Source organism: Protobothrops mucrosquamatus, unplaced genomic scaffold (assembly GCF_001527695.2).
Source record: "Protobothrops mucrosquamatus isolate PMUCROS unplaced genomic scaffold, P.Mucros_1.0 scaffold1076, whole genome shotgun sequence".
Lineage (NCBI taxonomy): Eukaryota > Metazoa > Chordata > Lepidosauria > Squamata > Viperidae > Protobothrops > Protobothrops mucrosquamatus.
In genome coordinates, this window is record NW_015387304.1 from 469,536 (window position 1) to 541,624 (window position 72,089).

A 72,089-nucleotide genomic window follows, 5' to 3' on the forward strand; every position below is an offset into this window, starting at 1 on the left:
AACTTCAGAATACATGGTGGGTTGATCTATCCAAGGTTGAATAGGATGTGTAGGATCAAAAGCCTATAATTTTAATAATATAGATTAGTAGACCAATTATTGAACTCTATGTCTACCAGTAATGTTACTGCCAACCAATCTTAACATTCTTTTTTGTGTGCAGTATGTATAACCACAACATGTTACCTTGTATTAATTTCATTTTGTGATCAAGAGACTAGGGTTTGCTTTTCTGATGGTTTATAGAAACAGCATTCAAACTTTTTATTCCCAGTGACCATGGGAAGATTTCTGCTGCATAGAATATCCCAGTCATTCAAGACTTAGTAGAGCAAAGTTCCCATTGAACCTAAGGGGATTGGATTTCCCAGCTGCAATGTAAAAATCTTATCACTGGTCCCTTGTTCTATTGGCCTACTATGTCTAGTTAGGTTATATTGGGCCATGGATGTCTGGATAAATGCTCACCCATCCTGACTAAGAAGAAAGGAATTTTTTAAGCTAGTAAGAATTATAAGAAAATTAAAATATGTTAAGTTTAACCAATTAGAAACAATGCACACCGTAAGGGAGAAACATGGTATATACTATAAGACAGCATTATATTAAAATGTTTTATCAACAACTCTGCAGATAATTTTCTTAAAAGCATATGCTGCAATGATGATGAAAAATGAATGTTGTGCTGCAACTTAACTACACTGCAAGTTCATGACTAAGGGATGTGCATAAACAAAAATAAACCACAACATTTCTATTGAGCTAAAAGGTAAACATTTTATTAAATTTATGTAGAAGAGATTCTACATACTTCATGCAATAAGTACAGTAAAACAGTTCATGAAATCATACTTGAAAATGGTAACGTGCATGAAATGTAAAAGACACCTTGACACTGGAAGCAGTAAAACCTGAATAAGAAATGAGATCCTAGAAAACTATATAATTAAAAACAAAGTTGAGTTCACATGCTACTTTCTTTAAATATTATTTTTAAACTAAAAACAGATGAATGATAATACTGCTTTTCAATTTTGTTTTGTACAGTATCTTTTACACTTCTGCTATGAACTTTTATCAAGAATTTTGTTCTTTGCAGACCCAATAATTTCACCTATTTAAGCTAAACAATATAATAATCCTTTTGGCTTTACAAATTTGTTCTTAACTAATTTCTCGACATAATTTAATTTAAGGGCGTTACTTCAATAACTGCTGCAGTGTAAAAAAGTTACAAGATAATAGTTGATAAACACCAATAACATTACTGAAGCAAGGTTACCTAATTCCAGTGAGGGAACTCTCCCCCCCCCCCAGTTTTAGTTACATAATGCATACAAATATTTGCTATCATAACAAATCAGTATTTAATTTAATTCTTCCAGACTTTGCTACAGGCATCGTACATTTTTATAAACAATATGTAGTCCAAGAGAGATTTTTGAATAATTTCAGCTAGTAGATTGCTCTCTGCAGAAAGGAGTTTTTCTTACTTGTGCATACAAGAAAAAATATCCTTCTGGTTTATAGACAAAACAATGAAATTGTTTTCTGGAGTGACCACAGATGTCAAAATTAACTTTTAAGATTTTATAACTAACTATCCTAAAAAGGTTAAGAAACTCAGCTCTCATGTAAGAAGTAACTTTGCAATTAAATGTTACATAGACCAATTTAAATACAGACTGAAAATAAATGTTTTTTTTATTTAATGTACAAGTCAAATTTATGATTTGGGAAAAACACTGATTTAAAACACATTTAGTATAGTATTAAATCACCACCAATCCAGAAGCCATAATAAAAATACACACTTAACCACTTCACAAAATATTGTTTTGTTTTACAGAATAAGAATTATCAAGCCCCTTGGGATGTTTATCTAACTCAATACATCTAACGTTCATAACTATGGTTCCTTTCAAAAACTGTAATTTAACCTTGTCCATCTCAAAAACTTCAGCACTAAGTAGCAAAAAAACTGCTCCGATCTTAAATTGTCAAAATGTCTTATTTTACCAAAAAAGGGGAGTACAAGATACAAGCTGTTTCAGGTGCTTTATAAGAAAGTGTTTATATTAGAACCAATATTTCTGCACAAATTCTAATACACGATATACAAAATGTACACTGGTAGAAAAATGTGTATCATGCTGAAAATTCAAACAACTTGGCAACTCTTATCAACCTCAAAGCCAAAACTTCTCATGACCTGCTTTTAAAAAAAAAACAAAAACCTGCATCTATATGTCAAGATGAGTTGTTTTTAAAAAGCAACCAACTGAGCTTCTACAGCCAGAAGCCAAAACACCAATTCTGAAAAGAGTAAAGTGAACACTTTCACATGTTTTCAAGTGAATATTTTTACTAACATATACTCAAACTCAAGACTGAACATGCCTTAAACCAATGACTGAATCTGTCCAACTGCTAATACTTAGAAAATGATAATGATAAATTCTTATGATGGTCTAATCTACAATTACTCTGAAGGAGTTCACTTTACTGTGTATATATTAGGAGTTTTATTCACTGGCAAAATAATCAGAGTACTCCAACATAGATTGAAGATTCAGGTTTAGTTAGGATGATATAATCTTGGGTTTTTTGAATGTGGGTATATAGTATCCATAGAAAAGTTGAAGGGTATTTTGAACTAAGCACAAAATAATATCAAGTATTCTGTATTTCTGTTTAAAACAGGATTTTAAATTTACTACAAAATAACAGTAACAGGGTTTGAAAAAAAACACCCTATAATTATAAATGCCTATCCCTGCTAAGCTTGAAAAACCATCAAGGTGTGCAATTAACCATTTAGGGATGAAGAAAATGCCTGACACTTCACAAATTATGTGTTATTGTAACGAGGGCTTACAAATAACTACTTGAGGCAGCTTAACAATACAATTGTTAAAGTGGCATCTGGACTTTCAACATCTCCAAAATAATTGGTTTATAGTTACTGTCTCCACTTTAACTTCTTGTGTCTTTATGATTATTGTTTAGCAAAAGTAGACATTTACTTCCATACTCAATTCAGTTCCTTTTATGTAGTGGTTAAACAACAAAATAAGTAACAGACTATTAAAAAAACTGGGAATGACTCCAGTATTTAAATACATGGGTATCCTACCGTGGTATGTAATTTTACGGCTTTTTTCTGTGAAGAAAGAAACAATGAAAATGGCAATCATTCCCATTTAGGTTGACTACAATTCTGTTCAAATTAGTTTCCCTTTTTTCTTAGGTGGGCCTTTGTATCCTTTAGCCTTTCTTCGTAAGGTCCGCCTGTCTACTACGGGCACCTCAATTTCTGCTTCTTCTGAACTGCTGTCAGCAGCTCTCTCAGACACGGGCTCAGCTGACTCTTCAGACTGTTCATCCATTTGGTTCTTTTGTCCCTCGGAATGTTGCTGGTAAGAGATGTCCTCCAATTCAACCATCATCAGAGCCCCCTGAGCCAGAGCAATGGGGGCTTCTGGTGAGTCAGATCCACCCTCTTCGCTTTGCTCTTCCAAGGAAGAGGTTGTGTTGGGAGAGACATTTTCAGAAATGGCATCTTCTGGAGCTTCACCTGCTACCGAGTTTGAAATACCATTATTAGAAGATTCTTTTTCTGCTGCTGAAACAGGATCAGCATTTGCTCTTTTCCTTTGTGTAACATGCTCCTCTTCTATTGCCACCTCAGAATCTGCCAAATTCTCAACCTAAGGAAGAAAGCAAGCACTACTGTAAGTCAAATATATGTAAAACACACTACAAAACTCTTAAGAAATACAATATCATAGATGTTGCTTTTAATCCTAAGAGTGCTTCTTTACTTCATTCATTTTCACAATGCTTCTGCGATAGATTTCTATTAGGCATATTACCTTGAAACTAAAATATGTTATCTAAAATGTTCACTTTAAAGCTCAACCAGAGAAAAATCAGGTCAAAAGTAAAGATGACGCAAGTTTGAAGTCTCCATATAAAAACCAGCATGGATGAAGAAGCAGAGATGGAATTGTTCAAATGGAATTGTTCAATGTTGGGTAAACGGAAATGTAAACACTTTCATTTGTTAAAGCAGAACATTTCCCAAGTAAACTTACATTCAACATACTGCAACATTTAAAATGAGTACATAAGAAAAACAGATTAAATAACTACAAAAAGAAAAATGAAGACAGACAAGGAAAATAGTGATAAAGATAACTGGGAGATCATACTGCAACCTAAATAAGAACTTAAAATTCAAAGTATTGGAAGAACAAAAAAAATCCATTGCCTGGTATTAAAAGTTATTAAATTAGGGGCCAAGTGTAAAAATAATCTGAAAACATTGTTTTAACATTCCCTCACCTTATCTGAAACATTGTCATCACTATCTTCAGTGGATTTTCCTGAAGAATCAAGGATTAACGGTACAAGTAAAGTTAAAGTTGTTTCTTCTGAACTGTCTGGTTGTAACTTTGACTCTCCATCCAGAACTTCATTTGTTGTTGATCCTTCAGTCACTATTGATACCTTGATAGCATTTTCCATTATCTCTCCATTGATTGGCTCTATATCTGTTTCCTTTAAAAAAATCACATGAGCACATCAAAGTGGTGCATCCATATAGAATCATTCAGAAGAATTCAGACACAACAGGACACTCACACTGTAGTACTGAGGACCTCTCTGAATAATTACTTCCTGAATGCACTCTCTTATTTCCACTATATCCAAAATGAGAGGGGTGCCAACAATTTCAGAGATGACTGCAGCTCTGTCTCTGCATCTCTGCAATCTTTTTGAATGTTAAGATTTTTGTAAAGTCTTCTTAACCATTACTTTTTGTATAGGCAGCCAAGAACAATTTTAAATAAAAGCTATCATAATACTTTATTTGTAATAATGGATAGAAAGAGGTTTACCAATCAATCTGGCTTATGCCATGAGTCAAAGAAAGACTATATTCTGTGACTGTTAGGAACATCATCCAGGTAAAAGGGAGTTAACCATAAGCTAAAGAAAGAGTACAGTATATGATCTATTTCTCTGCCAGGAAGAATTATCAGTTTCTCCAACAGTTTGTTGACTTGATCCTAAGTATCACTCATTTTAACTGAATTCCTACATTTTTCCTCCTAGAGCACTGAAGAAATTAAACAACAAAAACCAAAACATAATTAGTGAAAATAATTAACTTCAAGTGAAAAGACCGGAGACTAAAAAAAAAAAATGGCTTGATTCCTTTTCTAAATTTGGAATGGGGGGAATGAACACAACTTCTGATGGAATATATCTTCTGGTTGAACAGCAATCCAGGCAAAAGCTCTTTCCTGTGTCCCAACTGACTCAGAAACAGAAAATATTTTTAAGAGGGACTCTCCTGCTGATTGGTGTAACTGTATAGTTACTTGATCTTTAACCACTATTCAAAAAGGATGTCAACAAAGAAAGATCACACTTGGCAAAACTGAGTATTATTATTTATTTTATTTATATCTTTCTTTCAACTTTCTTTGTTGGTCAGTCCTCTCCTTTCCCCCCTCTCTCTTCATCCTGTATCTTTATACTCCTAGTTGCTAAACTTTATGACAAGGAATGTCATTTTTTAAAAATGGGGTGTGATCTTATGGAAGACAGCTGTCACAAAGGCAGAATTAAAAAAATACTAGTAACAATAATCGTATTTTTAAAGATATCATCATACCTCTTTATCATCTTGCTTCTCTGGTGGAATATACTGCTGGACTGTTTCTTGGACTGACTGTTTTGAATTCTCCAGTAGCTTTTTCTGCTCACTGTCCATCAGTTTTTCTTCCATCTCATCTATCAATTCTTCTGAATGTTCAGATACATGAATAATAGGATCCAATCTATGCAACAGGAGAAACAACAAAAATACATGTAAAACAACCAATAGCAACTGAGTGATACTGAAACGCACATGACTTGATTTTTAGGACTGTATTAAGTTATATACATTATTTACAAGCAAAGAACAATGGTTGGCACCTTCAGATCTGTTGGGTTATTCAGGCATGCAGGAAAAATACTGGAAACAAATTATTTGGAGGTCAGGTAACCCAAGAATGCTGTTTGTAACATGACACTGACAATAACTACCTAGTGTCTTCCTGAAATATCTAGTCTAATATTTAAACTCTTTTTATTTCTTCTCAATCTTGAGATTTTTGTAACATCTTTCCTGGTGAAGAGTTCTGGAGAACTTTAAAACCTGCAAGACTGCTTTTTACTATTTTGATTGAACTTGATAAAAAGTATTGTCCTGCTACTGATGCTAACTTTAAGGCAGTTTTACATTCATTTCCTGAATTTCACAGTTTAACAATAATATATATTATTCAGTGTGAAATGACATATTGTCTTTCTGTACAAATGTGTGCAAGACGTATTTAAAGATTTTTCATTTGTAATTTTATTGAATTATATACTGTACCTGTTTCCCAATGATTGAGAAGAATTTACATCTTCAGTTTCAGAAATTCCAGGTTCTTGAATTCTTTTCCCCAACTTTGGATGTTTCAGATGATTGCTTCGTGATCGAGTAGGAATTGGTAAAGCAGTAAGTTCTGGAGAATGAAAAACCACCTCAAAACTTAACATTGTGTACAAATAATACCAAGATGTATGAAAAATTCAAACTAAATAACTGCTTTAGCAATGTGTTACTAATGTCTAGGAGGTATTTTTGCCGCAATGTGTAAGGTCTTAAATATCTGATCTTATCTCTAGGAAATCTAAGTGTACTTTCAGCTAGGCCTAATATATCACTATTTCAGTTTAAATAAAATAAATCAGCTTCATTTCTAACACACAGTTGTAAATTTAGTGGGGAATGTCATGCCCAAAATAAAAACCTCCACTGCCATGCTTTCTTGTGGAGTAGTTCTTCAGGAGAGGAGAGAGCAGTCTTGGCATCTGGGCTGGAAAAGTCTCCAGGAGAGCAATTTCATCAGAAAATGGAGAGACTGAATTCAGAAGAGACATGGACAATGGATTATGTGTCAATTTTGAAGAATTTCAATCTGAGTCTCGAGGCTGTTTGGATCTGGATGGAGTGGAGCAGATTATGATTCAATAGATTCAAAACTGAGTTGATGTGGCTGTTTGGCCCTCAGTGTCAAAACTCAATTTTGAGTTGACCATCCTTGGTCTTGAATGGGATCCCATTCAAGACTGGTACACAACTTTGGAGTCCTTCCAGATTTGCTAAAAAAAACAAGGGGCAGCTGTGGCCAGGAAGATCTTTGCCCAAGTACAAATTGTGCACCCTTTCTTTGAGAGAGAGACTCTGGAAACTGTCACTCACATTCTAGTCATCTAACAACTTGATTATTACAATGCACTCTACATGGGGCTGCTCTTGAAGTTCATCCAGGTCTATTACATTGTTTTTCTTCCAACCCATCCAAAAGAGGGGGAGTACTGTTTTATCACGCTTCAAAAGTGTAAGGGCCAAAAGGCAGAATTGCAGACTTGGTTTTTTTCTTCTTCTTCTCCTTCTTCTCCATCATCATCACCATCACCACCATCATCATCAATAATCCTCAGAAGTCAAGATGCAGGTTATAAAAGTCCTATCGCTACTTATAAAGGGCTGGAAGGAAGGGAGGAAGCCAGATAACAGAATCTCCCAAGGAAATGTGAGGGCAATCAAAGTACCAACTATCAACAGTACCACACCAGGAAGGAAGTAGTAGTAGTAGTAGTAGTAGTAGTAGTAGTAGTAGTAGTAGTAGTAGTAGTAGTAGTAGTAGTAGTAGTAATAATAATAATAATAATAATAATAATAATAATAATAATAATAAAGTTGGAAGGGACCTTGGAAGTCCACCCCCCTGCTCAGGCAGGAAACTCTATACCATTTCGGACAAATGGCTGTCCAGTCTCTTCTTAAAAACTTCCAGTGTTGAAGCATTCACCGCTTCTGGAGGCAGGTTGTTCCATTGGTTAATTGTTCTCACTGTCAGGAAGTTTCTCCTTAGTTCTAGGTTGCTTCTCTCCTTGATCAGTTTCCACCCGTTGCTTCTTGTCCTTGCCTTCAGGCGCTTTGGAAAATAGCTTGACTCCCTCTTCTTTGTGGCAGCCCCTGAGATATTGGAACACTGCTATCATGTCCCCCCTCGTCCTTCTCTTCGTTAAACTAGACATGCCCAATTCCAGCAGCCGTGTCATAGAACTCTGGGCAGCAGCAATGATGACGTCTCCTTTCACCTCATGCTCAACCAGGCAGTCCAGCTATCTCCAGACTTACAACTATGACATGAATCTTACTATTGGTTTGAATTTTTCCATCCATATACTGAATCTTTCTGCAATTGTAGTATCAAAATAAAGTGTGTGTGTGTATGTGTGTGAGAGGGGAGAGGGGAGGGGGAGAGGGGGAGGGAGGGAGAGAGAGGAGGGGAGAGGGAGAGAGAGAGAGATTGTCTTTTAGCTAAGACAGCTCCTGTGGAGTTTGGGAGTAGGGAGAAGATGAATGAATATTTTATAAAACAAAATCTCACAAAATTGAGGGCTCCTATTAATAAGTTTCCTTTTGAAGTACCTTCTCTGATCATATGCATTCGTAAACAAAGTGAATAATAGAAAAAAATATTTTGCAAAAAAGATGCATACTGCATTTTTTACCTTCAGAGGTACCTTCATATACATCAAAGCCATCTTTATTTTTATGGACATCAACCTAAAATCAGGGAAGACTTACGTTTATAAATCCATAACATAAAACCAAAATCGTTTAAAGTAAATCATTGCTAATAGATTTCTTTCATTCATTCAATTATATATCCATATTGATGTTTACTTTATTAAACAAAACATCAATATAAAAAGTTAAAATAAATGCAGAATTTAAAGATAAAAGACAAAAGAAAAACAAAGGGCCTGGAAATTTAACATACATGAGAGATCTGAAGGAGAAATAAAAAATGTTAAAATTATACTCCACCAGAACTCTCATCTGTATAGACCAAGATAATCTTTAAGGAAAACATTGTTAATATAGCTAAATGAAGTTCAATCTTTTTTCCTCTTTGGTTTTTTTAGAGCGGTGGGGAGAATTAAAGGCTTTGATCCCATTTTTACTGCTGAAAATTGGAAAAATCACTCCTATAAAATTGCAATTTGCTGATTATTTATGACAGTGGAATTTGGACAAATATTACACACTGCTGAAACCAGACTAAAATCAGGATGTACATGCAGTTGTCTTCTGCCTTTTTCTGCCTGCTTACCACAGCGCTTCACAATCTGAGGCTATCTTTGCAGCCTGTAAACAGAAGCAGCACTAAACATGACTGCTTCAAGCCTAATTCCAAATACATACTTTAATTACACAAGAATATTATAAACTCTGGAGAGTGGGCAAAGCAATGCAAGTTAAATTGGATATTTTAAGAAGTTTCCCATTTTTCCACTTCAATAAAAAACATTTAAGGATTTTGAAAAGGCAAAAATTAATAAAGTCATATGCATACATATAAAACACAGAGCAAATTCTAAATAATTCAAAGGAAGCTATTTTATACCTACACTCAAGTGTGTTTCACCGGGGTCAACTGCCTGTTCATGCGATGGGCTGTTATCTGTGGAAGGGTACAGAAGCTGCTCCTCATTCTGGGAAGTGCTAGCTTCTATTTGCAAGGCTTCTTGTTCATAGGGAAAAAAAATTAAAAATGCAACCATTTCAAAATATTATCTCCTAGTATCTGTTACTAATAAAATTCTTTTCTGCTTATTTCTGTTGGCAGACCACAGCTAACTAAAAGAGCAGGCTCTATTTTGTTTTCCACTAGAGCCAGTACAGAACCCCCATTTGGTCAACTCTAGAAAGGTGCACAATAGTCCTTATAGGCACAGAACTCTGGACCCATCTGGAGGGCCAGAATGGGACAACTCACTGCAGCCATTTCGCCATGGGAAAATCGCTACAGGACAACTCACCACGGGTTCCCTTTGCAAGTTGTCTCAGAGTGAGTTGGCCACAGCAGGTTGTCCAAAACCTGGAAGCTGGGACTTTTCTTTTTACAGCAGCACAATAATCTTCCATCTATAAATCTACCCTGGTTCCCTTACCCCAAGCAATCTTCCTTCAGTTCCATAACTTGGGCTTGCAAGCAAGTTTCTTTGCTGTTCTTAAAAAATAGAAATCTTTCTAGAACCTCAGGAAAACACCCACCGACTAGTAAAACTTCTCAGTCTCTATTTTGTGTCTAACTGCATTATATGTCAATACCCTCCTACCTTTGAGTTTTAAACTTTCTCTCTGCAAAACGCTAGCTACAGGTGTTCGCTGGTGCCAGTGGCCTATGCCTTCAACTTCCCACAGAAGGTCACGATCCCCTGGATACCTTTCAAAGTACTTCTGGCAAGCTGAGCAAGATAAAGAGAACACATTCAGTAAAACATCTATAACACAGATTTGTTTTTATTTTATTTTACAAGCTTCCCACTTTCTCCCCCCCAAAAATGGCAACACTATTTTTAACATCTGCTTTTAAGGGAGCATTAGAAACATAATTGTGTCACAAACAGAAGCACAAGAGCATCCTGCAGTTTGTAGAGAATAGGTACATACATCTGTCCTCATTGCTTACAACTGCTTTAAAAGCCATAGATGGCTTTTTGACTGCTAAATGTTCATCTTCCATAATATACCAATGAAAGCAGTGCAGAATATAAACAGTTCAATACTTCAGATCTTAAAACCCCAGGGAATCCTTAAAATCCTTAATTTCTTAGATATTTGTCTCTTGTGTGCATAAGGATGGACTTGAGGCTAAAATAAGTAATACCTGTAGTAACAGGGAATGCAAAGAATGTGTTCTGACAAATGAGATATGCAATATCCATTCAGAATGTCAAACTCTACTCCTAAACTGCAGACTATGAACATTCTGAAGTATCTTCCACCAGGTCTTACCAGTATGCATGAAAGATGTCAGAGGGAAACGTAAACCAAGGGCATCTTCTGTGAAAGAATCCACAAAATCTTCCAGCATCAGAAGCCCAAAATCTTTACCCTTATGCTTCTTCCTCACAAACATTGTGTCCAGAACAGGAAGCTGGTAGCTCTGAGTAACAAAGGCACTACATATGCTCCCTGCAAACACAACAGCCAACTCTAATTAGCATTTCAGAAAGAGTCATCTTTATATACCTGAGGTATTTTATTTCCCTAAAATAAGTTTTCAAATATACATACCAAGGGCTCTGGGCAACAATAATAAAATACATAAAAGCCATAAAAGCTTTAAACTCTAAAAAGACTGATTAAAATATGTTTTTGAACTTTAATAACAATAGTTGACTCCATAATATTGGCCGTGCAATCCATCACCCTGGTGTAAAGTCGATCACATTCTCTTAGATCATTATAAGGGGATCTTTTGTCCTTTCCACTGATCCTGTCCTGATTATTGTGCATGTAACTCAAGCAAAATCCAAATAATGATTCGTAGGCATATTGAGCAGTCTAATTGCAATAACTGGTTCTTCACATTCTTCAAATTAGAATAAGCTGAAAGGTCAGAATATGCATTATGAAATCATACAGTCTGGTTTTTTTAACAAAAAAATATCTCCTTTTATACTCAGGAACAAAATCTTAGTCTTCCCTTAACTTTGCCAAGAATCGTTGTTTTTATCTTCTTATTGCTACCATAGCTACTCCAGACCAGGCATTATCAAACTGATAACTGAATACAGATGACAACCCTAGATGCAGTCACGGTTAGCAAACTAGAAGCAAATAATGTGAAAGCAATCTATTATGGAATTTGATCCTCACTGCTCCAGCCTGCAAGTAACAAAGGAGCAGGTTAAGCAAAACTGCTCTCCACTAATAGGAATGTACTATTCCAAAAATAGGCAAACCATCCCCTAACCCTATCTAAAAACTCTGCACAAAATTATTCAGGAAGGTCCAAATATCAGCAACCAAAACAAAAGAATCCCTTGCCATCTGCTTTTTAGCCTCCCCCAAGGTTTGGCAAGTCACAGCAGAAGGGGGGGCCATCTGGCCAAATATCAAGTTTCTAAGACCTGTCAAGGCCATATAATTTGTTGCAGTTGGCAACTGATTTCCTTGGAAGTAAGACAGGGAGGGAGGGAGGGAGGGAACAATCAATAAGAGGGTTCTTTAGACATTCATTACATGGCTTTTTTAAAACTATTGCAATTTTAAACCGAACAAAGGAGGATTGTTTTTTGCTTACAATAAGAAAAAAGAAAGGGAAGTTTGCATTCAGGCCCTCAATTAAAATAGTTTAAAGTCCATTTGAGAATACAATAAATGAACAAAGACACTGATGATCTGTCCTATTTGTTAGCAGTCTGTAAAGAGAGGCAAATGAGTCTATAACTTTAAATATGATTTAAGATGTCAAGAATTAGCAAAAGAATTTGGTGACATCAATCTCACGCAACTGCATTTAAATCTGGGTAAGTAGATTTGAGGAAATAACACTGGCTTAATCTGTAGAAATTTAATTTCCTTCTCTAATTTCCTTTTCTTCATTGATTTCTAACTTTGAGTGTCCATATTTAGCATTGACAACTGAAATAAACTTACATTCTCATATTGTGCATAATGCTACCAGCGTATCTCAGTTTGAACTAACGTGATTAATAACAGACACAGTATCGAGAAGCTTAACTGAGGCTTCTCTGAAGAACTAGAATCATGAATGGAAGCCCAAAACCTTCCACGAACTTCTGTTGGATTTAATGACAAATACTATATCAATGCACAGCTGCAGTAAAAGCTTGGGTTGAGGCCAATAAGATGAAACTTATCAAGGTATGTGTAAACTTTTTTTTCTGAGCTAAAAAGCTTGAAGGATCACCTCTTTCTATATATTTATTTTGTTATAAAGCTGTTTCCTAGGTTCCTAGAACTATGTGATTTCTATAAAGACAAATTTACAAGTTTATGCTATCTTCAGTGATAGAAGTCAATGACAGTAATTAGGTTCATAAGCAGTTTCACCAACAACAATCATCACCATCTTCATCCCTATCACCACCACCAGCTCCTAAGGAATCATTCTTTTCTGTATCCTATTGGATAGGTAAAAGAGCTCCTTTCCCATTTCCAAAATAAAAATGCAGTTGTATATAATGGAGTTGTATATACTAGTTCTTTGCAAATGAAGTTAAAAGATGAGCTCGTTTTCAGTTTGCTTCGTATTACAATTACTTTTTCCATTTTAAAGAATAGTCTTACCTGGCAGTTTAATAGAATAAAAACCAATAGCCATTCCTTTCTTCCACAGAATTTTTGCATAATCATGGCTACCATGGCAAAGAAATGGGACCTCATTTTTCTCAATTTCTTGTTTACGATAAATTATTCTGTTGAGCACATAAAGAACCACTCTTTCCCCAATTGATTTCACCTAAAAAAAACACATATGAATTAGAAAACATAGCCAAAGGTCTCATATAGTTAAAATCCACATTTATACTTCCAAAAGAATGAAAGCAGAATGGGGTTTTATTTTTGATTATGGTTTCGATATTAGTTAATTTGCTTACATTTGTAAAGCACCTCAAACAATTTAGGACAAAAGTAGGTATACATATCTATTTAATAAAACAAAAATGAGGTATGGAAAAAACCTAGGAGGGCAATTCTACATTATGAACTTGATTTAAAATAGCTCAAAAGTGAGGATACAGTGACTAGAAAAAAAAGATATAAATACAATTAATACATTACAGTTTTCTGAAGAGTTTTAAGAACTATAATGTTGGGATAGAATTGCTAATTCTTCAGAGCCCAGAATTCATTCAAATAAAATGATCTGAGTGAAGTTATCTTGGATTATACAGTACAAGAATAAGAAATCCACAGCTGAACTGCAAATCCCAGCAGCCCTAGCCAGCATGACCAATTATGAGAGATGCTAAAAATATAAAACAATTGCACTGATAAATCCTTATCCCAGGCATTGTCCATATTATAAGCACATAAACGGCTCATTACTACAATTCAAAATTCTTGACACAGCTCAACACAAGCAATTCTATTCCAAGTAAATCAGAACTGCACACTTGAATAAGCCAGATATTTCTTTTATTTGTGCTAAGCTTTAGATTTCATTATCAAACACTTTACTAGAGGTACAACTTTATTTACCCGTAGAAGTCCTTCTCTAGAAGGAGATGATGTTCTCAAAATATCATCAATAGTCCACCACTGATCAGCCAGAAACAAGGCAACAGCTCAAAGAGAAAAAGAATATAAAGTAAGAATGTGTTCAGTCTTTCAATTCTAATTATGCCTAGTTATAGAGGTATATATTTCACATTACTTTTATTCTTAATTATAGCACTAAATGCATGTTTAGTACATGCATTTCTTAGAAAGCAGGGATCGGTTCCATTTTAAAAGCCGTCACTTCTCAGCTGGGTAATCCCATCATAGGTTCATTTTCAAAAGATCTGTGAGTTCTACATGCAGGAGACACCTTCTGAACAGAATGGCAGCCAAAACATTTTGGGTTCCACCTCAATTTCTAAATTACCAAATTTAAAGAAACTACTTATTTGAATAAATAACTACTTACTGCTTACTTGAATCAAAGGAAGCCCTAATCAGCTATCAGTCCCTAACTAAAATTAGGGAAAGGAATATACACCCAGGAAAAATTACAAATCTTTACAGTACTATAATAGCAACAAAATGGCAACAAATGATAGTTTGCTCTTGTAAGAACAATTACAATTAACCTTGGGTTCACAAATGATTTCATGTAAGAGGAGAATCTTCAAGAAAACCCTGAATCTTCAATTCCAGGCTAATTTTCATTGAAATTACCTATTTAATCAAAGCATGGGAAAATGATTGAATCAAGTCTGATTGAAATGATTCAATGATTGAATGATTCAATCGATGACTGAATCAAATCCTTCAAACATTATAAAACTGGAAGGAAGAAGCTATTCACACTAAAAGTCTTTTTGCCCAGTTTCAATTGCACCCCCATTTTATCATGATTTCTACAGTATTTCTAAACACTTCATATCAAAAGCAACAAATCACACGGGAACCAAAAAAGGAATAATTCAGATCAGAATGCTACAGTGTTACAATTCAAAATATAAGAGAAACCTGCAAGTGAGTCCTCAGGTGCAAATAAAGCAAGAACTTTGTGTCTTTCTTCTCCACCATAAAGGGGGATGAACCCTACGGTTGACAAACAAATTGGAACCTAAGAGGGAGAAAAGAAGTTCAACATTTTTACTTTTATTCATTTGGATCTATGAACTGTTGACACAGTACATTCTTGAATGAAGAAACACTAAAGACGGAGACTCATGCCCTGGTTATCAAACTAATGCAATTCTCTCTATGTTGAGTTGTCCTTAAAAGGAAGTGGTAGTTGGTACATAATACAATAGCTTGCTTTTGGACTGGTATTAGTCAAATTAGCAGAATACTACCTACTCTGGCTGCCAGTAGGCTTCTATGCTGAATTCAAGATGCTGGTCATCATATGTATGATCCATTATGGCTTAGAGCTTTGTTGCCTGTAGGCGCAACAAAATGCCCACCCTATACAATCTAACGGTCAACTTTACAAATGAGCATGGTTGCAGCCATTTTCCTTCGCATTTGAGATTGCCACATAGAATGGGAGAATGACCGTGGGAACCAAGGTCTTTGGCTGCTCCCGAGACTAGAGACTGGGCGTTTCATAAAAAGCCCACCAAATAATCATATTGGGGAACGTAGTTGCTTACAAAGCTTTTGTGGGTGGGACATTTAACTTTGTTATTGGGGAACTGTTGCTTGTGTATCCAGGCTTGGTTTCACTTTTGACATGTCGATACTTTGTAACTAATAAACATGTTCTTTGAGGAATTTGCAAGTCTCGGAGTTCTCCTTTATTCATCTCTATCTGTCGGAACCATGACACTAACAGGGAAAGAATGCTCTAGTTACCCACCCTCAAAGGACTGGGGGGGCTGGGAGCCAAGAATGACACTCTGAGCAGTATCCCCTTTTGTGGGGAACAGCTTGCCTGCTGAGATCAGATGTACCCCCATTCTGATGGCTTTTCACAAAATGGTGAAATCAGTCCATTAAGTGATGAAAATATGCCTAATGCTACAATAATTTATTAACAGTGTTTATTTCATATTTATTGTAAGCTTCCTCAAGTTGTAAGGATGGGTGGCATACAAATTATTGAATAAATAATTAAATTAATTGAATAAATAAATAAAACAAATCATTCAGACATATAATAGAAACAATAATAAATTCATTGCCCCAACCTTCCAGCCTTTAAAGGTTAAGATAAAATGGCAAGAGAATACAGAATAGTAAGCACTGGCCTCCATTTGTTTTGCTGAATCAATTACTAAGACTCAAGGCTGCAAACTAAAAATAAAAGTCCAGCTGTTAAACTGCTGAAACAGCAATAACAGAAGACTGTGGAATCCTTGATGCGCTCTGAGTGTGGTTGTTTGTTTGCAGACATTTCATTACCCAACTAGGTAACTTCATCAGTGCTATAAGGTATATCGTTGCTCCCTATTTATATTTGATTGATTGCCCTTCTACTGTTGGTAAGGGTAGTTTCACTACAAGTAGTTCAAGAAACTACTCAGTGGTTTCTTAATTAGAGTAGATTAATTAGATTAGTAGATTAGAGTAGAGTAGAATTAGATAGACTTAAGATATAGAAGGATCTTGACAGACTTGAACACTGGGCACTATCTAACAAAATGAAATTTAATGGTAAAAAAAGTAAGAGTCTGCATTTAGGCAAGAAAAACCAAATACACAGGTACAGTATAAGTGGTACCTTGCTCAATAGTAGGAACTGTGAGAGGGACCTTGGAGTCCTAGTGGACAATCACTTAAATATGAGCCAGCAGTGTGCTGCAGCTGCCAAAAAAGCCAACAGAGTGGTAGGCTGCATTAACAGAGGGATAGAATCAAGATCACGTGAAGTATTAATACCACTTTACAATGCCTTGGTAAGGCCACACGTGGAATACTGCATCCAGTTTTGGCCACCGCGATGTAAAAAAGATGTTGAGACTCTAGAAAGAGTACAGAGAAGAGCAACAAAGATGATTAGGGGACTGGAGGCTAAAACATATAAAGAACGGTTGCTGGAAATAGGCATGTCTAGTTTAATGAAGAGAAGGACGAGGGTGACATGATAGCCGTGTTCAGTGCTTTTTTTCTAAAAAAAAAAAGGGGGCTGGAACTCACACACGTCATACTTGCCTTGCCTACTCTACAAGGTTCCATCCAAAAAAGGTGCCGGAACTCCGTTCTGGGTGTTCTATGAGAAAAAAAGCCCTGGCCGTGTTCCAATATCTCTAGGATTGCCACAAAGAAGAGGGAATCAAGCTATTCTCCAAGGCAGGATAAGAAGCAATGGAAGTTTTTAAGAAGAGATTGGACAACCATTTGTCTGAAATGGTATAGGGTTTCCTGCCTGAGCAGGGGGTTGGACTAGAAGACCTCCAAGGTCCCTTCCAACTCTATTATTGTTGTTGTTATTGTTATTGTTATTGTTGTTATTATTGTTGTTATTGTATTGTTTTCCAGTTGATTGTATTGTATTGTTTTCCAGTTGATCCCTGCTTATTAGGGTGTTGGCTACTGGAGAGGATGTGTTCTAGTCTTTTTATTTCCTTCTTAGTTTTCTTACTGTCACTTTTGAATGGCATGTAAAAATGGTTTAAATCCAACAGTGGCAGTGCAAGCTATTGCATATAAACAGGGAGCAAGAAACATATTCAATAGCACAAATGATTTTATCAGGTGAAGTGATTAAATGTCTGCAAGCAAACAACCAAGCTCAGAGAGCACCAAGGATTTACAGTTTAGTTCTGTGTTACATATATTCTCTTCTACTGGAGATTATTTGTTGAGTATTTTCTTCCAAGTTTGGATGGTGACTAGCGAGCCTGCAGACAGTGCACATTACCTATCTGACAACATCAATAATCTGGAAGGGATTTTTTAAAAATCATCTAAAATTATACAAACAAAGAATATCTATAAACATTAATATGAACTAGCTATGACTCCAATCTTACCTTGATATTATCAACAAGAGAGAAATATTCTGGATTTTCTGGATCTCCACATCTAAGTTCAGATAGACAATCCTCTCCAGATCTCTCCAGATCTTCATGATTGTAGTTATCCAGGAGATCCACAGGGAAGTCCATCCCTTTGGGAGAGTTCACAAACACACACAGGATTATTGCTGTAGTCATTACATCTTAGGAATCCAAATGGAATTTTTAAAAAATTATATGTATATCAGAGTAGCCTTCCCCAAACTGATAGTCTCCAGATGTATAGGAACTGCAACACATTAAGCCATTACAGGCTAGGGTTTTGAAACTTACAGTAGTTCCAACACATCCTCAAGGTGAAAAATTGGAGAAAACTATTTATAAATTTTTAAAAAACTGCATACCATCCCACTCATTTTTTTTGCACCCACTTAGAACATGTTATCTAAAGTATACATGCAGCAGCTCAGAATTCCAAGAGGATATACATGTAGTCCTCGGTTTACAAAAGCAATTGGGACTGGAATGGCCATTGCTAAACAACATGATCATAAAGCACATCATGCTAGCATACCACTTAGTAACAGGAATTTCAGCAGTGCTGATTACTATAATTGAGGACTATGCATGTCATTAAGTGAGGACCTCACATGACCAACATATGACTTCCTGCCAGCTTCCCCATTGACTTTGACTGTGGAAAGCCAGCAGGGAATGTCAGAAATTACAATCATACAACCACGGGGATGCTGTGACAGCAGGAACTCCAAGGACCAGTCGTAGGTCCACTTGTTCAATACTACTGCATGTTTGAACAGTCACTGAACAAATGGACATAAGCCGAGCACTACCTATGCCAAGGAAGCAGGCAGAATTGTACACTGATAGAGACTAAATCGTTAACTGGATCAGTGGCCCCTATGCTGCATCCTACTACTCTGAACCACATATTCCATCTGTACCATATTAACTCCATTCTTCATTTAACCTACACATGAAATTGGAAAACAATTAAAAAATTCTCAACTTTTTAATTCTCCTTGCGCAAGGAATTAAATCTATCTTTAGACCTTATTCTGTCAGACAGAATAATGATCAGGTAGGAAAAGCATTTACCTCAACCACCTAATCCAATTTTCAACAGGGAGACCAAAATTACCAACTTAAGCCAATGCAAAATGCAAACAGAGTTAAAAAAATTATACAAGTAGTTCTCAACTTACAACAGTTCATTTAGTGACTGTTCAAAGTTACAATGGCACTGAAAACAGTGATTTTCAACCATTTTTCACACTTACAACCATTGCAGGATCCCCATGATCACATGATCAAAATTCAGAAGCTTGGCAACTGGCTCATATTTATGACAGTTGCAGTGGCCCAGGGTCATGGGATCACCTTTTGCAACCTTCTGACAAGAAAAGTCAATGGGGTAAGCCAGATTTACTTAACAACTATGTTACTAACTTAACAACTGTAGTGATTCATTTAACAACTGTGGCAAGAAAAGTCATAAAATGGGGCAAAACTTACGATAAATAGAAATAGAAATTTTGGCCTCAATTGTGATCATAAGTCAAGGACTACCTGTACAAAGTTTCATAATACACTATAATACACTACAACATTTTAATTACTGAACTACATTGTATTTATTCTATATAAATTTGATTATAATAATCTATATACTTTATGGAGGTTGGGGGTGGTATCCATGAGAAATCAAAGTAACACCATCCCTATTTTTAATGCAACCTGCCATCTAGATCAGGGGTGTCAAACTCAATTTAATTGAGGGCCGCATCAGCATTGCAGTTGCCCTCGGGAGGCCGAGTGGGTGTGGCCAGGGTGGGTGTGGCCTACTGGATGGGCATGGCTAGCTCTACATCGTTCGCGTCAAGGGTGCCTGTGGGGGCTCAGCCTCTTGGCGCTGTGAGGAGAGCGCCCCACTGCCTGCCGAAACCCCTCTCCCGGAGCCCATCAAGCCAGATATGTGAAGTAGGCCAGGACCATTTGCTGGCCACTTCCAGGCGATGGTGCATTCCTTCATTCCTCACAAAGGGCGACACCTCCCCAGCATGCACCCAGGGAGCGGGGCCGACGCAGCAGGGGCTGGTTCCTCACTGTTTCCAGATGGCCTTGTAGACTGAATACATTTCAGCATAGATGGCCACTACAAAATTGTACATTGGCTCCCAGCCGGCCTGGACCAGGGCCAAGGCAGCGGGGGCCGTTCCCTCACTGTTTCCAGGATGGCTTCGCGGGCCACACGAAACCACTTCACGGGCCGCATCCGGCCTGCGGGCCTTGTGTTTGACATGTCTGATCTAGATAATTGCTTAGAATAATTTCCTGAAATTTAATGATTTAACAAAAAATGGGTTAAGGCTCAAATCTGCTAGCAAAGTAATTACATTTTTCTAAATTACAGCAAGAGAAAAATGTTACCAAGTCTCCTCTTCATCCTGACACTTATTGTACATGTTACAACAGAATAACAACATTGTTTTACATGAAAAAGCAACATCAATACTCTCTTGCTCTTCATCATTGTTTATTTGAAATACATTATACTATTTTACGTACTATGTTTTCTTAGAAATAAAATGAAATAACAAAACAAAAAAATAGAATGTGTAAAAATAGCTACACGACAGTCAGCATCAAAAATACAAAAGATAAAAATGCCTGGATAAAGGGTGAGCCCTAAAAAATTAAGAAATGGAAGCTAAGGTAGGGACCTCCTAAATCAGACTTCTAGAAAGGCCACTATAAGGGAGAAGGCCCACCTGTTAGATTAACTGCCTCAGCCTTGGAGCATAGTAGTAACACCACCAGACTTCATCTAGAGCAGGGGTCTTCAAACTTGGCCCTTTTATGACTTGTGGACTTCAACTCCCAGAATTCCTCAGCCAGCGTGGCTGGCTGAGGAATTCTGGGAGTTGAAGTCCACAAGTCATAAAAGGGCCAAGTTTGAAGACCCCTGCTCTAGAGATATAAAAGGCTGGGTTCACACATACTAGGAGAGCCTTTCCAGAAAAGAACCAGTTAATCTAGAGACAGAAAATGCAATGGGACTTTTTGCCATAACAAAAATAACAAACAAAATGTGCCAGAGATGTTCCAAATAATATGCACCTCATTTCTAAAAAGGTTTCTAAGCTAGGATTAAAGAGAAAATTGGGGACTGGCTGAAGTTATACACACACACACATACACAAATGTACACACATATACTTGGCTTTTCTCACAAACAGTTTACGGCAGCTAAAGTACAATTCACAAGTAGCTTTTCATCTAGCCATCATATATATTTTAAAGGTATTCTCTATTAATTAAAATTCCCTAAAATAGTTAACAAATTAAGGAACAAAAATCAATTTAAAGATAAAACATGTTTACGCAAAATGATTAAAACACAAGAAATAAAAAATAGCATTTTAACAAAAAAAAAGGGGGGAGCAGAATATCACAGCTGACATTTTTATCGTGATTTTTGACTGCCTCAAAAAAGGGCAATCATCTGTCACTCTATATAAAGCTTCTAGGTAATTCTTATTATTATAAGAATAGAACAGAAAACAGAATCTAGAACATGATAGACAGACAGACAGACAAATAGAATTACAATCGTTTTCAATTACTGAAATGTTCAGGAAGAAGAAACAAAATAGAAGTTACCCATCTGCATTCCAGGAGCTCAATTTAAAGTTCTCCTTCTTTGCTGTTTCTTTCATGGACCACCCCCTCAAAAAAGGCAAAAATATTGAAGGTTTCAGAAAATGAAATTATCTGTTGGATTTACTGCAATGGTTCTTTGTCTACACAAGAGACAGGGCATCCTACAATGGGTATCTCCCTCCTACTAGCCCTGGAGGCAAAACTAGAAAAATGTGCTGTTTTCATACAGTAGAGCCAGGAAATTCCATAGTGGGACATACCAAAGCTATTCCTGAGGATGGAATCTTACAACCATAAGGCCCCTAATCCCCACTGGGAACTATTTTCTGTAATACTCTCCCTGGTTGAATGGAATCTGCAGCCAAGTGATGAAAGTTAAGTTTGTATGCTTTATAAAGGAGCCATGGAGGGCTAGTTGCTGTCTGCCAAAGGCATTTAAGTGGGGGACAGCTAATGTGGTTGTCCTAGATCTAGTCAAAAGTGCCAGAGCTCTTCATGTGGTAGGCTTATTTAGTTTGATGCAAACCCTGATCTACCTGGAGATTATGACTGGTAAGGCTTTGAAGCCTAAGTAGGGATATCAGAAGGCAGAAGCATGGATCCCTGATGAAAAACAACTTCACTTTAGTTATGAAGGTTGGGTCTAACACAGGATGATGGTGACCAGCTGAATGATGCTGAACACTTTCTTTGCTGAGAGGATTCTGGCAGGATTCTGGCTACTAGAAACAGTACTTTCTAAGTCAGCTGCTCTAAGACTAACCTGTCTAATGTTTCAAACAAGTCTTAAGTTAGGGTTTAGCATCCTAGCTGAAGATCCCATAACAGATTCCAGTAGATAGTGAATCATCTAATAGGGAGATCACTGCTCAGGAATATCTTGACAGAAGATAATTTTTTTGATTCTCACTACTGAAATCTAGGAGGGGGCTGAGACTTGTCTATTGAGGGTTGGAGTTCCTTGCTGAGGATTTTTTATAGTGGTAGAAACTGATGTGAAATTTCTTTTTCTTGGCCCATCTGCAGAAACTCACAGTGTTGAGGGTTTCTTCCTTTTAGTCCATGTGAATGCTTACTATCTGAAGTGTGGAGTCTTGGGGAAGTTATAATGGTCTGTATGCTTTTGCTATAGCACCCTTGGCTGACAAAATAGTCCCACTCATTCTCCAGACATACATATATTTATAACCATTTGGAATACGGATGGTTTAATTTTCCCTGTCCCTGCAGGTCTGATGATTCCAGGATACAAGGACAAGATCTCCTGGACCAACTGAATGCTATTAGACTCAGGTTCAGGCTCTACTTCAGGAACCAGTGGAAAAGCATGTAATAGGTCTAGATCAGCTGTGCCAGTTCTCAAGAGTTCTGATGCATGAGATTAATCACATACCCTTGTTATTGGTCGGGAACTTGCTGGTCCTCCAAACGTCAATGTAATTTGCTCAAACACACCTGGGGTTGATGTTCCAGTTGTGGAACTAGTATAACATTTTGTAGACTCTGGAAATGATTTGCCATGACAGTTAGTAACCTTCAGATGAATATGAGATAGGTTTTTGCCTCTTCTCAGGCCAATCTGTGCTCCTAGGTCACATAATCAACTTTGTATCCAGTTGGAAATGAGAGGGATAGCCTAATGTTCCGCAGCCTTTGCCTTAATGTTTTGTTGTTGCTGCTGCTGCAAGAGATAGGCTTTTTAAAAATAAAATAAAATAGATCTCATCTAGGCACTTTCCTTACAGTTTGCCAGATTTGGATTTAGGATCTATATTCAATTCTTGAAGTATGACTGCCCCCTGGTGTCCATAACAGCCACCCTGCCTCTGGCTGATAATTGAGCATTGTCCAGCTTAGTATTTGCAATGAAGGCATCTGGGCTATGCGCTCTTTATTCTGGAAGGAGGGACTCAATTAAACATTTGGTCCACAGGACAGCAGAACTGGTAAAACAGATCAAATGAGGGAAGAAAAGCTAGAATTGAGGCATTTCTTCCTTGTCCTTATTACCTATGGTCTCTGAAAGAAATGGTGCCCTTCACTGCAGAGAGAAGGGAAGAGCGGGGTGGATTAAGGTAATCCAGAGAAGGAAATATAAAGAATTTGGGTGGATGTGTCTTCCTCATTTGGGGACCTGGCTCTACCTTTTTTTATAGGCACTTTGCATTTTTAGACTGTGTGATTAAAGTCTGGAAGAGACCTTAGATGATAATGAGAACAGGGGAAACAGGAAACAACAGCATTTACCCTCAATACCCTCAATATGGCGTTCTCACTCTTTTCTCCTTCATATTTTTTCGCTAGGTAAGCCTTTATTTAAAAAAAACTTGGACTTTAAACTCACCATGGGGTGGGGTGGTGACTATGCAGGCTTGATCTGAGGAAGTCAGAATCCAATTTAGTTTAACATGGTCTTCCCTGGGGAATAGAAGACTTGAGGGGGGAACAGGTTCAGAAAAGAAGATTACTCAAGAGGAGCCAAGTGAAGAAATTGGGAGACTGCCACTCCTTTGTCTGGCCACTGAAGTAATGCAGAAGCATTCACAGACTTATTGGTTGGGTACGATGGAAAAGAGAACCAGTTTGGTGCAGTGGTTAAAGCATCAGGTTAAGCACCAGGAGACTGTGAGTTCTAGTCCCATCTTAGGCAGAATGCCAACTGGATGACCTTGAGCTAGTTGCATTCTCTCAGCCCTAGGAAGGAGACAATGGCAAGCCAGTTCTAAAAACCTTGCCAAGAAAACTTCACCGCCTTAATCAGACATTTTCCAAGAATCGGGCACAATTGAACAGAAGGGGGAAAAATGATGGGAAGGCAGAAGGGTGTGTTAGCGTGCCACTCAAAACCAGTCTTCTGGATTATCCCCAGTCATTGGAGATGCAATCTGACATATTCCAGGAAAATTCACTTGGTGGCCATGGCAGGGATGATCCTGCTGGGAAGAATAAAAAAGAAAGAAAAGGGGAAGAAAAGAAAAGAAAAATAAAAGTGGCAAAGAACTGTTGACAGTAATTTGAGCCAAGCCAATGGACTACACACACACACACACACACACACACATGTAAAACGGATCAGTAATGGATCGCACTTTGCTCCACATAAAATCATCAGTGTGGTCTAAAGAGTGTCTGTTGCATACTCAGGCTAAATTACTTTTGTAATCTGCTTAAAGAATGATACTACATGCTTATGAGAAGTCACTTTGAAAAGTAAAAAAGGCTTTTCTTGCATAATATAAAGCAGGTACATTAGTTAAGGCTTTATATAGAAGCACAAGCTTTGACAAACAGGGTGTAGAAGAGGATGGAGATGATTGGAACCACCTTGAAAAAGCAGTCAAAAACACATCAAGAGGAATAGCAATTAAGAAACATGTGTTGGAAATGGTAAAATGTTCTAGGACTTTCTACGTGACCTGAGAAGGACTGACTGGGACTCAGGAATGTCAGTAAGATTTTGTAAAGGAGCCAATCAGAAAACACCATTTTGGCAATCTGGAGTCTTTTGAGTATGGCAGCCTAGAATTTGGGGCTAAGTTCAACGGGTCTACATCATTGGTTTCCAAAGAGATGAACCACTTTTTGTGATTGTCTGCACCTCTACTACATTCATTTGAATCTTTAATTGATTGGGATATTCAGTTTAAATCTGTAATATTTGGAAAATTTTTAGAGTCAATTTTACTGAACTAATAAAGCATTTAATCTTGAGTTGTAACTTGCCTGCTTACTTGCTTAAATAAAGAGGAAATTAAAATTTCCTGGGTTATTACATTTTCTTTTCTGCACAAGGCTTCTGATATAATAAATATAAATTGGAAGACTTTGCCTAGGCTGTTTAGAAGTTGACAGAGGAAATAAGACTATCAGTAAGCAGCTGATAGAAACATCTTTGGCTGGACACTAATAAAGCCTGACCAGGAGGCTAGAGGAGGTGTTAAAATGTATTCCCTAAACCAAATAAGTTTCAATGGATGCTTCGTTTGGTCCAGATCCCTGTATCTTATTTATGGTAATAAGTTTGGTATGTTCGTCCTGGGTTTGTGAGGACAAATTCGCAAGATGGTTAGGATGTGTGGGAAGTCAGAGCCCCAGAGAAGGAAATATTAAAAGGGCAGAAATATATATTTCCTCAAAAGTATTTTAAAAAGCAGAAACCAACTTTGGCTCCAAATCTCTCTGCCCCAAACAAGACCTAGCCCCATACAAATGCAGATGTAAAACCATCAGAAAGTTGAAGCCAGAGCAATCAAGAAGACAAAGAGAAAATNGGCCTAGAAAAACACTCAGAAATAGCCTCAAAGTTCATGCCACAGGAACAGGAAACTATTCCAAACAGGGCTAGAGGGGGTATAAAAAACCTTCTACCCATGTGCTCAGTCTCTTTCTTCTCCTCTGCTCCTTCTTGCAAGGACCATCTTTCTTCTGCAATAAACTGTAACCTTCTTCCCAAAGCAGTCGCCATGTTTGTTTATTTATTCCCGGCTTGGATGAACCAGGATGAAGACTTACTTCTATCAGATGCTATTTCCACTAAGTTATTAAAGCATGATATAATAGATTGATGCAGGTCTATCAGGCCAGCTCAACTAGAAGAACTCTTTTAGAGTGGTGATCAGAATTTGGGTGCTTCCCCTGAATTCAAATATATCTAGCATTTAACCCATATCAGCCTAGATAGACCTAAATCAACTATTCTTTCACGTCTCTTTAAAAACTATGCAACTCTCAAGACATGAGCAGCTATTTATGTGGTGTATTCCTTGTGTATTCAAAGCTTTGCAATGGAAGAATCCAGCAACAAGGTTTCTTCCTTGATTTCTCTTCCAAAGCAGAAGAGACAAGCATCTTTCCTCTTTTCCTTTTAAGCTTCCACATATTGCCTGATAAACTGTCAAGTCAAATCTTTATCATATCACACTCTGGCTTGTGCACTGTTTATAAGATAACCATCTGATTATTCAGTTACTATTCTGGTTGACTGAATAATGCAATGTAGCGTTAAGCATCCTACCGCTGTTATTGTGGCTATTTATACAAAACAGAAAACAAAAAAAAGGAAAGTAGAAAAATGGGGAAAGATTTTTTAAAAATCTGTTTAATTTAGTAAACACATTATAATTGTCACTGAAGCAAGGCTGCATTCTCAGTTAATCATAATGGGGGGGGGAGAGAGAGAGTACAAAACAGAAGGTTATATAATAGTTCCTTTGTCCTAAGATTCAGAGGACATGGCTGCTTCCCTCTGTAACAGCAACTGAATTTTCCATCCTCTCTACAACTATCCAAATTGCCTATGCTGCCAAAAGCACATCCAATAGTCACTGAATATGCTATTGTTGTCTGTTCCAATACAGAACTGAAATGTGCTATAAGATAAATGAGTATCCTTAGCTTAAATTCTTTGATTAGTTTAGATGTCAGTACAATTGATAATAAAAAAATATATATTTTAGTTATGTACACGTGCTATAGTGATGCCATGTGGTTGTAATAGTCTGTTGGTTGTCTCCGAGATGTTTTCATGTATGATGGCATTATTATGCAGAAAACAAACTAACATAACATAATCTAACAAAATGGATAGCAACACAACTTTTATCAAAAAATGCCTAATCGCTCAACACAAGCTATGAAAGGGACAACATGGCCATACATCAAAGCATCACAGAAACAACCAACAGACTATTACAACCACAGGGCATCCCTGTAGCACACAAATCAACTTAATTCTTCCAAAGTATCTTACATAAACCAAAAGACCAAATAGCCCAGGGCTTTTCAACCAGTGGTACGGGTACCACCTGTGGTACATTGGCACCTGACAGGTGGTACACAACCATCCTAGAATAGTAGCGGGGGAGGGGAATGAGCTGAACCGGTGGCAGCACCGCACAAGCCTGAGCGAGAGATAGCTGGAGCTGCAGGGCTGTCAGGGCTCAGCGGAAGTGCCAGGATCAGCGCTTCTTCGGGACTGTCAGGGCTCAGTGGAAGTGCCAGGATCAGTGCCAGGCTTCAGCTGGAGCTCGGTGCAGATCCTGGCACTTCTGCTGAGCCCTGAAGAAGCACCAATCAGCTGGAAAGCAGCACTGATCCTGGTGCTTCTGGTGAGCCCAGAAGAAGCGCTGATCAGCTGGAATGTTACAGCATCTCCAGGGTCTTGTGATTTACATTCAGATGCTTGGCAACTGTTTCATATTTATGACGGTTACAGTGTCCTAGGGTCATGTGAAGTGACCAAAACCTGCTGCAACCACCCAGCAGATGGGGAGAATAAAAACCAAACATCCCCCCACCTCATCCCCACTGCCAATCCTCAACAGAAATGCTCAAAATGAAAACCTCGGACAGGAGGAAGAGCGCCGCCGGGCGAGCAGGCAGGTGTCTTGCTCGGCTGTGGCTTCGGGGGTACTTTTTTCAGTGCCATTGTAACTTCAAACTGTTGTAAGTCGAGGACTACCTGTACTTTATCAATTTTTTCCTTTTCTTTTTTTTTTTTAGTCATCAGGTTTTTGACAACTTGCTAGGCGACTGGTGGTACTCGGATAGTGCCATATCCTAAAAGTGGTACAATGGGTGAAAAAGGTTGAAAAGCCCTGAAATAGCCCAAGAAGAAAAAAACAAAGTCATTTACAATATGAAATGTAAGGACTGTAACAGCCACAATGTAGGACATGCAGAAGATTAGCAAAGTGCTTCCATGAACACCAACTAGCAGTCAGATGACACAAGAAAAAAATCCTTGATCTCACAAAAACATAAGATAAATTTAACCACAATTTTAAATGGCAGACTGTGAGCATCCTAGATCAAGCTAAATCCAAAATTCCTTGGGAATTCCTGGAAGCTTAGCATTCACAAAAATCATCCATCCATAGATAAACAGAGATAAAGTACATTTACAGGCCATTCAAAAAAGACAATAAAAAACTAAGAAGGAAACAAAAAGACCAGAACACATCTTTTCCAGCAGCCAACACACAGATAAGCAGGGACACCAGACAAATAATCAAAAAACAATACCAGGGAACTACCAAGGAGAAAACCACACTGCCACCAACACTAACAGGGCAAGCTACAGGATATAAACAGGGAGCAAACCCCACATTTGCTAGCACTGATGTTAGCTATTCGAATAATGAAATGTCTGCCAGCAGCAACAACCAAGATTAAGGATTCCATAGTGTTATGAATTTCATTTCTATACTTCCCTCAGGGTGCTTTCCATTAAAACAAAATAACCGAATAAAATCAACATAAAACTCATTTTAAAACCTTTTATAACAATTAAATGAATTTAATTGTTTATTATTTTATTATTTATCTACTTATTTGAATTTATAAGCCATCCAATGCAGTGGATGTTTTTTTGTATTTTAGCTCATTTTTTAACTAAGCATTTTGTGTGGAAACTTATCTTCTGGCAACTTTAATAATTTTGATTTTTGTCTAAAACTTGAAGTTGACTCATTGCCTTTTGGCACATGCCTCAGCTTGACTGAGCTATTGACTCCTTGGAGTTTTGACTGGTTTTCCTTTCTGTAACTGCCAGATCCCAAGGGGTGAGGATTGCTCCTTCAATCCACTCTGGTTACCCAGAGGGCTGGTTTGAAGAGAGAAACTAGTTTATAGTTAAGGGAAGATGGCAGCATCAGGTAGACCTAGTTTTCCAACCATTGTTCATCCCCAGGCATGATTTACCTCAGAACTGACTTACCTCACAGGGAAGAACTGGTTCAACCCTGAGCTAGCCTTCCATATTACAGATTCTCTTTTCCTGTAGATGTAATACCTGTCAGGGACACCATCCACAACCTAGGACTGACAATTGGTCCTATTGCCACCAAATGACATGGTGGAATTCAATGCATCACTCAGGCCTAGCCCATTTAAAGTTTTAGATGATAGCCAGCACTTTATATTTTGCCTTGAAATCCATGGGGATCTTGGCAAAAGGGAAGGAGTAGTTCAATACAAACAGGCTGGCCTATTATGTGCCAAAAACAGATTCTTACTCTATTTATTCCATAACAATCTTTCCATAACCTGGTCTTCCAAAGGTGGAATAGTTATGATAATATAAGTATTTATCATGAAAGGGAGATTCTTATATCAGCAGTCCAGCAGAACTGGGCTGTGCAAGTGGTGGGTGAGAACACGTGCTCAGTTCCATTTGCATGAGCAGCAAGCACTCACACTCATGTGTGAAGCTCCATTTGTGCAAGTGATGGGTACACACACACACAATTTGCACAAATGGAGCTTGCTTGCGCATGTCCATCACTCGGACGGAACCAACCCCGCCCCCCGGTTGGGATGCCAAATCGGAAAGTTTGGGCAGTGCTGCTTATATGATTCTCTAACTCCAAAATTAGTATAGGAATTTAACTTAATTAGGGCATCAAAGACTGAATATGAATATCAGACATTCCTAGGAACAACTCAGAACACTTACAAAAGAATAATAAAGCTGAAGACAATTTTCATAAAATCCTGTCACTAACTTAGCTGAGTCGGCCCAATGGAATGTGGATTCAACAATACCTGTAGAACTACACATTCCCCAGGGAGCACATATTTTCCTAAAACAGCTTTTTAGATTGAAAACAAAACCAGACTATTACCTATTGTTATACAACTGAGTGTCTTCCATACATGTTTTCCTATAATTTTCAAACTTCCCACTTAGCATGGTCAACCACAGTTTAGGCTAAGAATTATAATCTAACATACTGTATTTGGAAAGTACCAAATTGAGAGAGTGCTATTAATTCTCAAATTGGTAGACAAGGGTTTTTTTTTCCCCCAGCAATTTTCTGTAGATGTTCAGAAGAAAGAAATTATTTAAGATATTTTCTGGTCCTTAATGTAGTCATGCTACAATGAGAGCAAAATCTTGTTCGTCTGGTATAGAAATAGATTGTAAGCATCTACCAAGCAGCTCAGATTAACATACCTGCCATATTTTTTGTAATCTTCCAGAAGAAGCTTATGCTTTTATAGATTAGGAAGAGACACAATTCATAGCTTTCAATCTGAATGCAAAGAATAGTTGCCAGGCAGACATTGTTTTCTTTCTCTCTGTGGTCAGTAGTTCTAACATTTTAAACTATTGCCAAAATGACATTTTAAAAAATTTACTTTCATGACCATGTGTGCTTACTGGGAAATTATACAATCCTGGTACATTCATAGTACTCAGAAAGCTTTTTACAATTAAAGTTTAAAAACATAAGTGGCTCATAAACAGGTATAGAAAACATAGCACTAGACAATTCCAAATAAAATGGCAATGCTAAGGAATACTCAAACTACTAAGCAGTTGCACTTATTTCAGATGCTAGCAAGATAGCACTTAAGATTTTGAAATTCTTCAATAACACATGGAATAAGGACAGTGAGATGTATATGTTGGTTTCACGGATACTCCTTAAAAATGTGAGTGCATGAGGTCATCTCATGTGGCCACTGAAGAATTTGTGTAATGTAGAGAAACTAAATGGTTAAGCATTAGGAAAAGAGTACACCAGGAATAATGTCCCATTATTTAACTTCTATGCAAAATATATAATAAGTACTGCTGGAAATGGATATTAGAATTACAATTGCTGAAAGAAACACTAGGATATTAAATATGCTGGTATCACTTTTATTCCAGAAGAGATTAGAGTAGAAACAGACATTATACCAATAACAAAGGTATCTATTAGATTTTTAAATCTATTAGATTACATATTTTTTTATTTTTATAGTTTTTAATGTTTTTAAATAACCAATAATGTTAATGGATTTAGGTATCTATTGATTGCTTTAGCTTTGTTACCCAAAGCCGCTTATTTGGTGAAATGCACAGCTATTTAAATTGGACAAATAAATAAACAAAATATACTATCACTGCCAAATTTTTTCAGCTGTAGTATATGATCATGACGGCTGGATGATCAGAAATGATGAATAGAGAAAAATCAATGTCTTTGAACAGTGGTGCTAGAGAAAACCTTTTAGTGTACTGTAGCCATAAAGAACAAATAATTCAATACTAACTGAAATAAAACCAGACTGCTCACCCAATGCAGTAATTCTGTAAATAAAACTAAGATACTGTGGACACATAATGCAAAGTTGCAAAAGTTAGTGGACAAGATTTGAGCTTACAAGAACTCAAACAGTAGCTACTAATAGATAATCCTGGGAAAATGTCTATCAGGTCATGAAGAGTCAAAGCAACTGAATAATTATGTTTTCTTTAGCATTTGAAAATAAAGAATTCAGTAAAAATATTTTTTTTCAACTATAGCAGTTCAATCAAGCCATATTCATTAACAATGTAAATTGGTTACTTCAGAACCAAATACCAAGTAGAAAGAGCTTTCAAGCCAGCTAAATTGATTTTTTTTAAAGAACCAAGGTCAAACTCCCAATTAAAATCCATAGGAAAAAGTATGGGGAATAACAATAAGGCTCTTTCACAGATGAATCATTTCGTTCTGTTCCAATCTAAACTCTCTACCTTATTCATGCAATGTCCCAAAACTCTCCCAGGTAAATGACAGTTCTACTTAATGCCCACTGCAATTACTGATGGTTATTATCATAGGTATTTACAAGTTGCCCTCCCACAAAGAAAAGAAAGAAAGAAAGAGAGGAGATGGAATTTGATCCCTTCCCATCCAAGCATTCGCATGGATGTTTTATAGTATGACTTCTTTCTGTGCTGTATTCCTGCCACACATTCCTGATTAAAGTGACTTTTACCTTAAGAGCTTTAAATCATTTAGTGGTTCTTGCTTATGATACTTCAGCTGGTGCCGAATTTAGGCATATGCATTTTAAAAACTTTTTTAAAAGTGTCCAGTTATATAACTCCCTTTGAAAACCATTTGTTACAAGAAACTACTAAATTGAATAAGAGTTCTTCAAGAAATGTCAGAGATAGTAAACCTAACATTGCTAGATAATCTCTGAAGAACAATTGTTCAAAACTATTAGTTACTCCAGCTGATACATATTGCTAATTCCAGTTATCTAAAAAAGCAAAACTGTCCTTATTGCCAATCTCTCATATCCCAAATTGGATCATTTGTGTTTTTCACTGCATCATCAATTACAACTACCAGCAAGTAGTCCCATTCTATTCAAATCATATGCAGGAAAACTTGACAAGGGTTTTCTTTCAATGAATTTACACATGCATTATTTTAATAAGGACCAAAAACAAACAATAAATATTGGAAGACTTTGAAGCACATTCCAAAAACTGCAGAATAAACATGTTTTCCCCAAACACATAAGATATACCAATTGCCTGAACGCTACCAATCTTTTCGCCATATTTCTAGCATGTATCTCATTTGATTTTTATACTCATTTATAAATGTCATATGCATTTCTACCTCAAAACCCACTGTCTGGGTGTAAGTTAACAATTTGTCAGCCTACTAGGTGGATGAAACCAGAAAATGGAAAGGCTAAAACTACTTTCATTGAGATTGTCTATAACAGAATTTTGCAAGTCTGATTGTGCTGTACCCTCTGCTTATTGTTCAGTAAATTAGGGAGGTGTCTTCCCAAGTCACTTCTAAATATTATCTGTCTATTTTGGGCTTAAAATAAGTTATCTCCCATTGCCCTGGCAACATATCTTGCATATCTCCATCAAGAATAGAATAGAATAGAATAGATTTTTATTATCATTGTGTAACTCACACCGAAATTAAGTGCTGTCCACAGTGCACACTGCACACAAGTAAAAACCATAAATAAAAACATACATTATATACAAACATCCTTCACATTCTATTCACCATTGCGCTGCCCCTAATATTGCACTTCAATGTTGCACTATACAGTGGTATTTAGTATGGTTACAGCTCTGGGATAAAAACTATTTTTCAGCCTATTTGTCTTTGTTTTTATTATCCTGTACCATCTGCCAGATGGTAATAGTTCAAAAAAAGAACGTCCAGGATGAGATGAGTCTTTAAGAATGTTTTGAGCTTTCCTAAGACAACGGGAACTGTACAGTTCGTCCCGGGGGGGGAGTTGAGGGCAACCAATAATCCTCTGGGTGATGGTAATGACCCTCTGGAGCACTTTCCTATCTGCTATTGTACAGTTGGCAAACCACACACAAATGCAATAGTTCAGAATGCTCTCTACGGAACGATAGAAGGTCACCAGCAGTTTTTCATTCAGTTGTTGTTTCCTGAGAAGTCTCATGAAATATAATCTCTGCTGGGCCTTCTTAACCAATGCTATAACATGAGCACTCCCAGTCAGGTTGTCCTTTATGGTAACACCCAGAAACCTAAACCTATATACAGAAATATATAGAAAAAAAAAGTAACCTCTCCTCATCTGTAACTGTAAAGAATATCTCTAGTGGATCTTAAAATTAGATAACTTGACAACTAAATAATTTGCTTAGGTAGCTTTCATGAGGTCTTGAGCATTATTCCTATCCAATAGGAATCCACTATTAGAGGGCCATCCACCATCTACGATCTTCCAAGGCAGACTGTTCCATTGTTGAACAGTTCTTACTGTTAGGAAATTGTTTCTGATATCTGATATCTTGTAATTTAATCCCACTATTTCTTGTTCTGTCTTCTGAACAAAAATGAACAAGTTCTCCTACATATCCCGTTTCCCCCAAAATAAGACTTAACTGGAAAATAAGCCCCAGTATGATTTTTCCAGGTTGATCATAATATAAGCCCTACCCGCAAAATAAGCCCCAATTAAGATCGTCAGCCAGATGGCATATTTAGTACCACATTTCCCTGAAAATAAGATCTAACCAGTAAATGAGCCCTATGCGTCTTTTGGAGCAAAAAATAACATAAGACCCAGTTTTATTTTTTGGGAAACATTGAGTATCAGTCCTTCAGAGATATGAAAATATTTCTCTATTTATGTATCTATCTCTAAAAATTTATTTGTCACCAATGTCATATCCAATGACTCTGGGTAGCTAACAACATTAAAAACAATGAAAAACATTAAAATCATCCATTGCCCAAAACATAGCAAATAAAACATTAATAAAATCAAGGAGAAAGATGGCAAAGAAGAGAGCCAGATACATGGGGGGGAGTGAATTTTAATTAGTCAACTTCCTCCAGTACGAAGCTTCCCCATTGAGTCTCCAGTCATCAGGCAGAGCCAGGTCTTAAGGCTCAATCAAAACGTCAGGAGGGTAGGAGCCAATCTCACATCAAAGCGTAAGATTTTTCCAGAATTTCAAAAAAATCAGTGCTCACAAGGATTGAAAATTCTTTCAACTGTAGTTCATATGAAGGATAGTTGGCCAAAGATGATAGTTTTGACTTACAGCTTCAAATATGAATGGTAGCAATGACAGTACTATATAGTACTATAAAGTCATGATCAAAAAGGTAAGAATCTGGTCCAAGGACATATTTAGCCTCAGGTATGAAAAGCATGAAAACTGGGGTTCAAGGTACTATCTAAATAAAGATATAAAATTTCCAGAATTTTTTTTAAAATTGAGGTGAACCTTTGTTTTTAGCATAATTTGGAGAAATTCAATGTATTATGTACAATTAATTGTAAAAGTGTTTTTATAATGGTTTCCCACTGAATATCAGACAATAGTCTCTTTTCATATCTATGCAAATTCCCTTTTATTTATCTCTATTTGTGGCTCTCAAAATAGACTTACAACATCAAGAGAAGTTCCCTCCAACATCCAAAACTTTAGACTTGTTCTAAGTAATCAAGGTCACGAGCTCCTTGTTTCTATCTAATCACCACTGGAATAATGCACTGCTGCTTATTCCAGAGCACTTTCAGTAATTTGAGTCTCAGTCATATTTCTAGAAGACAAGAACAGAATCACTATACACTTGATTACAAATGTGATCAAGTCCACTCATAGACAAGACACTGATTCCTTCTTTATTCACTCATGAAAATGTCAGAGGAATTGCAATTATCTTGGTAGATAATTAACAGAAATTATTTTGGTAAAGATTCTCTATGAAACAAATACAATCTAGATAAAATTATAATATATTTTTCCCAACTTTTCAACAAAAAAATTAAAAAGGATTCAGATTCCCCTCCCAATCTTTCTGATCATTCTTAAAATGATTATCCTTTAATTCTCTCAATTTTTATGTATGAGAAACTTTAAATGATATATTCTGAAAGAGTAAAAATGTGCCTTAAGAACATTTCAACTATTCTAAAGGAGAAAGTACTTGATTTTTTTTAGACTTTATCCAGAACTTCTAATTTTTTCACTGGAAAAAAAAATGTCATGCCTCACAAAACATTTACATAGTTATAATACACTTCTCCAGTTGCCCACATAAATATAGAATGCAACTTAGGACATGATCAACATTATTTGCAAAATACAAGTATTTCAAAACAAACAAATCAGTATGATTAGAGTTTTTCAAGCAATAGATGTTAAACAATAACATCAGTACTTCCATCAACATAAATTTCCAAAAAGCAATGTTCTACATTTTCAGCAGAAAGGATTTAAGAAAGCAAGACTGAAAGAACTCAAATAAGTTGGAGAGCTACTTGGTTGAATGAAAATTCGGATTTTCAGTAGCTCTCAACACTGCAAGTAGAACCTTTGGATATTTTGATTTTTAAAAGCAAAATAAATAAAGAAAGTGATCCTTACACTGGAATAAATGCTCCCTCCTTCCTGGATGTCAGTTATAGATTTTTAGAAGAGAAAGGTCCCCAATAGAACTTTCTGAACAGCACAGTAGTTTTAAGGAGATGGTCTAACACTAGTCACATTCTTGAAAGATAAGTGTTAGCAGCTGCCATTCTATAATAAAACTAAAAGTATTAATTTTGATAAAGTACAGGACTTCTTTCTATTGCAATAATTCACAAAACCATCAAACCCCCTGTAGAAATCAGATTGAGTATGTTAAAATCTCATGAGCCAAATATGAATTCCCAAAAAGGTAATAGAAGTTACAATCCTTATTATTAGGCCTATTTTTTTTTTGCAACAGGCATTATGCAAAAAAGCTTGTCCTTCATTCCTGATATGAATTTGCATTAATCTGAGCAAGAATCTAATACACACATCCATAGAGTCTATTACATAACATGCTTAGATATGGACAACAATACAGCTATGTGGATCACCCCCCCTTAATTCATTAAACAAATGTAATTAATATGGTTAAGAATTAAACAGCATTTCCATATCAAATAAGCCTTCTCAAACTGGATCCCCTTCCCCATGTGTTGAATTTCAACTCCCAGAATTCCCAGCCAATATGGCATTGTCAATTAGAGGAGTGGAAGGCATCACCAGCCTGAAAAAGGTTGCGATGAAAGTACTGGCAAACCCTCCTACCATCCTCCAACATAAGTATTGCACACCCTGAACAGATGTCTGCAAATGGAGTAGCGTACATATTTCCCCGCTCCCACCCAGAGCCTTAAAAGGCGTACTATCGGACTACAAGCGCCGCCCGCCCTTTACTACATCCATTGGCCTACCGGATAGGATCGCGCTAGAGAGGAAACAGGAGGAGGAGGAGGAGGAGGGCTCATCCAAAAGCAACCTGGGGAAGGGGGGGGGGACCGGAATTCCCCGGGACTGCACCGACGATGCCTCGCCTCGAATTGCGTGGAAGAGCCGTTACCTTTCATTCAATCAGTAAGACGCACCGTAACCGGAGACGCGCCCCGCCGCCGCCGCCGCCGCTCCTGGAAAGCCGCTTTAATTCATTCTCCACAGCTGAGGCCGACGTAAAGACCTCCCCAGTGCGCGCCGCTGCCCTCCGCCCCCCCGCGGATCGGAGAGGTGGACGTGCAAAAAAAAAAAAAAAACCAAGGGAGGGAAATAGGGGCGTGAAAGGGCACTTTGACCCTTTCCTGGAAAGGTCGGAGGCGCGCCGTGTGGAGTCTTATTGGAGGGGGGGGGCGATACGGGAGACCAGCACTCCAACGTAGGCGCGCACCTCCAGCGCTCGTAGCCTACCTGCCCGAAGCGGACTGGCCTAGAGGCTGCGGAGAGGCGGGCGTAAGCGCGCGTAAAGAGGAGGGCGAAGCACAAGCAAACGAGCCGTCGCCTCCGCGCCCGCTCCCCCGCCCACCACCTGGGCTTGTCTGAGGACTGGCGCAGCCGCCTCCCTGCAAGAGAGGGGACCGAAACTCTTTCATTACTCCACAATCCCGAGTCGGGGATTTCTACCACGGGCTGTTCCGCCTCCCCGTGAGCCTGGGGGGATCCAATGCCTGCCAGCCTCGGAGTCGGCCCGGCTCACCAGAAGAGGGGGAGGAGGAGGGGGAGGAGACTGGTACGCCTCAGCTAGGCGCACCGGCAGGTTATCATCAGCCCGAAGCGAGTTGGCTTCTCCAACGCCCCTAAGTGCACTAACCACTCACTTTGGCCAAGCCGCTTCCCTCTCGATCGGCAAAGAAATTGGAGCCCTTGACTGGAGAGGGGCTGCCCCGGTTTAACGTCCACCTAGGCTCGCCTCCTCCTGCCTACCCTCGCGGCTTCTGCCAGGCGGGCGCCTGGTCTGATCGCCGCCGTCCCTCCCCTCCTGGTCCTCCCTCTCCGTTCTCTGCCCTCCGTGTCTGACGCACTCATTCCGTAACGTCTGGAGCCTTCAGAGGTACCCACTCCGGCTTCGCCTGCCGCTTCCCTCTTCGCCGCATCTCTCAGCCGGTCAGGAGCCGCCGCTGCCACAAAAGAAAATGATGGGCACAGATCGCCAGATCTGATGGCCCCAATGATCAAGAGAGCTTTTTGGAGGCTGCAAAGACAATACGGCTGCTAGACGATTGATTATAAATGCAAATGTAAAGGGAAAAATGGCGCGATCAACCTGCCGGCGTAAAATATATTGGTTTATATTTAAATCGGGAAGCACTTTTTTTTCCCCCTTCCATCTCGATGTGCTGCTGCAGTGTTCTTTAGCAATGGCTGCAACTGTTCCAGAGAACAATACTGTGTGATTGATTAGTGACAGGATAGTGCAGGCGACACAGCGATGGAGATGGAAAAGGTCACGGACATTTTGGAAGGGTGGCATTGCATTTGATTTCGTTCTGGTAAAGAAAACAGCCATACGATTAACAAAGCAGCATAATAAAAATGTGGCAACTATGATTAGAATGAAGATGAAAATGTTTGACCAAAAGAGGAGATTTGGCCCACTGAGAATGGATCTTTTTTCTCTCAAATCAGTTGAAAAGCAATAGTGTAGCTTCTGAAAAATTTCATACTCCTGCAACGGAAATACAAACAGCAGGTGCTACCGTTAGTAGCTAATTATGCATAGTTGTTTAACTATAACACCCGTATACATGGAATTACTCAGATGTATTCTTCATATTTTTTATTCAGATAAAAATCAATTTGTCAAAACTAGAATGTAGATTTAATCTGTGTGTGTATTTGTATACGATACAGTATACAGAATATCAAAATGAAAAAAGCAAATCAAGAAAAACTTAGGAATATGCATATTTATGCTTGTATTCATACAAGTGTGATCTTAAGAGTATAAGCATTTTATATATTCCATGTTTATATCCACAACATTTGTATAGGTAATGATTTATTTATGTCCCTTTTTAAAAAAAAAAGGTTTTAAATATAGATCCTTTACTATTACATTCGTTTTTTGGCAAAACATTTTGGGAAGAACAATTTCCCAAAGAAAGAGGTACTTGCAGTTTTCTAGAATTTTTCAGCAACCAGCAATAGGAATTTCTTCTATTGCAACAGTGAAAGTCTTATGTTTAAAGGTAGAGTTTTTGTTTGCTTATTTGAATGCAAATTTTAATTAAGTTTAATAAAATATAAATTCTAATAAAGTGGTACAGATCCTATTTTTATGTAATTTGGGGTCATAAAGTTCTAAAAGTAATTTTATTGATATGAAACAATATCAGTCTATTCAATAGTATTTATAACCACTAAAATCTTTACTGTATTCTGTGCCTATTTATTATGGAAGTTTAGTAGAAATGGAGGTGCTACAGTAGTTTCCTGGTTCTCCAAATGTTCTATACATTCATTTTCTCTATACATAACAATATGATAGTACTACTGTGATCAGTGCCATATACTCTAGTAAGCAGAGGATTTCAGCCTCCGTTATAATCAATAAGGTTGCTTACAATATGCATGTGTAGATACCTATTTTCTATTTTATAGGCATACTCCATTTTCATATATACAATTCATAAATTAAAACAATTGTAACTTAATGGGTTTATTTGCATGCTTGTGGATTTACCTGCTTCTGAGAAAAGCACCACTCTCTGTCATAATATGTATTCCAAAAATATCCAGAAGCATTCTTACAAAATAAAATAATAAATTTCAATTCATATCTTGTTTGGAAGTATGCCCACTTATTCTAGTTAAAAACAAAATAAGATGAGGTAATAGTAATCATTTAAGCCTGTAACCAGACATACTACGAAATACAACACACCAAATTAATACAGTAGCCCACAATAATCTAATAACAGTTTTTATGCAGTGGCCTAATACATTAGAGCAGAGGTCCCCAACCTTTTGGGCACCAGGGACCAGTTCCGTGGAAAAAGATTTTTCCACGGATCAGAAAGTACGTGATTTTGTGTGCTGCCTGCATCTCACAGGTGGGACTTTGCTTGTTTGTGCGGACCAGTTGTTGCATGTGGCCTGGTACCAATCCACAGACCAGGGGTTGGGGACCTCTGCATTAGAGGGAGTAACATCGAGTAATCTCATCGGATTGCCTTCTAGTAAGAGAATGTTTGGCCACAAGAACCATGATAGCCATTTTGTGAAAGTGCCATTAACATAGAACTGCAGAATTATTCATAGGATGTAATAGTATGTGGGAAAGACAGTTGGGAGACTGTGTGAAGGGATGCTGCCAAGGAACGGGCAGATAAGAGACAACATAGTCCTTGGCTACATAATGGGAAAGGCAAGAGACTTAGAAGAATCCCTCCCTACTTTCTCAGGCTGTAAAGGAGTTGGGGGTGGCACTGTACTTTCATACTTGAGAGATTCTGTCAATGTAGCTTTACAATAACATAGCATTAGTTTATCCGATTCCTATCAAGGCCAGTATCAATCTTCTGTCAATGTAGCTTTATAATAAAGTATAATTAGTTCATGTAATTGTGATTCTTACCTAGTTTACCTCATGAGGCCAACATTAATCTTCTCTATGAAAGAAAATTCCCCCCTCCCCCATCTCTTTAAAGCCCAAGAAACCAGGGGTGGTACTCAGCCTCTTGCCTTGCTCACTATCTTGCTGCAAGCTATACTGTCTCATATCAGACAGTTCTCTTGGCAGTATCTGTTCGCCCAGTCTCTCAAGGTCTTTCCCACATACCATTACGAAGGAAAAAATGAAGTTCTCTGTCTCTTTCAAATCCAACTTCTGATCAACCCCTAAAAAACTGGTGCAATAACCATGTAAATCATTGTAGCAGAATAGCTAAGCCAATAAAATGGAAATGTGGAGGTTTAAAATCTTTCCCCAAATCCTATGAGTCTTCACAACTTGGCCCACTACCTGCTTTGTGATAGCAACTTGATAGTTCCTGCTGCAACCACCAGTTTCCTAGGAGGTGCCTCACCTGATGTCCTTCCCCTAATACCGTACTACTGTGTAGAACAAAGTTATCACAACCGATGCTGCTCTAGTCAGAAAATCATATCATTTACTACTCAAGACATGCAAAACAAGGAACAGAATGCTTTCATAAAGCAGAATATAGCAAAGACAGGTCCCTCTGTGAGAGAAATGGACATTTCTTAAACATGATAAATAAATAATAAAAATCTGGTTACAATCTAGTCAATGGCCAAATCATATTAATTAGACTTTGTGAACAATTCTTTAACATGAAGTTACTCAATTTTATGCTTCAACCAGTAATGAAGAAGAAAAAGAGGTTGATGAGTTGATAAGGTCCAATCTAAAATCAACAAAACTTACAAGCTAGATGTCTGCCTCTGACTGGAGACAAGAATGCCAAAGTTGCAAATAGTATGAAGGAAAATGTAGATGGATTATATAGCTAGAAAAGGGAAGTGGAGCAATGGAATAACTTGCTAGTATCTTCAATCCAGTGATTTATTTATTGCTAATACAATCTTCAACTAAGAGGACATGTATACACAAGGACATCACCAGGTGGAATACAATAAAACAAATTGATTATATTATTGGTGCAAAGAAATGGAAAAGTTGAATTATAACAACAGAGAAGCAGATTACAAACTGTTCATGTACAAGTTCCAAGTCAAGCTAAAATGGAAAAAAAGCTAAGCAGTTTATACAACATGATCTGAAGTGTATATCTACCATTTTCAAAGAGAACATCAGGATTTATTCTGTACCTCACTGGTAGAAAACAGTGAAATTGTGGCATGAAATCAAACACATTTTTAAGGAAGAATGTGAAAAGAGACCTGCAAAGATTAAAAAAAAAAAAGCAAACAGAAGAAAGCAGAAACAGAACAAATGGTGGAAATTGCCAAAACAAGAGAAGCTAAAGCCAAAAAAGATGCAAAGGTATCAGGCAAAACCTGAGAATAGTTAGAAAAAACAAGCAATATTACAATATCTGTGAAGATGGAAAAATAAAGTTTTCCAAAATGTCTCTGAACTCAGAAGGGTCTAACATTGCATTCTTATGCTAAAATTGCCAATGAACAGATAGCAACAGATTCAAAAACACTCAACCAGAATGGAAGAAGTGTATTAAAATTCTGAACAGTAAAGATCTCAACGTTCAAGATGTCTAGAAGATGTTCTCTATTTATAAGAACATTTAATAGAAAAGGTGAATTTAGATAAGTTCATTAGTATGTCTGAAGGCCAAAGAAACTCATGGAAGAATCAGTAAAGAATCTAATCAAATTAGGCCAATGAAGCTGGAGAATAACACAATGGCCAACACATTGGAAGATGTCTGTCTACACATCAAAGGAAAGTATTATATATCCTTTGATTTCACACTGTAACAAAACAAGGTTTAGATCAGTGGTTCTCAACCTTTTTAATGCCGCGACCCCAACCGGTTGTAAGTCGAGGACTAAACCGGTCGTAAGTCGAGGACTAAACCGGTCGTAAGTCGAGGACTACCCAACCGGTCGTAAGTCGAGGACTTTCCCTGCCCGGGAGCGCCGCACATGCGTGGTTCCGCCCCCTGCGCCAACCAAGGTGTAGCTGGCAAGCGGCAGAGACGGAGCAGGCCGACCACCAGCTGGCCCAGCCCAAGGGAGGTAAGGCACCCGCCAGAAAAGGGGGAAAAATGGCGGACAAAAAAAATGGTGGACAAAAAAAATGGTGGACAGCCTTGCTTGGCGACCCCCGTGAAATGGTCAATCGACCCCAAATGGGGTCCCGACCCACAGGTTGAGAACCACTGTTTAGATCATTCAACTGATGCATGCTGAATAACTGAGAATGCCAAAGCAGTCAGTATGTTCTTCATTGATTTTAAAAGGCTTTTGATTGTGCCTTAATTCAACTGTGGAATGTACTTAAGAAAATGGAACTCCCAGAAGCTCTCACTGTTCTCATGAAAAATCTACATAAAGGACAGAAACTATTGTCTGAATAGAACAGTAGTTTGGCAATAGAATAAAACAAGGTTGCATATTATCCCTTTATTTATTCAACCTATATGTTGAATATACTGCATATTGAGGAAAATTGCAGTGGAAGAAGGGGAACTTGATTTTAAAATGACAGGAAGAAATATCAGAAACTTGAGGTATACTAAAGCCTTTATCTGATAGCTAAAAATTCAAAGGATCTACAAGATTAAAGCCAAAGAGCATAATGAAGAAATGGAACAAAGATTAAATATAAAGATCAAACTAGCAAGAACCACAAACTGTCTTAGAATTGTAGAGATACTGAAGTAGTGATTAATTTCTGCCTTTTAGGATCAACTATCATAAGTAAAAAAATAAACAGATAAGAATCACACCACAGACCAGCATCTTAAAGGATAGCAATGAAGACCTTGGAAAATAACACGTTATACCTATAATGATCAGAATTGTGCAGTCAATGGCTTTTTTTCTTGTGACACTCCATGGAGGCAAAAATTGGATTTTGAAGAAAAAGATAGAAAGATTATTGATATTTTGGTGTTGGAGAAAACTCCTGACAATATCATGGATAGCCAAAAAAGTGAATGGTTCCTGAAATAAATCAGTTCAGAGGTCTCACTTGAGGCACAATTACTAGGCTCAAATTATCATGTCCACGACTATTATATTAAAACCTAATTCCCTTTAGAAATGTATAATGCTGGGAAAGGTGAATGGAAAGAGAAGAAGACAACCGGCAGCAAAGTGGATGGTTTTTAATTACAACAGTGATGAATGCACCATTAGAACAGAGGTACCCAACCCCTGGGCTGCAGCCCACTACCAAGCCATGGTCTATTTGCAACAGGGCTGCGCAAGCAGCGGGCTAGCATGCATGCATGCGAGCAACTTGTGTGAGTTGAGTTGCACAAGGGCATGCACATAAGGGCACTGTTCAACCTGCACAAGTCGAGTTGGGTGCGCAGGCACCTGAGTGCTGGCCCACCACTCACACGGCCCAGTTCCCATCTCTTCTCCCCCCCCCCACCAGGCTGCCAAACCACAAAGTTTGGGGACTGCTGCATTAGAAGACTAAAGAGCCAGATTGGGGTCAGATCATCCTGGAGAAGGTTTATCTACATGGTCATTAAGGACTGACACCAACCTGATGGCACATAAACAGTTAACAATTAGTGTAGGATTTGTGCACTTTTCTCTCTCAAAAGGTTAGTCAGTTTATCCAATATAAATTCTGCTAAAGCATTATCAGCAGATAATCAGCATACATCTGTTGTCCCCAAAACGGGTCCTAGCCTGGTGCCAAAGCCAATAAAGACCACCAGTCACGAGGAATGGCATTTTCAGCTTATTTTATTGGAGTACTCCAGAAAAAGGGACCCAGCCTCAGAGGAGCCAGGACCCTGAACAATGCAGAAGCACAATTTTTTTTACAGTTATGAGTAAGGAAGTTAACACCTACGAATCACACATTTGCTCCTTGACACATATTTCTTTTGATTAACATGTTTATGTTAATAAGCTTTCTTATTAAAAGAAGTGTGTCTTTTACTATTATAATAAGTTAGAGATTACCAAAGTTTACATATCTACATGCCTTAGCTAGCATCCTTTTAGCGCAGTGTTTCTCAACCTTGACAATTTTAAGGCATGTGGACTTCAACTCCCAGAATTCCACAGCCAGCATTGCTGGCTGAGGAATTCTGGGAGTTGAAGTCCACATGCCTTAAAATTGTCAAGGTTGAGAAACACTGTTTTAGCGTGCCCTTCTAACTTGTAACTTTCTTGTTGCTAGGGAGTAGTGTCCCACCATTTGTTACACTCATCGCAGCTGCAACTTTGTGTGTCAGCAATTCCTTTAACAAACTTTCCTAATTCCAACCTGAGTCCTTCACATCACAGCAAAGCATTTGTAGAATCATAGAATTTAAAGATTCTAAAGGACTCTGCAGATTATTTATATAACAGTATTCCTGTAGATGGCCATCCAGCCTTTATCTTCAATAAAGGAGACTCCAGCATCTCCCAAAATAGTCTGTTCCACTGTTGAATAACTCTTACCTTTAGGATTTTTAAATTATGTGTAACCAAAATTTACTTCTTCATAGTTTAAATCAATTATTACTTGTCTTGTGATCTGTAGCAGCTCTGAACAATTTTGCCGCATCATTTATATGACAGCTTTTCAGATATTTGTAGTCAGCTATGATATCTCCCATTTGGGGGCAATGATGTTGTTTTGTCAACAATGTTATTAAGTTCTAAAAAAGTTTGGTTATGTGGCAGAGTTTGCATCTGGTCTGCTTTAGAGTGAAATGATTACATCATGGTAATGTGATCTGTTGTTAATAGGCAGATGTTTTAGCTTGGGAAGTTGTGAACAAGTCTGGGCCTAGTACTCAAGGGCTTTGAAAGGAAGTACCATCATCCCAAAAAGGAAATAAATTAACAATGAAATGTTTGAATGGTTTAATTGGTAGCTGGTAGCCTCATTAGATACACTAAACTAGGAAATCAATGCCACTGGAAAGCTAAACTATCTTTATTGAGATTGACTATAATAATAATGGTGTATTTGATCATACCTACCTGAGCCACTTCCAAATGTTATTGCACTATTCTGGGCATAAAAACTACTTCAGCATCTTTTGCCTAAACAATGGTTCCTGCATGTGAATTGTAAGTTGCCCAGAGTCATTGACCTAGATGGGCGGCTATCGTAAATAAATAAACAAGCAAGCAAATAAATAAATAATTCCCCCAAGGTCATCTTCCTTACTCTCTAGGGTAGCTTGGAGTTGGAGGCCAGATTATCTATTTGTGCAGATCACCTGAATAACAGAATAACAGAGTTGGAAGGGACCTTGGAGATCATGGCTGGCTCAGGAATTCTGTGAGTTGAAGTTCACAAGTCATAAAGGGGTCATCGTTCCCCACCTCTGAATTCGGGAAATGCTTTATTATAGCTCTAAATTGTGTGTCTATGTCACATAGGTCTGTACAAAAGTAGTTATTTGATGGCTCTGAAAGAAAGATAAAGATGTAAGTACCCTTAACTATATAAAGTGGCATTCAAAAAGTGTGTGTCATGATGTTGTTGCTAGATTCAGATTCACAATGAGATAAAGTTATTAAAGCACTAATTAAACTTCCCAGCACCACAAAATATTAATGCCCAATAATAAATAAGTCATTGATTAATTTTGGATAGAGAAAATAATTTAGATAATAAAAGGTGAGGAACAATTTGTTATGAGATACTATTTATTCTAAATAATCCCTAAAAATGTTGACCAATTGCAGCCCCAGCCTAGTGCCTACAGTTGTCCCTATTATCTGGAGAGATTTCTCCCCAAATTAAAAGAACTGTAGGTAGGTCGTACCTATTTATTCTTCTATAACTTTCTGGTTTGGTGCAACAACCAAACAGGAGAGGTACAGACTTCAATGGACAGTTAGGTCTGCAGAAAAAATTAGCACTTAGCAATAGCACTTAGACTTATATACTGCTTCACAGTGCTTTACAGCACTCTCTAAGTAGTTTACAGAGTCAGCCTATTGCCCCCAACAATCTGGGTCCTCATTTTACTGACTTCGGAAGGATGGAATGCTGAGTCAACCGTGAGGCAGTGAGAACTGAACTGCCAAACTGCTGACAGCCGTCAGTCAGCAGAATTAGACTGCAATTGCTACGTTCTAACCACTGCAACACCATGGCTCTTGGTGCAACCAGCCTGACTTCCATTTAGGGCCTGTATACTGCATGGGTCAGAAAGAGGGCTGAGAAAATAACTATAGACCAGGGGTCTTCAAATTTGGCCCTTTTATGACTTGTGGCTGAGGAATTCTGGGAGTTGAAGTCCACAAGTCATAAAAGGGCCAAGTTTGGAGACCCCAGCTATAGACCCTTCACATCCAGGACATAAACTGTTTCAACTCCTCCCCTTGGATGCCTGTAAAGGGCATTGCATGCTGAAACAACCAGACAAAGAGACAGTTTTTTTCCTTGTGCCCATCACTCTGCTGAACACCTAATTTCCATAGTTCTATCTTATGTCTAAGTATATTACCCATGTAGTGTGGCGATATTACTTTTATCCTTCTCATTTGTTGCACTACCTTCTCTATTGGTATCATGATTATGATTATGATTACTTGTTGTTTTGCATGCACACTGAGAGTTTATGCATTGGAGACAAATTCCTTGTGTGTCTAAATACATCTGGCCAATAAAGCATTCTATTCTGTTCTGTTCTGTTCTATCCCATTCCATTCTATCATATTCCATATGATAAGAGTTTGATTGTTTTATTTCACGGCCAGATTTATTTCCAGCCCATGATAAGATGGGAAAAGTACAAAATTCACTCTATGCTTTAAATGATTTTGGCCACCAGAGGGATCTATTAATCAACTCCTCAGAGGAAGGCTATAACTAATAAGATTGTGAAGATATTATTTCTGTTGTATTTCTTTAACAACAAAGATCAGAGAATAGTCATAACAATGCATTGGTAATGTATGGTCATTAAAGCTAGACATTGGGCAGTCCTCACGTGAAGTTGAGGCATATAAAACTATTTTTCATTTATTTCTTCAACTTACATAGCCATCCAATTTAAAACAATTGGCTAACCATTTCAGGGAGACATATCCTCATGAAGTTAGTTAGTTAGTTAGTTAGTTAGTTAGTTAGTTAGTTAGTTAGTTAGTTAGTTAGTTAGTTAGTTAGTTAGTTAGTTAGTTAATTTGATTACCATAATTGATCAGTATTATGTGCAATTATTAATAAGATGATACAAAGTGCAAGCTAAAAAGCACATTTTCTAAAATCAATAAAAATGTGTAAAATACTGAACTATAATGCTCTACATACAGATAGTGACAGTGAGGAATCTAAATATGAATAAAAAACTTACACACTGCCAATCAGGTCTGCGCAAATATACATGTATATGTATGCATAAATATTACAAGGATCAGTGACCAATAAAATATAAAGGCCAAAACATAAGACAGTAAATAACACATTTGGAAAGGAAAAAGAAAAGAATTGTGTGCTAATTGGGCCCTAAAAGTTAAGGAAGTTGTTTCCTGTGTAAAACAATGTTCCCAAAGAGATTGTGCAACTCCTGAGTTATATTAAAGTTATATTAAAGTTCCTGTTCAACAATAGGAAGGAAATTAAATCCTCAGAACTGTTGGGACGGTAAGAAGAGGACACAAGCTGTTATGTAGAGAACGTCCAAGAGACACACATGCTGGATTTCCAGGTTCCTCTAGATCTCTGGGGCAGGTTCATTCTGCAAAAGAGGTATTATTATACGTCTTCTCCAAAATTGCAAAGGGCAATTCATGAAAGTGAGCTATAGAAAAAGTTCTGCAGTAAATGGGGAGGTAATATGGAATATTTGCTGATGTGAAAGGTTTCCTATTCATATGTGGCCAGTATCCATGGCTAAATCAGCCCTACTCTGCCTAGAGAGATCTGTCAAACACCTGCTGTCAGAAGAGCTCTGCTTACAAGCTAGGCAAGCACAAGTCACTTTCATGATTTCTAGGAAGAAGAAAAATTATCAAGAAGGATCATGACAGCCATGGAGTCTCCAGAAAAATGGAACCTGAGACCAGAATAAAGCTCCAAGCTCTTGATTCCAGAATCATCCCAGTTTCTAAGCAAAGGGTGTCATTTGAGATGCAACAAGGTAATCGAAGTAGCACTCTTAGGGATCTGTACTGGATGATGTCTAGGTTTTAGGTCCTGGGTATCCAACCTTTTGGCTTGCTTGGGCCTTATTGAATGAAGAAGAATTGTCTTGGGCTACATATATAAAATATATAGCAATAGCACTTAGACTTATATACTGCTTCACAGTGCTTTACAGCCCTCTCTAAGCGGTTTACAGAGCCAGCATATTGGTCCCAACTATCTGGGTCCTCAGTTTACTGACCTTGGAAGGACGGAAGGCTGAGTCAACCTTGAGCTGGTGAGAATCAAACTGCCAAACTGCTGGAAGCTGGCAGTCAGCAGAGGGAGCCCACAGTACTGCATTCTAACCACTGCACCATCATGGGTCTTTTCTCTATATTATAATTATATATAATATAGTAATGTATATAAATTGCACAATAATATTAAAAGTTTACAATCTTGTGGAGTCACATTACTAGCCATCCAGGGCCTCGTGCAGTCCAAAGACCATGGGTTGGGCATGCCTGCGTTAGATTATTACATACATATACATGAGAGCTTTATAAGTACTGGGAAATGGATGGATGTTCTTTCCTCTTTTGGTATGAAAGAAACTCTAGCACATTTGTTAGCCTTATAAGAAATAGATTTAATCTGTTCATGCCAGATTCCCCAGGACTGTGCTATTTAAAGGATGAAACCTGTTCTATGGTATCATTATTTGTCTCCCAATGGTATTTGCAGCATTTCCATTCCTTTGAAAAGATCATAATTTGGTGTTGGAATAATTGTGAGCCTTTCTTTCATAGAGTAATCTGGCAGAGTTGTAGACTTCGAAGGTCAACTTGGGTTAGAAAAAAGATGGCTTCACTATTGGCCTAGAGAAATGCAGCCAGATGTTTATTATTAAGTTTAGCAGGGTAGAATTCTGGGGTTCCCAGGGGACCAGAGACATGCTTTGATGTGAGATGCTCATTTCTATCCTCACTTTGCTTACAGTTTGTATGTCAATTTTTATAATACTTATCTTTTACGGTGGTTTTTATATATTTTTACATCTCTTAATTTTATTTTTGTTGTCTTGTTTGATTCAGGCCTGTTGCTTGAATCCTGGTAACATGAGCCTCAGAGGAAGTGATGCCATCACAGAAAGCATTTTGGTTGATTTATATACTGGAGTTCTTCTGGCTCAGAACGAAATAGGACTTGAAATGCATAAACAACTCAGCTTATTCTAAGCCCTCTTTCTTTCAAAGAAACTTCAAGCACGTATATTAATTTGATAGGCCTGGGCTAAACAAACTGTGCAGGGATCTTTCAAAAGTATACATAGCTATGAAATGGCCACCCAATTTTTGCATGACGGAATGAAAAATCTTGCCGACATTGAAGATAAATATATTATCATAAAAGTTTTCTGAGACTATGGGAAGAAAAAGCAATTTAACGGTGTATTTTATTTTTTATTTTATTTTATTTCCATAAAAAGGAAAGGAATGTTTATTTAGATATAATCCTGGGGGGGGGGGTCAGGATAAGGCATTTGATTACTGGGAGTAGAGAAACATTGAGTGTTGGGACTCAGCTGAATGCTTATTTTGCTGCTAAGGCTGCAGTTTTTGGAACTCACTGAATACAGTATGTGACCCATATCAAAAAATAACCTACATTAACTACATAGTAGTTTTTAAAAGCAACATAGTAAACCCTATGTTTGTCCTTGAATTAGTTAAAATAAATACAACACAAAAATAACAGAATAACAGAGTCGGAAGAGACCTTGGAGGTCTTCTAGTCCAACCCCCTGCTCAGGTAGGAAACCCTATACCAGGGGTCCCCAACCCCTGGTCTGTGGACTGGTACTGGGCCGCAGCATGCCAGAAAGCAGTCCACACAAACAAGCAAAGCCCCATCCACGGGATGCAGGCAGCACACAAAACCACACTCCCTCCGCGGAAAACTTCTCTTCACGTAACCGGTCCCTGGTGCCCAAAAGGTTGGGGACCTCTGCCCTATGCCATTTCAGACAAGCACCATTTGATATTACTGCCAACATTACATGTTGTAAAACAAACAGAATAACCTTTAAGTCCATGACGTTTTGATTCACTTTATTTCCCACAATAAACATGGAAACAGGATATGCTTTAATACTTGGATTATGATTGTTCCCACTGAAAAATGACTTAAAATGTCCAAGGTTCTCTTTCATAATAGAATCATCAGACTTAATATAATTTTATTCATAGATAATGTTATTGTTGCATAACTGCATCTCTTTGGCTAGCCCAGGGGTAGGAAACCTTGGCTCTTTTATGACTCATGGACTGGAGTTGAAGTCCATGAGTCATAAAAGAGCCAAGGTTCCCTACCCCTGGGCTAGACTGTTCCTAACATTGGAAAATTCCTGTGGATAATTTCCAGTTTAGTCAGTCCCTCTATCCATACAGTGTCATAACAAACTCACACAACATGGATTTCAGCTAGCAAAAATATAGTTTGATCTTTATTAAACATCAGCAAACATCAAATGCAGAAAAAAAGGCAAGCAAAAGCAGGGGGGCTTAATTATGGCTTAATCTACAATGTGTTTCAGTGCTCTTGTATATTTTAATCTACTATACCTTTTTTTAAAAGTATGTATGCATTTGTATTAATTTTCTGCTGTCTTCTGATTTCTGTATTCCCATTCTTTGATTTCAGGATTGTATTTTTACTTGTTACCTTTGCATATTTTTTCACAAAGCAAAAAGACTCATCACATTTCCTTTTCAGTACTAATATTAATGACCTTTATCTTCTTTTGTATTATTTCAACATCAAAATAAAATATTTGTAGACAAGATAAAGATGTTCATCTACTTTCATACGTTCTCTCACTGTGCTACCATATTTTATTTGCCTTGTCAGCTAAAATATTGTAACTATGTTTATGGGTGTGCAGATACACCCATAATGATTCTATCAGCAAAACAGTATTTCACATTCTTGGAAACAGCATGAATATATCAGTTTATTTGACTTAGAATGAAATTTTGTTGTACTGTACTAATAGCTAACACCTGGTGATTAATGAAAATTTGCTATTAATCAAAATCATACTCAAATATCTCTTAGTTTCTCAACATAGACCAATCTACATACAAGATTGGAGTTATGACGATAAAGTAAGAAGTGACTGCCTCACACAACATTTTGAGATCAGAAAGAATAAGCTAAACCTTAATATAATAAAAAGTAGGTAGAAAGATACAATGGGTTTGGGAAAAGACAAGAACTAAACCTGCCCCCCCCCCAATGTTTACTAACAGCATGATACCTTAGGTTTTTGCCTATTGGATAATTTATGACAACTTTTTTTCTCAGAATATAAACCATAATTTTTGGTCATACAGGATATGCCACAGTAATAGTAACAATCAACATATCCTATCAAAAGGCCCATGATATAAGTGCACTATTTATTAGTGCATAAATTAAGAAGGGAGGAGAAATGAAAACATACATCTAGGCAACATTATACTCATTTCAGATTTATTTTGGAATTTGTAGTTATTTTCCATGGAAACGTCCTGACTAAAGCCATCATTTGGAAAAACTGCATAACAGGAAGATGTTCTCACTTGTGAAAACAAGTTTATTTCTATTTTGGGGCACTAAGAAGAAATCCCTTCTTCTGCAGAAAGGTGTATTATTATTATTCTTTTGCAGAACTGCCCTGGCTGACAGCAAGTGAACAAGGAATGGTTGTCCCCAGCACCTGAGAGGTCTATTGAGAAGACAAATGGCTAATTTCTAAAAAAAAAAAACATTACATCGATCTGTTTTAGGAGGCTGCCCTTAAGCACCACCAGATTTCTTTAGAAGTTCTAATCCTGTATAGGACATTTAAGGGCAACCATAGATGCTTCAATGCACTTCCCAAAGCTGTGCCTCCAAATGAGTTGGACTGAAAATCCCCTATTCTCTAGCCAGTTTTACTGGGGAAGGCTGTCTTCAGATAATGTAGATGTAAGGCAGGGGTGTCAAACTCGCAACGTCAGGTGACGTGTCGCGACGTATCGTGACTTTTTCCCCATTGCCGGCAATGGGGTGGGCGCAGTTTCGGTGCGACGCATCCGGCCTACGGGCCAGCAGTTTGACACACCTGATGTAAGAAATTAATTTATTACACTGTATTAGTCTTATTCAGAGAACATCTATGATAGCTCATACAGCATTGGATTCCCACTAATCTGTAATGTAACTTTGTTTTATGCTAGTGCAGTGTTTATATCCACTCAGTGTGACTATTCAACAAACTATGAGTAAAAAAGCCCATAGCTCAGGGCAATGAGTAAACCCAGTTAGCAAACACAAAAGATTGTCTATGCCTGCCCTTCACATATAAATGAGAACAGGCTATGAACTCACATGACTTCTTTCTCTTTGCATTTTTGTTTACTTATTTATTTATTCAATTTGTATAGCTGCTCATCTTAGCAAGTGGCTGGGCAGCAAACAATCTTAAATAAATTACAAACTTAATTTCCACCCTCAGTACAAAAATTAAAATGCACAGCAATCTAGAAGAATGTTACAATCCATGGTTGTTAATATAACCAGGAGACAGGATCTTTTATTTATAGTTTGCACACTGACAACTCTGCATTAACTACCTTTGTCCTCACTTGCCACTATTTTTTTTCCAAGCAGCCTAATCTATATACCACAGGTGTCAAACTCACTGCATCACGTGATATGTCACAACATATCATGACTTTTTTGCATTGCCAGAGCTGGGGTGGGCACGGCCTCCGTATGATGCAACCGGCCTGTGGACCGGCAGTTTGACACCCCTGCTCCATACCATTGAAGCTCTCATTTCTATAACCTTTAACTGGGTGGAACAGGGCATCATAGGGCAACAATTTTTGAACCAGGCTACCTGAATGGGCTAATTTACTGAATGTGTCCAAATGTTGGGATCTATGAAATTTGGGAAAGTTGTGGCTGTTTTAGATTGCTACTGAGGTTGGACTGTTGCTGCAACCTCATGATTCTCATTTTCATGTTCCAGTTTTTCAGCCATTCTTGCAATCCCTCACTCCCTCTCCTCCCCTAGGGATCCTCTCAAACCCACACTCCACAAACACAACTTCCCTGATCCTCACAACACCTCTTGCACACCACCACTTCTCAATCCATGCCACTTCCCTGCATGCCATCCCTGACTTGCAAGGCACCACTTGTGCATCTCCAGGGCACCCCTGGCACCCTTCCTGAACCACACTACCCCTGCTCACCTTTTCCAATCTGCATGGGTGCTCTTGCACACCCTTTTGAGCCCACATACTCTTCTCAAAGTATACCACCCCCTGTGCACCCTATATGATCCACACAGCATCTCTCACACATACCGAAATATCCTTCCCAACCCACGCCACTCACCTGTATGCCCTACGCAACCCAAGTTGGTATCTCTTGTGCACACCTATGTACCCTTCCCAACTCACACCCCATGCACCCCCTCACTACATCCACCATTACCTGTCTGCTGGCTTTGGACTTTCAACTTTCTGCTGGATTCCCCACCAATTTTCTCCCTGCAAGCTTCCCACAGGCAAAGTAAATGGGAAAACCAGCAGGAATTCTTGGGAGAGAGGGGAGGGGGAGAAGGAGGGAGGGAAGGAATCTGGCATTGAATCTGCACGATTAGAAAAGCTTCCCTCATTGCAAATAATTTTTATCAGTAACAAAGTTGGCATCACAAAGTGAATATTCCAAAAATGGTTCTCTGAAGTTGGATATTTTTAAACTGGATTGACACATTGTGCTAAGCCACAAAGAAATTATAGCTACTCTGAATTAGCAGTGTATGTATGGCTAAGTGAGTTGTGTGAACCCAAAGTATGGTTACAAGAAATCACAGCTTGACACAATGTATGAAGCCTGTTTTATTAGTAAAAAGGCCCCTGCTCTAAAGTTATATAACTGTAATCATCTGATAAATCATTGTTATATTTCTTGCGCTTTGTAAACAGGCCACCCATGGCCAATTAGTCATAATTACTAAAATAAATTAATCTATTATTGTAATTAGTTTAAACTAATTTGGAACTCATTCCAAAGGAGACATGACTGGTACTTACAACATAAATCATGAATCATAATTTAAAGATGGATGTATGACAACTGGTAACCCAGCCAAACTATTATTTATTAATTTGTTTATATTTCATATGTCTAAACTACTCATCTCGCTCAAAGAGGGGCTCTGGGTGATGTACAATATAATATAACTGATAAATAAAAAACATAAAAATTAACATCAAAAAATTTAAAACACATTAAAAAATAGAGTTAGAAATTTTAAAATTACAGTATAATAACAATTAAACATTAAAAAGGGGGGAAATCCTATTATGGTCATTTAACACTGGAGCCTTACAGGATATAGCCGTGTATCAGAGACTATACTAGAAAAATATGTAATCTAAGGAATGCTGGATATAGGGACTAGTTATCTACCCAGGAATTAGTTTGTTAGAAAAGACTACTCATATATTTACTCTTCCAGTCAGTTGAGGACAAATAAACAACTTTGGATGTGATGCACAAATATAATTTTATTTATGAGGAGTCCTTAGTGTTCTCTGAGTTTGTTGTTTTCTTCAGATGTTTCATAACCCAAACAAGATAACATCATCAGTGCTAGTAAGTGGAGTGAAACTATATTTTGTCAGTGTTGGTGGGAGTGGTCTTGGTGTTGTAAATGCATGCATTGGTTGGAAAATGATTTTTTTATGACTGTTTATTACCGTCATATTTGCAAATGGTCACTAACTGAGATAATCATTAAATGAGGAGTGGGTATACATCCGTATATTGTATATATTAAAATACATGTTTACAATTTAAAATAAGCCATTTAAAACAATAGAAATATATAAAACACGTAATATATGATGTTTCAGCATCAATGTGAAATGTGAAATAAGATTGTTCATTTTTTAGTTCCTTCTGTGACAGAGAAGACCCTCATAGAAATATAAGCAGTGCCCTTGTTGGATCAGACTCCTGACTGATCTAGCCAAGAGTGGCTAACCAACTGTACAAGGAAACTCACTAGTTTCCCTCCAGACAGCCTTTGAATCTTCCTGACTGATGTCTAATAATTGCTCACAGGATGTAGTATAATTAGGTGATCCTGTTGATTATTACAATGATCATCAAGCAGATCTATGTGGAACATTTTCTCAAGTATCCTTCATTTAGAGCCTTCTAGAGTATTAAATACGGCCTAGTAGCAAATTGATAACCAATGCAGCTCTTTCAGTGATGATGGTGTAGAAAGTCAGCACCCACCCGCCCTCCTAGAGAAGGAAATAGTTTGGGGGATATTAAAAAAAAAGGCAGAATATTATATTTCCCCAAAGGAATAATGGAGAAAAATCTTAAAAGCAGCCCCTGCCCCAACCAGAAACTCAGGAGGCCAGCTTTTAGAAATGCAGATTTGGGGCACACCATTCATAAGCAAAACGCCTTCAGCCTCCATAGCTGATGGGATTAAGAATTTACATTTCCCCACTCAAAATCTAAGGACATGATCCTTAGGGCATAATAGAATTAATCCTACACCCTCTTCAGTCTAGCAAAAGACACAAAAGCCCACCTCTTTCCACAATCCAGAAACATATCCACTTCAAAGTCTCAGAGCCCCTTACTCACACAGCCAGTTGGTCAGCTGTCCCAGAACCACATGCTGCTTCTGGTTCTGCTCATCAATAAACTGGAACCTTCTTTCTAAGCAGCCCCCATTTTTATTTCCAGCATATCAGCCTCCATTTTATTTACTCCCAGCTTGGAACTGAAGCTGATGATTTTTCTTTCAATAATGTCAAATTGCTGTGGCTGGCTTAGTCATTGTATCAATGTAGGTTCCATATCATACAGGAAAGCCTCGCATAGATCAAATGAATCAAGATGTGAAGTTATCAATGCACGAATCTCTGCAATGAGCTTATTCCTGTTTTAATCAGTTAAAATATTACACAATGGGATAATATTAATTTAAAAATAACATAAAACCATTTTCTAAGTAATCTTGGCTGTCATAATATTTTTACCTTGAATCAATTCCTTTGTGAAAAATCATTTTTAAGACTTTTGCAGAATTAACATTTTATTTACTGCAGCATGTTTAGTAATTTACTCAAGCATTTGCTGTTTGGCCCAACTGATGTAGGTGCCACGGCTACTGCTGTTCTACAGGAGCTGGAGTATTTGAAGGAGTTAATTATAGCCTCTACAGTAATCTAGTAATTTACAGGAATTTAAAGATGAGGAAATTAACAATATTTATTTTAGTATACAAAGAAACAATTTAAAGGCTGCCCAATTTCTAATGAACTGAGGAAACTAAAAGTTCAAAAAGAAAACAAAAACCAGAAAAGTGAGTGGTCAGATGACAAACATGCAAACAAAAAAACCTGTTCAACAAGGGTTTTAGTTTTCACCCGACACAAAGACTGGGAAAATAGTCAGACCTTTAAGAGCTGCTAAATGTTATCAGGGTAAAACGATCAAGATCTCTAGGGTGATATTATTCTAGGACAGGCATGTCAAACTTGCGACGTCACGTGATGTTGCGCGACGTATCACAACTTTTTTCCCATTACCAGCAATGGGGTGGACGCGGTTTCAGCATGACGCATCCGGCCCGTGGGCCAACAGTTTGACATGCCTGTTCTAGAAGGACTAGGGGTGACATGATAGCAGTGTTCCAATATCTCAGGGGCTGCCAGAAAAAAGAGGGAGTCAAGCTATTATCCAAAGCACCTGAAGGCAGGACAAGAAGCAATGGATGGAAACTAATCAAGGAGAGAAGCAACCTAGAACTAAGGAGAACTTTCCTGACAATTAAAACAATTAATCAATGGAATAACCTGCCTCCAGAAGCTGCCTGAGCAGAGGTTGGACTAGAATCCTCCAGGGTACCTTCCATCACCATCATCATCATCATCATCATCATTATTATTAGACATTGCAACTGATACAGCAGATTTCCTTGGCCTACTAGATGACACCATCTGAAGCATGACCACTCTCACCAGACTGACAAAAGCAACTGGAGACATGCAGTTCCTCAAATAACCAAGCCTATACCAGGAAGTCCCTTTATAAATTATAACTAGCACTTTGAATTGCACCTGAAAGCTAAATGGCAGCCAGCACAGCTCATGTAACAATGGGATCACATAGGCATGAGGCATACCCATCTCTGCCTACATCACTGCATTCTCAACCATGCAGTAGCTCTTGAATAGTCTTCAAGGCCTGGCCCCGTTAGTTTGCCTTGCTGTAATTCATGAGATGACAAAGGCATGAGTCTGAAGAGTCTCTTGGTCAAGGAAACGGCACAACAGCTGTACCAGTGCAACCCTTCCATAGCTGCCACTTGCTCTTCAGTCAGAAGCTGTGAGTCCAAGCTTACCCCCAGATTGTATACCAGTTTCAAATGGGGAAGTACAATCACATTCAAGATCAATGACAGAAAATGTCTACAAGGTTACCATGATCAATGGTATTGAAACCTGCTGAGAGATCAAAGAGCACTATGTTAGATGCACTATTCCGGTCCAGCTCCACTCCAAGTTGACAAGTGCAACCAATGGTGCTCCTGTAACCTGGTTTGGAGTTTCACTGAAACAAGCAGTTCAATTGGATCTATCCAATTTCAATCTAACACCACACAGATTTGAGCAACAACTAATATGTCAGGTAGGAAACAGCCCAATCAATGTTCCTGTGGTTTGTTTTTCCCCGCTGGAAACGAGCTCTTAAACAGGACTACTAGATACCTAACAACTCACCTTGAAGACATAAAACCTGAGTTGAATATCCTGTCCTATTTTAAATAATGTAAAGTGAGTTTCTTAATTATTTCAGATGGTTATTATTATGACAAAGATGTTGCATGTATATTTCAGAGAAAATATATTTCCGAGAACGTATAATGAGAATTTTTTTGTTTTTATTTTGTAATTGTCTTATTGCAGTTTAGGAATTAGATCATTAACTGTTATAGTTTGGAATTATTCTAATATTGTTATATTTACAGCTGAAATCAACAGGATCGTTAATAAGATTCTAGATCTATCACTCCATTAAAGCTGCAGATATTTGGAAGATCTCTAATGTTTCAATGAATATAAATATATCAAGAATTGCAGACTTTCAGCATGGGGCCTGGTTAAAATAATTATTATACTTTTTTTTTTGATAAAGTGCTAAGGAACAATATCTTTTTGTTATCAATGCTCTGTTTGCAATATAATTTTGAGGACTTTTGCCTTATGTTTTCTTAGTATAATTGATTTTGATGTTTGATTATTTTGTTAATATGATTAGAGGTATGTACCTTATACTTTTTTCTTTTCTTAATTAGACTAATAGGGTTTCTTTTTTTAAAAAAAAAAGTGAGAGTAACCTCATCCAGAACAAACTTATTATGTTTCCTGGATAGGGTTGCCAGGTGTCCACTATTTGAGTGGACAGTCCACTTTTTTCACATTATGTTCACTATTTTTTTTCACAAAATAGTGGACATTTTTTATTCAAAAGCTTTATGATGAAATGGTACGTAATCTAAAGCTGTACAGTCTACTTTTTTTACTACTTAACCACACACCACCACCCCGCTTGTCCGCTATTTTTGGGAAGCAGACCTGGCAACCCTATTCCTGGATTTAGGAACCAGATGCTCACAGGTGACCTTCCTACAAGAATTCAAATTTAATTTATTGGTATTTTTCCAGTTCACCATTAAATCCAGACACCATCCAAAGACCTGCATGGATAGTCTCCTGATTTATATGTAATATGAAAAATAAAGCTGCTTGTCTAGAACATATAAATTGCTTATACTTCAAATTTCCTGAAATGATTTCCTGTTGCTTTGTATAGATATTGAATTGCACTGGCTATGAGATGGCCTTTCTCTCAGTGCTGTTTGTTGTGATCAGCCATACAGTAAAGTTTCCCTTACTCACAACTAATTACATAAAATACCATGGCCAGTGATATTAAAAGTTGCTGAGAGACAAACAGTAATAGGACTGGACCATCCCTGCTTTTCTGGTACAGTCAGAAATTATTTCCTCCAAGAATAACCACAGGTAGACCAGCCACATATTTAGTCTGTTGCGGGAATCCACGATAGTTTGTATACTATGGTGTATAGCTTAGTCCAGTATTTGAAACTTCACTATTTCAATGCACTAGCAAATACTTCCTTTTATTTCTCATGTTGTTCAAACAGCACTGACTCTCAAAGGATACTAACTAATAAGAAAGAAAATACTTTTAATGAAACTATTTAAAGTAGGATTTTTAAAAGGCATCTACAGCATGATATTGAAAACTATTTCTTTAAGCTCTCTCCTAAACTCAAGCTGTTTTCAATGTCAGTTCAGGCTCCATTAATTGGGTAAATAGAAATGGAAGCTTTGTAATAGTCTCACTAGAGTTACCCACCAATGCGTTTTGTTACGAAATTTAGCTAGAAAAAATAGCTAATTGCTCAGAATGCCTGGACACACCTCTAGAACAGGCTCTGTTTCCCTTTATCCTCTCTCCTAGAGATAATCTGCAAAAGAAGAACAATGTGTACCCAGATTATATTGCTGGTTAACTCCCTGGAGACGTGATATGGGATCAGTGTACTTTGGCTTTCTGTTCAATAGGACTATCTTTGAGCTCTATGTTGCAAATAAAGGCAAACATTACAAAAGGCTTGTAAACTTTTATCCATTTCAATCTAAAGGGAACCGACTTAAGTAATCCCTAGAACAGTGGTGGCGAACCTATGGCACGGGTGCCAGAGGCGGCACTCGGAGTCCTCTTTGTGGGCACATGTGCTGTTGCCCCAGCCTTGCCTCCCCCCGTGACCCCTTCCTCACCAGCAGCCCCCCTGGAGGAAAGTTGCCCCCAAGCGTGGCCCACGCGGAGCAGCGCAGCCAAGGACATGACAGCCAGGCAGCATAGACAAGACTCTGCCCTCACACCTCATCGTGCACAGTTGATGCTGGGCACAGGGAGAGGGAGTGGCCGCCATGGCGCTGCTGGGCTGCCTGGGCAATCTGTGGCGGGCCCTGGAGGCAGTGAGTGGCCCTGCGGGCAGGCGGGGTGGGGCAGAACAGGGGTGGGGCAAGGGGTCGAGTGGGGGCGGGGCCAGTTTTTGGGCACTCGGTCTCTAAAAGGTTCGCCATCACTGCCCTAGAACTTCTCCAGTAATTAATTTATTTAATTACTGTAATGAATCTTATATTCATTACCCAGATGTTTGGGGATTGCAATTTTCAGAATATTCAACTACCACAGGAAGGCTGGTCATATACAACTCATCAGATACATACTCTTTTTGCAAAATTAGCTTTTCCAACCTGTCATTCTCCAGCTAATGATGAAGTATTTTTACAGGTGGGATTGGGTGGAAAACAATTATAATAAATAATAATATTTTTTTAAAAAAAAAATTGCCACAACAAAATATCAAAGTTCTTATATTTTTATATCAACTTTTATCAATTTGGCATTTTATAAATGGGCTGAAGGTGCAATTCACAGAATTTTTAGAAACTAGGAATTCTGGGAGTTGCTGTTCAGCCCACATATTGAATACAAGTTAAGGCAGGCTACTTTAAAGTACAAAGAATGTTAAATCATTACTGGTTTCACATTGAAAAAAATGAGGTAGGAAGATTCTAGGCTTGACCCTATCTTGAAAGCCAAATATTAATTATACGCTTTTAAAATTTATTTTTAATTTAGTTTTTTAGCATTTGGTGTACATAGCCAGAGAAGCCTACCCTGCTTTGTACCATAGAATAGTTCTGGCAGCCTAAGATTTCTTGTATATTTTGTTCATGCAACTGCTGTCTAGTTGTGTTCGTGGTTGTCGGGTCATCCGGGCTTTCTTCCATCGACCTTGCCTCGCATCTGAGCAGGACTGGCACTAATCTTCGTTCAGGTTATCAATCTTTTTTTAAAACTATAACTGTGAAATATTTTTTTTAAAAGTGATTGAGTGAGGAAGTGTTCATCACGTCTTATCAAAACATGCTGTGCCTTGTACTGCCCAACGGAATTGTAATTCTGCATTTCGTATAGAATTTATTCACCATTTTATTTGTAATACTTATTGCAGACTTGCATTAACAATGGTGACACCAGCAAGATGAGAGAACTGCATGTAAGCAACATCACTGACTTCGGTATCTTTCTTTCTTACAGTTTTGGCAAAGGAGAAATTTGTGTAGAAAAAGCGTTATCTACATCTCTCATTGCTCCAGAGAATTTTTCAAATATATTAAAATAATAAAATAAACTTTATTTAAATAATTAAATTATAATTACCCAGTGTACATACATCCTTAAATATATAGAAAGGCTGATTTAACATACAACATACATTTCATAATTGCATATACAATTTAGTAGAGTTTTCATTCATTTTGCATAGATTTGATCCATGATTATAACAAAATTCAAGCTCAGTCCTTGTAAACAAGACAGTAAGCAAAAGTATAGATAAAATCTAATCAAATGTTTTACATGAGGTAAACCATGGTTTTGAAAGTGTAGGCAGTCCTGGGGCTGGATATAGGAATAAAAAATGAATAAGAGACAAGAATTTGTGCAGATAAAAACTTCACATCAGTCAAAACCTGAGGGAGCATTGAACACCAACCAGAATGCTTTCTCAAAGCACTGAATATTTCATAGCATCTCTGGGATAGCATCCTTTCTTCCTGCTTACTTTGGCACAAAGTTAACCTACTATCCATTTTTAGAAGACATGGCCCCAGGACACAACCTTTGTCTCTAATCTTTTATTGCTGAAGATTGTACAGATAGTCCTTGTTTACTAACCACAAGTGGGATTGGAAACTCAATTCTTAAGTGAAGGAGCCCCTAAGTGAAATTGCACCTGGCTCATGGTCTTACTTTAGCCTTCTTTTGTTTTTGCAAAAGTCGTAAATATCAGAACTAGTCATAAAATTACTTTTCCATTACCATCATAACTGTGATTGGGCACTCAATGAAATAGTCACTAAATGAGGACTATCTATAATCTCTGTCCCAAGGATTTCAGGCAAAGGTAATTGCTTAGTGCTTAACTAGAGAGCATCTTATTTTAGCTGCACATGTAGAAATTTATCTGCGTTTTGCCAAGATAGACCAGAGATTCCCTTACAGATATGTCTCTGACAAGCAAAAAAACCCCTCCATCCAGCAATTCCTCATTTTAAAAATACCACATAATATACTCATAATTATTCCATACTGTTAAGAGACACCAGTAAATATTTTGTGTATAACATGTTTTTTAGAAGCTAAACTAACCCATTGCTTTTGTTGTTCTGCAATCTTTTCTGCCAAACATTTTATTACAATAGGGTCCACTTTTGAGTCAAACTTGTTGGCAAACCAATGCCCGTAGTTGAGGAGCCATCTTAGTTCTGCAGCTCCATAGATGCACACGCTTCGAAGATGTATACCAGTGCAGGGAGGATAGAGATTGTTCTCATTGTAGCCCCATTTTACTAAACGGGTTTTGCTCTGAAGATCTGTGATATCATGAGCTTCTCTTGAAATCTCTCCAGGTACTCCAGGTATACGAACAAGAGTTGCCCAGAAATGTTCATCAGGTGAATAAGTATCCTTTGACCATTCCAAAAAATCTTGAACATGGGAATTGCCAAGAATATACTGTACAAAAGCTCGACATAAAACGAAGTAGGCACTGCCTACAAAAACTTCAATATTGTGTGGAGGTGGACGCTTTGAAATATAAGTTTTTATTGGCATCTTCATATTATTTTTAAGTTCGTAGTGATAGATAAATCTTTTTTTTTTATAATTGCTTGGTCTGATAGTCTCCAACATGTTATTTCCATTAAGTCTCTTAAATTCATATACCAGCTCAAAGTTTGATCTCAGGGGGAAATCTTGGCCACACAAATTAATTACATACTTCCATGGAACTGCAGATTTCAATAAATCAGATAAACAATTCAAATCTGCCTGCAACCTTGAAATGTAGGCATACTCAACCACTTCCAATTTGGATGCAATGAATATATTGGAGAAGCATTTTGCCAGATTCTCCAAAGCCTGTTTGAAAGTGTTAGAAGACTTTTGATCATAATGAATACAGTAGACATTCTGAGTACTATATATTGTATGAATGAGCCGCTCAACCATTATGGCATCTTTGTGAACAACCAGAGAATAAGCTAAAGGGAATTCTTCCTCTTCTGGTGAAACGGCCTTTAGGTGATATTCTCTAATTTTTTGGTATTCCTGGCAATTACTGGTCATTGCTACAACATCTTCATCTTCTAAATCAATAATCTTTTTTCCCTTTATTGCTAAAGACTTCCCAATCTCCGTGGGATCTTGATTATAGATGGAGAAACAATTAATTTTATCTTGGCCAGATTTTTTTTCATAGCTATACTTGTTTTTCACAAATGATGAGGTACTTAATAATGGTTCTACAAAGTACCTATCTTTGTGAAAGAATAAAATCCAATCAGCTTTGAGGAGTTTAAGCAGCAAGAGCAGCACAACTGTTAAAAACAGTATTAAAACACGCAATCGTGTTGGACAAATATATTTGGATTTCTTCATTCTGTGAAAAGAAAGAATCAAAGGCAAATTAAAGACCATTCTATATGTTTGTAATCGATACAAAAGTTAGCCACATAACTATTTCAGGGATAACATAGACTGTTCACCGCCCTGAGTCCCGTAAGGGAGATAGGGTGGTATACAAATCTAAATAAACAAACATAAATGCATTTCCTTGTATTTCTCTCCTACGATCGCCAGCAAGAGCCTATAAATGCATTAACACCTTAAAAAAGGTTTGTTTTCTTGATTCAAAATTTTCTAGTCTCACCTCAGGAATGGATCATCTATGATCTCCTTGGCCAACTCTTTTCCTTTGCTTTCTTGCCATACTTTCTCTAAGTATCACTGATCATAACTGCCTCTTCTCCATCCCATTTAGCAGAAGTGACCTCTCACCTTCCCTATCAGAAGCTGCCTCAGTTGCTCCTACAAGAGTGAAAAATGATTTCAGCATGCCTATATTACAGAATACAAAGTTTCATAAAATCAATTTTGGAGTAAATCCCGCCCAAAATATTACAGAAAATAATGTTAGATAGACAGTCAAGAGAACCAGTTTGGTCTAGTGCAGGGGTAGGCAATCTTGGCTCTTTTATGACTCGTGGACTTCAACTCCCAGAATTCCTGAGCCAGCTGTGCTGGCTCAGGAATTCTGGGAGTTGAAGTCCACGAGTCATAAAAGAGCCAAGGTTGCCTACCCCTGGTCTAGTGATTAAGGCACCGGGCTGGAAAGTAGGAGAGTGTGAGTTCAAGTCCCGCCTTAGCTATGGAAGCCAGCTGGGTGACTTTGGGCCAGTCACTCTCTCTCAGTCCAATGACCTCACGAGGTTGTTATGGAGGAAATAGGAGGAGGAAGGTATGCTGGATACGCTCAGTAGCTTGAGTTATTTGTGAAAATAATAAAGACAGGATACAAAATAAACAAAATAAAAATGAGGAGTGTACTATTCACTTTGTGACAACTACTAGGATCTTGTTGATTGGTTCTAGTATGTCTTAAATGTTAAAAATAGACACAACATTCCCAGCTTTTCATTCTGTCCTGTCCATCAATGGTGGTGGAGGCTCCTGAAACCTGTCAATGGCTCTGATGTTATTGTGAGACAAGGAAGAGCAATAGCAATAGCACTTAGACACATACCGCTCCATTGTGCTTTACAACACTCGTTGACCGGTTTACAAATATCAGCATATTACTCCCAACAACCAGGGTCCTCATTTTACCTTGGAAGGACCCAGATTATTGGGGGATGAATGGAAGGATGGAATGCTGCATCAGGATCAAACTCCTGGCTGTGGGCAGAGTTTGCCTGCAATACTACATTCTAACTATGTGCCACCATGCCTCAAGAGAGGAAGAAAGTAAGAGAATAAATGATCACGAATGATGGCAAATATACGTGTCCGAGGATAATGTTGCAGGATCCAACCTCCCAGTAACCGACCCAGATTGGATCCTGCAGAATAAATAGTGTAAGTTGCACTTTGTAATGAGCCACAACTCCCATTATTCCTAGCTATTGGCCATGCTGCTAGAGATAGTAAGTTGCAGTCTAAAATTTCTCAAAGGCATTAGATTGGGGTAGGATGATTAAATTAATCTTTCCCTTTATTTGTGATCTGCCAATAACAATAAACATTTCTCTTTGTTTATTGTTTTGAAAAAATGCAAGCCATAGTATGACATAAACCGAGTCCCTGAGTTAAATGTATCATTTTGGGACACATCTAGGTAATAATGTGAAGGATTTTAAAAATGCATTGGAAATTATTTATTTATTTTTATTTATACATCACATTTGAAGACTGCCCATCTCACTCATAGAGCAACTGTGAATGAAACTTTGCTAAAAATGGCCATTTCCTGACCAAATATACGCAGCGCTGCTCATTCTTATTGTATCCACTCAACATCAAAGAAGACTGCAATTGCTGTTTGTGGGAGGTGGTGTTTTTTTTCATTTTATGACTTTACATAAGCTGAACCCAGATCAGATAACAGGGTGTAGCTGATTCTGCATGATATGAAATCCCCTAAGGACAGTCAAACTTGATTTAATTCTTCAGTGGGACACAATCAGATGATGCCAGAGGGGTGGGCTGGCTTGTAATGTTGGAAAAAAAAAACCCATTCTGGAATAAGACAATTGCAACCTGAGGATGTTATTACCTTGATATCAGTTATAGTTTTGAATGATTTCCATATAGGTAGTCCTCGACTTACTGTATGATCACAACTGAGTCACAAATTTCTGTTGTTAAGTCAGATAGTTATTGAGTTTTGCCCAGATTTTATGACCTTTCTTGCCGCAATTGTTAAGTGAATCATTGAAGTTGTTAAATTAGTAACAAGGTTGTTAAATGAATCTAGCTTCCCCATTGACTTTGCTTATCAGAAGGTTGCAAAAAGAGATCATATGACCCCGGGACACTGCAACCGTCATAAACATGAACCAGTTGCCAAGCATCTGAATTTTGATCTTGTGACCTTTGTGATGCTGCAATGGTCATAAAGTGTGTAAAATGGTCAAAAGCCAATTTTCAGTACCGTTGTGAATTTTGAGTATGTATGTACGTATGTATGTATGTATGTATATATGTATGTATTTATAATTCATAGTTCTTAACCATCCATCTCCCTCAGACAAAGGGCTCTGGGCAGTGTACAATATAATCTAGTATTATTCTAGTATATTCCCTATTTTATTTAATGAGATGCATTGTTTCTTACAAAAAAGACTTAAGAATAAAATGGCCTGACATAGAGATGCTTGTAGAATAATGGCTAAGCATTAATAATCTAAAATTGTGCTTATGCATTCTCTTCATTTTCTGAAAACCCATTGCTATACATATGGGCTATAACATTTGTTCAAAAGATATATTATCCACTTGTGGTCCCAAAAAAGCTTTGTATATAACCATAAAGCCTGTACAATAACTGCAATTTTTAGTTTTCAGAAAAGAAAGCTTCTTAAAGGCATGGGAAAATAGCCATATTAAATATGGTTAAATTTATTTTCCCCAGTTTCTCATGTCAGGCGTATCACTCAAAGGACAAATGTAGATTTAAACCTGAAAAATGTTATGTATTGCTATTGAAAAGATAGATTTGTGGCAAACCTGTCCCAATTATACTGCATTTAGAAATAACTTTATAAAAAAGGGGGAAAAACCACCATGTGCACATAGCAAAATCCAATCCAATATTCCCCCTCTAATATATTACGTGCCTGTGCAAAAGTTATCAGTAAAGAAACCCAAACAACTGATCAGATCCTCTCTAATTTGTTGAAATAGACCATTCTAAAACACATAGTCAGCAGAGGATAAACATACATGGGAATTGGCAGTATAATGGCTTGTTCAGCAATGTTCAGAAAGAAAGTATTGTTCAGTCTTTATTCAAAATCTGCAACAAGCTGAGCACTTTGACCTCAGATATACTGATGTGTGAATAAAAAGTAAACCAAGTTAATGTTTGACTGATTCTGGAATAAATGTTGAATATAATCATATGTTTGTAATGAGAACAAAGCATAATGAGGCTACCTCTTTCTTTAAAGCACAAAAAGCCTGGATTTAACTGTAAGATACAGAATTTTAACCTTAGAGTATGTAGAGACATCAGGACAGAATTCAAAGATGATGAGATATAGCTGATAGGACACCTAGGCCCTCCAGATGTTCCTGAACTACAACTCCCCTCATGATTTGCCACTAGTCAGGCTAGCTAGATCNGCTAGATCTAATCTACAGGTAGTCCTCGACTTAGAACAATTCATTTAGTGACCGTTCAAAGTTACAATGGCACCGAAAAATGTGACTTATGATCATTTTTCACAGTTACAACCTTTACAGCATCCCCATGACCATGTGGTCAAAATTCAGATGCTTGGCAAGTGGTTCATATTTATAACCGTTGCTGTGTCCCAGGGTCATGTGATCACTTTTTGCGACCTTCTGACAAGCAAAGCCAATGGGGAAGTCAGACGCACTTAACGAATGAGTTCCTGACTAACTGCAGTGATTCATTTAACAACTGTGGCAAGAAAGCTTGCAAAATGCAGACAGCTGGTCATTTGCATTCTTTTAGAGAATTATTGAGGCCACTTGGAAGAGGGGTCAAAGAGGCCATCTATGTCAAAACTGAACAGCCCTCTCTCAACAGAGGGGCAGGGATTTGACATCATCTATCTCCAATCTACAACACAGTCCTTTCAACAGTTCCAAGAAGGCTCGACACCCATTTGCACTACACAGGGACCCTGAGGACACCAGATAAACCTCCAAATGGCCTCAATGACTCTCTAAAAGAATGCAAATGACCAGCTATCTGTAAGGTATATAAATCCTTCCATTCCCCATCATCTAGTCAGAGCTGAAGAAGCTACTTGGATGAGAAGCGAAACGTCTTTAAAGAAAAAACAAGAAAGTTCAGTTGCTTCTTGAAAAAGCACCTTTGGGACAGTACTGAAAAAAGTGACATGACTGCACTTACGACTGTCGTAAATGTCCCCAGGGTTATGTGATCCAAATTTGGGTGCTTGGCAATTGGCATGTATTTATTATTATTATTATTATTTATTATTATTTATCAAATTTATACCCCGCCCTTCTCCTAACGGACTCAGGGCGGGGTATAAATGGTGATCATATGATCCTGGGACAGTTGCAGTGTCCCAGGATCATATGATCACCATTTGTGACATTCCCAGCTGTTTTCCAACAAGCAAAATCAATGTGGGAAGCTAGATTCACTTAATAACCATGTGATTCACTGAATGACCACGATGATTTACTTCATTACTGCAGGTTATACAATTGGCATGACTCACTTAACAATTGCCTTGCTTAGTGATGGAAAGTCCAGTGCCAATTGAGGTTATAAATTGGGACTACCTATACATATTATGTATCTATATGACTTACAACAAAGCAGACGTTCAATTGAGACATTGTTTTTAATAGGCAGCCAGATTTTTTATATGCCTGCAACATACTATCGTAGCAAACGATCATGGATCCTCAAAAAATTAGGATACTTACAGTAGCTCAGTTCTGCCAACTTATTTAAAACTAAGAAACCTATCATGGCCACATTGGAGCCTGGTTCAGAGGAGGAGGGGGAATTGGAACCAGGACTGTCCAATAGGGATGGCACATCTTCCTTGCCATGTTTGGAGCAGCCAGGGGCTGAGGACGATGCTGTCCCAGGTCCCCTCAGCCATCGGGGGAAGTGGTCAACTGGACAGGGAGCTGCCTGCCTTCACAGACACAGGAGAGGATTGGCTGCTGATAGGCATTGGTGCTGACAGGCAGCAGATCTCTGATGAGAAACACCTGTCTCCTCCACTTGATCCAAGGGCATGGAGAGCAGAGGGGAGGCAAGTTCAGAGAAGGCCTGCAAGGCTGCTCGGGAAGAGGTCACCCCACCCCTCCTCACAAGGAACACCTGGAATGAAGTGACTTAAGGAGAAGCCGTGGGGAGTTGGTCTTTGCCAGGAACAATTGTTTATTTTGGATTACACTCCCCCGGCTTTGATTCCTGCTTTTATCCTTGCTTCGAGGACTGCTTTTCATTTTTGCTTTGAGGACTGCTGCTAGCCTTGTGGACTGCTTTGCTTTACCTTCAAAACTGCCTTTACCTTGTCTTTTCCCTGAGGACTGCCATTTATCTTATGCCTGGACTTTGTGGACTTTCCTGATAATATATGGGCTCTGTTTGAGCGTGGGGTGAAGCCTTATTGGTCTTTGGAGGGTTGTTTGTTGAACACTTTTTGAGGGCTATAGAGGACTCTCTAAAGGCCTGCCTTGCCTTGACCACTTGGATCATAACAAAACGAAAGAATATTTCTTTGGTAAATATCTGCATTAAAGGGATTTAAATGAAATTTCCCTTTTTCTGCCACTCTTTTCTTCAAAAATAATTTCTTAATGCTAAGGGCTTATTGGTAAGAAAGTATGAAGGCATTTTCCTTCTCCATTTTCCCCTGCCTTTTAGAAAATTTTCTTATATGAATAAATGGTAGAAAGGATCATTATAGCAACTGGTGAGTCATGCTACCAACTGCTATCATATCACTCACATTTCATAAGTGCAAGCGCCTCTGGTAAATTTTGCCTTGTTTTGTCACAGTTCTAATTATGCTATCAACAAAGACTTCAATCTTCACGCAGTATAAGAAAGCTTAAAATGTTACAGATTTTTCTCCATAGAAGTAACTTCTGGAAATAAAAAGCAACCCATATGATGTATATATTATTGTCATATGTGATTAATCATGTATCAGTTCTTCGCAATTTCTTACATTGAGGTAATAATTTGAAAGAGGAAAATGCAAATATAATAAGTTTATTACTACAAGATCCCTTGGAGTTAGTTTTAATGGAATGTTTTATCACTAACAGATTTTACTTTAGTAATCTAGTACAGATAGATTCATTTACAACAGTTCATTTAGTGACTGTTTGAAGTTACAACGGCACTGAAAAAAGTGACTTGTGACTGTTTTTCACACTAATGACTGTTGCAGCATCTCCATGGTCACCTGATCGAAATTCGGATGCTTTGGCAACTGACTCATATTTATGATGGCTGCCATGTCCTGGAGTCATGTAATCACCTTTTATGACCTTCTGACAAGGAAAGTCAATGGGGAAGCCAGATTCATTTAACAAATTAGTTACAACAGTGTTACTAACTTAACAACTGCAGCGATTCACTTAACAACTATGGTAAGAAAAGTCGTAAAGTGGGGCAAAATTCACTTAACAAATGTTTCACTCAGCAACAGAAATTTTGGGCTCAATTGTGGTCGTACGTCGAGGATTATCTGTAATTTTTGCTCTATTAACTGAAATTTGGCACTTTCAATCTTGCCCTGTCCCCTAACTCCCTATTTAATATACTGATTACACCAGACATGTCAAACACAAGGCCCGGGGGCCGGATGCGGCGCGCAAAGTGGTTTCATGTGGCCCGCGAAGCCATCCTGGAAACAGTAAGGGAACGGCCCCCGCTGCCTTGGCCCTGGCCCAGGCCAGCCAGGAGTTAATGTACAATTTTGTAGTGGCACCACTATCCAGCCCCCCCCCCCGCATGGCTCAAGAGGAACAGTGAGGCTCCTCCGTGGACCATGCCTTGGCACTTGCCCTGGTCCCACCCTCTTCTGCCAGAGACCCTCAGATCTGTCCCACTCCTGCCCAGGCCTCCACAGGCCCCCTTGACGCAAATGATGTAGAGCTTGCCACGCCCACCCAGTAAGCCTCCCACCCCGAGGGCAACCGCAATGCTTATGAGGCCCTCAATGAAATTGAGTTTGACACCCCTGGACTACACTTTCAACCACAGATCCATCAGACTAGACCAGGGGTAGG

General features: G+C 37.9%; 2 protein-coding genes across 2 annotated transcripts in view; both read right to left on the bottom strand.

The window, feature by feature from the left end:
- Positions 1-3,173: 3,173 nt before the first annotated feature.
- Positions 3,174-37,414, bottom strand: FAM169A (family with sequence similarity 169 member A). The gene is made up of 13 exons (XM_015820140.1): positions 37,392-37,414; positions 18,073-18,209; positions 15,119-15,218; positions 14,144-14,229; positions 13,229-13,400; positions 10,925-11,104; positions 10,246-10,374; positions 9,535-9,650; positions 8,632-8,686; positions 6,437-6,569; positions 5,687-5,852; positions 4,348-4,563; positions 3,174-3,710 (listed from the first exon to the last, which is right to left on the bottom strand). Exons 1-13 carry the CDS (start codon positions 37,396-37,398, stop codon positions 3,225-3,227), a joined length of 1,983 nt encoding a protein of 660 aa, XP_015675626.1. The 5' UTR covers positions 37,399-37,414; the 3' UTR covers positions 3,174-3,224.
- A 24,913-nt stretch (positions 37,415-62,327) lies between these two features.
- Positions 62,328-72,089, bottom strand: part of GCNT4 (glucosaminyl (N-acetyl) transferase 4) — an 11,641-nt gene continuing 1,879 nt past the window's right edge. The window contains exons 2-3 of the mRNA XM_015820142.1: positions 64,978-65,135; positions 62,328-64,707 (exon numbers count right to left, since the gene is read on the bottom strand). Coding sequence (XP_015675628.1) covers positions 63,360-64,706 — 1,347 coding nt within the window. The 5' untranslated portion in view covers position 64,707; positions 64,978-65,135 and the 3' untranslated portion in view covers positions 62,328-63,359. The remainder of the gene's footprint in view (positions 64,708-64,977; positions 65,136-72,089) is intronic.

Bases quoted from the DNA above. Each gene is read 5' to 3' on its own strand.
- FAM169A (XM_015820140.1), bottom strand. The intron at 15,219-18,072 runs GTAAGATTGGAG...TCTCCCTCTTAG, and splicing joins CTCTTGTTGATAATATCAAG to GTTCCAATTTGTTTGTCAAC. The intron at 4,564-5,686 runs GTATGATGATAT...ATTTTTTTAAAG, and splicing joins AGAAGCAAGATGATAAAGAG to GAAACAGATATAGAGCCAAT.